The sequence below is a fragment of the Pogona vitticeps genome, chromosome 4, assembly GCF_051106095.1.
Source record: "Pogona vitticeps strain Pit_001003342236 chromosome 4, PviZW2.1, whole genome shotgun sequence".
Lineage (NCBI taxonomy): Eukaryota > Metazoa > Chordata > Lepidosauria > Squamata > Agamidae > Pogona > Pogona vitticeps.
This window is the reverse complement of record NC_135786.1, coordinates 92,895,085-92,967,173: the sequence shown is the minus strand read 5'-3', so window position 1 is coordinate 92,967,173 and position 72,089 is coordinate 92,895,085. Positions and strand designations below refer to the sequence as shown.

Sequence of the window (72,089 nt, the reverse complement as noted above, 5' to 3'; positions counted from 1 at the left end):
AGCCGTCTGTCTTTGATCCATTTTATAAATGTATTAATGTTTGGGAACTGCTGAACAATGTCACTTGTGACTTGAAAATAAACTAGACTTCTCTGGCGGCTTGGTTTCAGCTTGGCAGCTTACCCACAAAGTTTATGCATCCAGATTCAAGAGGGTTATATCACTGATACCAACTCCCCAGCTGGGTACTAAGATTTTTGAGTATTTAAAAGGGGATAATTGAATTGGAAGATAAATGTTAATTGCAAAGAGATAAGTTAATTGAGTAATTGCATTGATTAATGCTGCAATTCTGTGCACCCTTACCTGGGAATTAGCTCCAGTGAATACAATGTGATTTCCTCCAGGCTAAACACAAATAAGATTGCACTGTAATGGTTGCAGCTTTTATTTCTAATCACTTTGACCTAGTCTGCTTAGGTGGTATAAGGCTATGTTTCCTACAAAACAAATTCGACTACATTAAAGAGATGTGACTCCTTGTAAATTTGTACTTTTTTGTCTGCAACCCAGACTGGAAAAAAATGACTATCTCTTTCTGATTTTCACAGTATTCTATTAAGACCTGACAGAAAAACTGCTGGGACTGGTTTGGAAGGTAGACGTTGTTTCCAGAATTATGTCAACACTGTAGAATACAGCCTCTCCACCCTGATCTGCATCTCTCTCAGTTAAAAGAGGTAAGGGCTTGTCCCAGCTTTTCTTATATCATGGACTGCTTCTCAGCATGAAGCTTTAGGCAAAATGTATTTTTGGATAACTTGCTTAGGCCAAATTTTGACAGAACTCTAGTACTACTGGAAAGACCTCAGCTTCTATAGCTAAAAACCAAAGTAGCAAACAGCGAAGAGGGAAAAATCATCAAAAAGCAAGTTCTTTAAAGGGACATGGCAATCAGTCAGGAGGACAACAAGACAGTGTGAAACAACCTTCTAGAGAAGCGTTCTCAGTGGATCTTCTTCTTGGCCGGCAGGAAGATGGGAGAAAGAAAAGGCACATTTATTCTGCAGAGCGTTTACGTAGGATAGATATAGATGAAGTCAGTTTTAAAGACTAACTTTGAAGTTGTTCCTATTGTCTGCCTGCTGTCAAAAGGGATTTGGTTTTTCATGCTTTCCTGCAATGTTTTAACCAAGTCCTATGGGACAATGTGAATGGGTTCAGGTTCAAATTTTGACAACTCCTCATTCTGCGCAGGAAATATCACAGAAGACATCTTCTTAACTTTCACAACTTCATCTTTATTGGTTACAGGCAAACCAATATTGTTCATAATTGGATCAAAGAAACTCAACTCAGGCAACATGCCATAACTGTCCAACACAAACTGCCTCCCCTCATCCATCGAACTCACAGGGGTGCTGGGCCAAACTTCTCCGTGTCGGTGGGCTTCCGGAGGGGAAGTAGTTGTGTGAGTTCAGCTGGCTGTGACTTGATTTCAGCGTTTTGGTAACGAAGCAATTCGTGCAGGAATGCATAATACGCTAAGTGCGTACAAATTTTGACATGGGGAGTGATTTTGGTACTGGGAAACACGTTTTCTGAATCAGAAAGCACAGGCTGAACCCCATATCTGCAGGGGATTGGTTACAAGCCCCCCTTTGGATGCTGAAAACTGTGGATACTAGTGAACACTCCAATAATAGCTAGCATGTTAAAAGAGCAAAATCCAAGAATATGTATTTTCACCTGTATCACCAGAACTGGCCAACCAAGGGAGCCAGAGACCATGCTATATATTCTTCAACAATAACAATACATAGTATGGTCTCGAGCTCCTTGTAGTGGCCAGTGTTTGGGGTAAATACATTGTGAAAGGACCTATTTCTAGGTTTTTTCTTTTTCTTTTAATCGTTTTCAAAATTTCAACCATGGATAAATGAAACTGTGAATACTGATCCAGTGGATACTGGGGTCTTACTGTATGTCCAGCCTAAGATAAACAGATGTCTACCCAACTGTCTGCAATACGTTTGCAATAATGTGCTCAATGCTGAAAGGGAGACAGAAAGGAAGCATTTTCTATTTATAGACATTTTAATTGAAATCCCATTGGCACTTGCATAAGATATGAGGCCACCTGCAGCTGATTGATGAATTGCAGGGATACATCATGGTTTCACCAGTCAGGCACATGACCAGGCATGTGACCCAGATACTCCTTGGCACCTTTCAATTAGCCAGGGCAAGTTACTCAAACCTTACGTAAACACCAGTATGCAAGCACCTACATAGAATAGGTGTCTGGCATCTACAACCAAAGGCCACCTAAGGCCAATGATGCCACCAGCAATGGAGAATGTGACGGGAGCAACTTAGTTCAGAGGCTGGCAGCAAGTCTGGCATGCATGAAGTTGCAGGTTCAGTCCCTGCCACGCTTCAAAAGGAGATGGAAAAAGGAGTTTACAGGAACAAATACCTCACTAAAAACAGTAAACAAAAGAAATACCAGAAACACATTCAAAGCAAAAAGGCACAACAGTCCATTCAAAATCCCAACCCAGGCAGCCAGTCCATAAGGCAAAGCTTGCATGAAGAGGAAGGTCTTCGCCAGCTTGTGGAAGGACAGCAAAGATGGGGCAAATCTGCCTTCCAGTGGAGGGAGTTCCAAAGGCTGGGAGAGTCTTTGAATCAGTTGCATCTTTGATAATACCAGGATGGTGTTAAAATACTGGCATGTGTTTCAAACACTTAGGGTTTTTTCTTAATGGGCTCCTTGTAATATCTTTTTCATAGCAAGGGCAAGAACAAAATATCCAATAAGAGGTTTAAAAAAAACCCCAAATGGTCAAAGGCTACATTGTGTGACTGTGCCCATCCTCATCCATTTACGTATTACTTTCATTTTTTTCCCTAGCTCACGACTTAGGAAAGTTCCTTTTGGTGCAAATGCTGGAAGATAACCTTTTGGAGCACCAGCCTAGAATCCTGTCAGAAGGCCAACATGGGGAGATTTAACAATCAGAGGGGATACATTTATAGGCCACTAATAAAAAAATATATTTAAAAAAATCATGCAAAAGGCAAGCTTTTTGTGGGTGAATCCCATGATCAGAGGGATTGTTGACATCATCTTCAGGACTCAGCCAATCCCGAGGGTGTTAGTGCTGCTGCCTTGGGAACCCAACCCTTTTCTTCTGGGTCTTGGTGACCTCACAGAGCCCCACCTCTCTGCTGGCAGATAAAAGGGGCTTGCTGGGCAGGGCAGGAGACCAGAAGGGAGGCCAGAGGCCAGTCCAGCAGAGAGAGCCATGGCAACTGCTTCAAGGGACCAAGCCCTTCTGCCCAAGGCAAGTTCTCTGGCAAAAGCAGATGAACTTGCCAAGTGGGCTTGCGAGGTAACAGCTCGAGGCTGGTGGAGATTTGTGGAGTCAAGCTAGCTGATGTTGGGGATGGACTGGGGGGAAGTCGGTGGATGTTGGCAGACAGAAGCTGGTGGAATCTGCCTGCGGAGTGGAAGAGATGAACAGGTGGATATTCCTAGTGGAAGCCAGTGAATGTTGCCAGGCGCAACTTTGGGATGAAGTTGCCAGAACATTGGTGGGTGGATACGCCTGGGTTGAAGTCGGTTGACAGCAGCGGACAAGCTCACCCCTTAGTTTCTGTTTTTCTCTCTCCCTCTTGCAGGGCCCAAAGCTTCCTCTTCCCCAGGGGGATGTGAGGGACCAGAAGGCAGGCGTCCTGCTGGAGCTGAACCAGGCTGTTGTCTTCGCTGAGGATACCCGTTGGAGTTGGGTACCCAAACACTGTGGCCATCCTGTAACAATAAACGAGACTCATTCCTTCCCTTCCACCACCGCTCCTGACATTTATCTGCCTGGCCTGGAGATTCAGGGCAGGCCGACATTTCCTGGCACAGCAGCTCATTCTCTGAGACCTGGCAAGCCTCACCTTCATCCTCAACACCATGAGCACTCACTCCATGGACAGCTTGCAGAGGACAAGTGGGGAGAAAATATGCCTCTTCAAAGAAGCTTACTGTCCAACCTCTCACGCCAGTGCCACTACTGAGGAAATGGAGATGGGCAATGAATTGAATTAAAATTTTAAAATTTTCTGGGTGAATCACATGATGTGAATGGGTTCAGTTTCAAATTCTGACAACTCATTTTGCACGGGAAATATCACAGGAGACATCTTAACTTTCACAGTTTCATCTTTATTGGTTACAGGCAAACCAATATTGTTCATTATTGGATCAAAGAAACTCAACTCAGGCAACATGCCATAACTGTCCAACACAAACTCCCTCCCCTCATCCATCAAATCCACAGGGGTTCTGGGCCAAACTTCTCCGCATCGGTGGTCTTCTGGATTGGAGCACTCCACAGATGGTGAAGCAGCATGGGTATCCGGCCCAGTCTCCTTCAGGGGGAGGAGTGTTGTAACGCGAGTCGGGTCATATCAGTTGGTGTCCTCTACCCTTATTCTTAGGAAAGACGATGACGGACCACTTCAGCGTTTTATATTTCACCTCGCCATCTCCCTTCAGTATGGGATCGGGAAGCAGCCCACCTAGTTTCAGATTTGAGAAGTCCCTTAACAACTCCTGTGTCTTCACCCTCTCGTATTCTCTTAATCTCTTCCACTCTCTTGCACTTCCATAATTCTAGTTCAACCTCGAACCACCGTTCTCCTTGGTTACTTATACCCTCCTCCCAGACTGACAACTCTTGCTCCTCCCCTTTCCTGTTCCCACGCTCCTCCACTAGGCTTACTTCAAATTTCCCACCTCGCTCTGTTTTCCCCTCTTCTGAAGCGAAGTTCTCCTTTTGGTCCTCCTGCTCTTTCGCACTCCCGGGTTTTTCCCCACCCTCCTTTCCTTCTTCCTCTTGGGATGGCACACTCTCCTCTGGACCTCCTTCACAGACAACCAAGTAATTATGAATTGCTTTAACAATTATTTAGCAACCCACCCATCTAAGCAACCATTTGCCCCTTGATTAGAAATGTGACAATCTATTCAAAGTAGTTATTTCTTCATTCTCTGTTTCCTAAGTTCAACGAGTGCAAGAAAGTTAATTTGTATCATGCTGATTAGTCCACTCAAAATAATAATTTAGTTCCATTTCTTCCTTGCTCCCTTCCTCTGCAGGTTTCTCATGAATGAGGTTTCAAAAAATCGTGGACAATTTTAAAAAGTAGCTTTGCCAAGCAACTCTGCTTTCTCCTCAGTCAGCCTACAAAAGAATAACAAGCAATTCATTGCAGTTCACCCTCATTTGTTTCTATCTTTGCTGAGCTGCAAGATATTTGGATAGTGGCAGAAGCTGGGAGGTGAGACTGAACTGGATGCTTTATTTTTAAGGATGAGGGTATACCTCCATTTACGAGACCCTTCCAGGTTTGCTAAATGCTCAAGCCCCTGGATTCATTGGGGATCTTAAAACATACAACTACAGCGCTATGACCCTGAAAGATATTTATGGAGCAAGCTATATAAATGCCTGTCTCTCCAATTTGGTCTTTGAAAGGAGATGTTGAATTATTTTTACTTCCTCTCGGTAGTTTTTGTGAAGAGACAAAGTCCTATGACAGTTCTATGAGTGGCTGTAGCAGCTGTCAATTCTGATGGCTAATACAATTACTTAAGAAAAAGCCCTCCCCTCATTCTTGGTGCTCCTGATCTCATGCTCATTTTCAGGACCGCTTCACAACTCCCAAGCTCTTCTCTACCGCTACAGAGACCACTCCCTGATACGGGCAGTACTAAGAGAAGGGTGGAACAGGGTCTGTAGAATTGGCATTTGCCACAGTCACTAGGCAGCATCCATCCGCTTGTTGACTCCTTCACAGACCCCCATGTACACTGAAGAATGCACTCTGTGTCTTTTATGTAGCTATCTAGTAGCACTGTTGATGGAGTCACAAATCGTTAAATCAAGAATGAGCAAAAACGTTCGAAAAATGCATTTTAAAATTTTGAAAAAGAAATGATAGTGTCAAAAGCCCCACCCTGCCCCCACCGTTTAGTTCTGCATCAGCCACCTACATATTTTGTTTCAATGGTTCTGAAAAGACTGGCTGGCTGGAATGTACCCCATTTGCTGGAAAGAAGAAAGTGCAATGCAGCTAGAAAAACAGCTGACGCCTTTAAAGCATGAAGCTGGGTTAGTGGGCTAAAAGTGACTGAAATGAGAACTGGCAGGTTAAATGTCCAGATATATTTTCTAGTTAGTAGAAATTGCCAGAAACGAGAGAATGTGAAATTGTAGGGAAAAGTGTTTTTCTTTTGCCTCAGTCAGGAATACAGAGTTTAACCGAAAGATCTTTGACTTTTGGTACTTGTTGCTGCTGGTTTCAAACTTCCTGAATTGTTTTATGCCATTGTAACAAAATCATGTCAGCAAAGTTATTCAGATTAACAGTATACAGATATTGTATAACTGAATCAGTCTGTGTGGATTAAATGTGTGCCAGGCCTCAGACAGTAACAGAGGATGATGGTTGTTTTGCTAGAAATTTTTTTTTAAAAAAGTAGTATTAGATCAACTGAAATCTTATTGGTTAGCATAGTAAGTCTTAATAGAGTAAGCCCATTGACTCGGGGTACCCACAGAGTTAACTCCTCTGTAAATTTTGCTCAATTTAAATAGGACCTCCTCTGCTTGCAACACCATCTCAGTCACAATATTTATAGATAGATTTTCTGTTACTTATAAGCACTATGATTAGGAATGGGGGGTGGAGACGTTCCCTCTTTTTTGGCTAAAATTCCAGGATCTTCCAGTCAGGATGGCCTCTTTCCAGATTCCCATTGTTTTTGTTTTGTTCATTTTAAAGCAGATTTTTCCAACTGCATAAATATCAGAACACCCCCCCCCCCAAAAAAATTTAAGCACATATCTTCTGGCTGAGTGGATGCCTTAGTGTCTGTTAAGTATAGCTGAAGCTTCTACATCCAAATCCTTCTATAATCTGTGCTTCGTGAAGATGGCCTGTCATTTAAGTTCTAAATAAATAATAATCTTAGAACTGCAGAGCTGGAAGGGGCCCTATCACGTCCAGCCCCTGTCAAGGAGGCACCACACAGAGAATCGAAATCCCAACCTCTGGCTCTGTAGCCAGAGACTTAAACCACACAATATACAGTTATTTAACTCTATAATTTCCCCCCTCTATTTCTCTACCAGTTTTTGAGTGTACAGGTTTTTTTTCCTAACGACACATTTTGTCTCCAACTGCACACTTTGAAAAACAAACAAACAAACAAAACCCTTGGAGTGTGACCTAAAAAGTGATTTTTAAAAGCTTTGCTGGTGTCTCACTTCTGGGAAGCACACATCTAACTAGACAGTAACACAGTGCAGTGCAAGTTTTCACTTCTGCTTTCTTATATCTAACCACTGATAGATTCTGTGGAGATCTTGGAATGTTCATGTGGACCCAAAGCACCACGGCTAGTGGGCAAGTCTGCTCATGGATAGGACCATGGTAAGCACTTTGCATACAGAAAGGTCCCTGGTTCTACCTCTGATACAGTGTGCTGCTTACGTATGTACCATCCCATACTGCATAAAGGTCTATCTGGGCAGTTGACAGATTAATTTTGTAGGCTACACATTGAGGCCCCCCCTCAGCGAGCTGGGAAATCAGTTTACCAACGATGGGAGGATGGGAGGCTGAGTCAACCCTAAGCCAGCTACTTGAGCTCAAAATTGAACTCCGATCATGAGCAGAGTCTTTACTGCCATTTAACTACTTTGTCACAAGGCTCCTTACAAGCTAGAAGGTATATTGGCCAAAAATCAATAGCTTAATTCACAAGCTTAAAAGCCCACAAGATTATATCCTTTTCTCATAAGACCTTTGATAGTTCTCTTTCCTCTTTTTTTTTTTTTTTTTTTTTGGTTGCATTTGACAATATATTTGTAGAGGTGACCCCATGTGGCTGTACCATTCCCACACGGAATTTGCCTTTTTCACAGTAATCAAAGACTTGATCCAATTTTCATTTCAAGGGCCTACTGTGAAAGGGTGATCAGGCCAACAGCAAACTCCTTAAGATTGGTAGGTATTGGAAAGCCTTTTAAAATTCTGGAAGAGTACCAAAGATCATTTTGTAAAAGATAAATTATGTGCCTCTGTTATACATTGAGAGTAACTGTTATCTCTTAAATATCCTTTAATATTCATCTTAATCATTTTAATTACTCAGCAAACTGAATTACAAGCTAGAAGTTTTATTGACCAAAAATTAATAGCTTCACCGCCTTGTTAATGATTCTGAAACACTTCAGACTGCTGGCTGTAAATTATGGCCTGCTTCATACTGGATAGTGTAAGAAATGACAATGCCTGCAAAGTTATTTTGAGAAAAAGGACCTGCCTTTGGTCCCTTTAGGGAAAAAGGTGGGGTATACATACATACATACATACATACATACATACATACATACATACATACATACATACACACATACACACACACACACACACACACACACACACACACACACACACACACACACACATATCCATCCTTGCAATTTTGTCAGAAAATGCAACCCATCTCTCAGAAAATTGTTGCAGTTGCAAATGTTTTGGTACTCACATGTTCATTTCTTTGGGAACAGAAACAGAGAGAGAATTCCAAGTAAGTACTAATTTGTTAAGGGACGTGGTGGCGCTGTGGGCTAAACCACAGAAGCCTGTGCTGCAAGGTCAGAAGACCAAGCAGTCGTAAGATCGAATCCACGCGACGGAGTGAGCACCTGTCGCTTGTCCCAGCTCCTGCCAACCTAGCGGTTCGAAAGCATGCAAATGCGAGTAGATAAATAGGGACCACCTCGGTGGGAAGGTAACAGCATTCCGTGTCTAAGTCGCACTGGCCATGTGACCACGGAAGATTGTCTTCGGACAAAAATGCTGGCTCTATGGCTTCGAAACGGGGATGAGCACCGCCCCCTAGAGTCGAACACGACTGGACAAAAATTGTCAAAGGGAACCTTTACCTTTAGTAATTTGTCACTCATTGGTCAGAATCCTATCATTGTTTCTATGAAGTCTGTGTAACTTGCCATGTGGCACCTTGTGCTTGGTCATGCACCTGATTCACCCTGGCACATCACAAATTACGTCCAAACACCAATAAAAATTTGGCTATTACGGTATTTCCATGATCTGGCTGAATCACATCTGTGTGGTTACCTTCTATGCCATTTGGATAATATCAGAAGGGAAGCAATCACACAGCTGGTCTGACATTATTTCTGTGTCCAGTGTGTCCACAGGATGGTCTGTGACCCGTGTCAGTGGCTGCCTGACTCAGCACAAATCTGCTTCCAATTTAACCTTGCCCAACAATTTATGCTGGTCCAGCAATAATGTGAACTGGAATGTATCAGCTTGCATGTTTAAAAGGGAAGAAGGACAGGATGCCTAAATGTAATTACAAACTTTATTTATACTTAAAATAAATGGAACTGGCATGAAGAAGACACCAGAGGAGATACATCCATTTATATCCACTTCTTTTTAATTTGGATCCAAATCTTTAACATTTCCCTTATTCCCTTTGTAGGAGGTATTTTTTTTACCAATTTTAACGCCACACAGTATCCCAACTCCCCAATTTTAAAACCTTTTAAAAATGGTCACAGAGTACAGGAAGAGGCTTTTTCAATGAAAAACACACACCAGGAGTGGGGGGTTATAGGAGAGCCCTCCAAGTCTAGGGATGGGCATGTTTGGCTCCAGGACCTTTGGAGGTCAGTAACTTCTGGTTCATTGATTACCAAAGGTTGAGCCATATAGGCTTACTCAAAAAGACTATGCCTATTGAGATTCCCCTGTAGGCTACCCACCCCATTTCCAAAATCAAGGGCATGTTCCCTTTCTTGTACAACCAGGGCTGAGCCAAGACATTTTAGTACCAAATGTATTTATTTATTTATTTATTTATTTATTTATTCATTCATTCATTCATTCATTCATTCATTCATTCATTCATTCATTCATTCATTCTATTTATACCCCGCCTATTTGGTCATTCCGACCACTCTAGGCGTTCGCTGCAAAATACATTGCAGCAAACAGTGTCCAGCCTCACTTACCAAAAGTCAAGGTACATAGTACCCAAAGCTAGCTTAAAAGGTGCAAAATCCTATAAGCACCTTTCTCACACCCTGACAGTAGAACATCATAACAAAAAATTAAATAACTACCTGTATTCTAACCAGTTATGAAATCTAAATTCTGCTGCCCGAGGCGGCTGCCTCACTCTGTAAGGTTGGCCCTTTAATAATAATTATGCACCATCAAGTACTTATGGCAACTCCTTCCAGAATTTTCTAAGTAATGAGTACTCAGAAGTAGTTTGTCATTCCCTTCTTCAGGGGACACCCTGGGACTATGCAACTTGCCAAAGGCCACCTAGGTTGGCTATTCTGGAATGCACAGTGGGGAACTGAAACCCCAAACTCTAACTCTGCAGCAGGATATCTAACTCACTGAGCTTCCCAGCCCTTTAATTAACCAAAAAAAGAGAGAGAACCATCCACAGATAAGAGGTATATAACATCAGCTGGCTCAATATATCCCAGGGTATATCTTGTAAAATGCTACAGCAGAGCAGAAACGCTACATTTCATAAACTTCTTGGTTTAAAGTCCACTTCTTCTTCTAGTAGGTAAGGGTGTGTGAAATTGGGAAAGGGAGTATGTCTGTGTCCCAGACAGATGCTCACTGAAGTGCTCCCCCAGACTTTGGTGGGAGCCAGCGTGAAGCAAACCAGCGTCTTGAGACCCCACCTTCTGGTCCTCTGCAGAGCCTCTTGGGAACTGCAATGCCACTAGCCCTGGCCCACAAAGCCAATGAGACAGCCGATGAGAATTGCAGACCCACATCTGGATGGCTACCAATTGCCCATCCTTTACCTCACTGTGACTAAGCGACAGGATGCATAACTAAAATAATCATACATTCTTCCCCTGACTTCTCATCCCTCTCATTCCCGTGTCTAATACCTTGGGGTGGCAAGGTGCCATGTCCTTGATAAAGTGTCTGAGGCACAGATAAATAAACCAGTCAACCCATAAAGGCTGAAATTCAGTAGTAGGATGAAACTAGACTAGGCCCATTGAATCAATGGAACTTACAGAGGACTGGACTCACCCAATCCCCATTGTAGTATGGGCCTACCCTAGTTGTGACTTACCTATGGATTTCAGTAAATATTAGCCTAGGTTGCCCAGGCAAGTGTGACAGAATATGAGTGACTGGAATTTACAAATATGATGGTAAGCATCTAGCAAGTCAGCTCTACCAATGGAAGGATACCCAGTGGGAAGGCACCTTCATCCAGCAGCACTTAGTAGTACAGTATATGGGTGGTGTTCACATTTGTCCAAAGAAAAGCAGAAATAACTGCTAGATTCAGAACAGGTCCTCTCTTCCCCTTGACTCCCAACCAACTATGCATTATCTGAAGGTGCATTCACATTCGAGTGCTAGCTCCAGAAATACTCTCTTTTAATTGCTGTAAGCCACCCTAGGTCCTTTTTTTAAGGAGAAAGGTGGGTTAAAATATTTTAAAGAATAAATATCCTGGCAGCGAAACAAGTCTCAGTATTTTAGGATGAGTGCATTAGAAAAAGAGACTCAAATCCTTCTGACTGCAGGATTAGGGATTCAAATGCGGCTATGAGGTGCTTTGCTTATTGATCAATGCTGCAGATAGCATCAACTGAGGCCTGCACTATGCAGAGAGGATTTAAAAACATTGCTGGTGGCACTCCAAAAATGAGCTATGAGCTTTCAGTTTCCAGCTAATCACTTGGAAATACAGACCTATATGCATTTTAGCTGCAGACGATAAGGGCTGGTAAGTAAAACCTTCCTGCCCTTAGAAGCACAATACTCCCAGCTTAGCTCCTTGAACCAAATGTGCAAAAAACAGCTATGGAACGACAACACCGGGACTGTGGCAATCGCACCACTGCACACTGGCCTGTCTCGGATGTTACTTTCCCTGGAGCCCTTTAGAGCAAGGCTGGATTAAGCAGGACATCATAGTGAAACCCTTCGTTGTTTTCATTATTGGGAAGATTTGATAGACCATCTTTAGTTTACGTTGGTCTGTTTATGAAACCACCACCAAACTGCCTTATTTATGGAGTAAGGTCATTCCACTCAGCCCAGTTTTGTGACATTGGGGCCGCTGGTTCCCAAGCGGATCCAGCACTTTTCTTAGTCCATCTTGGGAGATCACTGGTGATCTCCCATCTAAGTGCTAACCGGGCCCAATCCTGTTTAGCTTCTGAAATTAGATGAGATCTGGTGTGCATGGTGTCTGATACCCAGTGTCCAAGTCCAACTGTTTTTTTCTGGTTCTGGCCATTAAAAAAAATCACTGAACATAAAATGTACAGCTGGGTAGAAAACATGTACAGGTGGAAACTGAGAAGAAACGGGATGGCATCAAGGCTTATCTACTTGTTTCCTACTGCTTTGTTTTCTTTGCAAATTTTGAGTCCAAAATGCTGAAGCCCCCAAATCTGACTCAGCCCTGCTCTCACAGGGATCACTCCCGGGGAACTTTCATGTGTTCGGGGTGCTGTGCAGAAATGAGCAAAGGATACCAGGTCGTCTACCCACTCCAGCTGCTTCATGAAAACTGTGTGGTCAAAACTAGTACTTCAGGACCACGCGATTTTGTTTTCAAACCTGCTGGGCAGTTCAGTGGCTTCCGTCAGAGCAAGAAGTTGGGAGTTCAATTCCCCCACGGTGCCTCCTCGTCAAGGGCTGGACTCCATGATCCACAGGCTCCCTTCCAGCTCTGCTGTACAAAGATTATTATTATTATTTGGAATAATCTTGGAATCTTTTTACCCCCTCCTGCAAAGGGAGAGTTTCTACCTGCTCCCGCTCTTATGAATTTCTATTCCAACTCCCTCGTTTTTCTCTTTCCTCTTTTTTTTTTTAATGTGCATCCATCCTTTTTTAAAGTATTGCCCTCCCCCATTTTTAACACCACCTGATTAAATTGTTGTGCTATCGGCTGCCCCACATTTAAAGGCACAGGAGACCAGGGGGGCCACCTCAAACCCCAGGTGGCCTGAGGAAGCCCAATTTTTGCCGAAGTTACATTTTTTGGACCGCCACTAGCCATCCTGGCTGGGAGACGTACTTCGAAAAAAAAAGTAACTTCTGTAAGTTCGGAAGAAACCCTCCGGCAGGACCGTCCTTCTTCTTTCCCACGCTCAATACCCTCGGGCTTTCAAGCTGGGCAAAGATGTCGCTCTCAAAACAGGTTCCACTCGCTAGCTCGCGGGGCCGTCCAGGGTACAGGCAACCTTCCAGCGGGGCTCTCCCGCCAACCGAGCCACAAGCAGACGCGGCGCCTCCCACAACGAGCCCGGTCTCGCCTTCCTCGCTCCGGCGGGGCGGGAGGAAAGGGAAGGCGACCCGCGCCGGCGACCAATGGCCGGCCCGGGAAGGCGGAGGCGGAGCCTAAGGTCGCAGCGGCCCCGCCCCCCTCCCCGGGCTCCTCCGCCCGTGCGCATCCCCCGCACCCGAGCGGCGGCGAGCTCGAGCTATGGAGCCGGACGGCGGCGGCGGGTGTCGGCCGCCGCCCTCGCTTCCCTCCAGCGGCGACGGGGCGACGGCCTCCGCCGAGACGCCGGGGGCTCCTCAGGGCTCCGCTCGGCCTCCGCTTCTCCCGTCCTCGCCGGAGCTGCTGGAGTTCGACGACGACGACGAGGACCTGGAAGTGTTCAGCAAGGTACAGAGCGCGCGGGGGACGGGGGGGGGGGGACTCCCGCTGGCGCCCGAGGAGCCTGGCAGCCCGCGGCTGGTCTCGCCCGGGGACGGGGGAGGCAAGAGCCACGCGGCGCTCAACTCGCCCTCCGCTTGCAAGCGCGGGCGGGAAGCCGCGACCTGCCCGACCCTCCTTGCTTTCCGCCCTTTGCTCCGGAGCTGGGGCATGAGGCGGGGGACAAGCGAGGACAAGCTGGGGCTTCCCTTCTCCCGGGCCGGGAAGGTGTGACGGGACGGAAACCGCCCTAGGAGACTGTCCCGTGCCTCCAAATGGCTGGGGGCAGGAAACGGTCCCTCCTCCGCCCGCAGGGCAGAACTTTTTCGCCGCCGCGCACTTTTCGCCCCGGCTAGGAAGACGTTGGCGCCTGGGCAGTCCTTTTTCCAGGGGAAAGGTTGGCGTCCCAACCTTCCTTTTTTTTTCCACGGCTCGAGTTGAGGGAAGGAAAAGCGAATCGGGCTCCCCCGGACCTCGCACCCTTCCCGACTTCGGGGACTACAACATCCATCAGCCGCAGCCAGCATGCGGGAGGGGCAGGAATGGGAATGGTTGTCAGGGGGGACGTCAGGTTGAGAAAGATGCTTTAAGTAAGACACGTGAGGGTTGAATTTCTTTCAATATGTTGTAAAGAGCCTGTGGAGTGACTTTGAACTGTGAGCCTGTAGTAAACTTAGAGGAGTTTAGGAGGTCCACAGATGATGCTGGGTTTCAACTCCATGGGGTCCCCAGAAATGTGAATGGTCAGGGATCATCATTAGTGTCTGGAGAGTGAAAAATTGGAATTAGTAGTCTGAGCAACTGCTTATTTTTCTTTTCTCCCTAGCTGTGGATTGTAATGGTTCATGGGACTGCTCAGTTACTATGGCGGAGGAAAGGGTGAAGACTTTCATTTGCCCTTGGTGGTTCTGAACTTCCACTCCTATCCGTAGCAGTCATCTTGTGCCTTTCTTCTTGCTATAACATTTTGCACACCCTAATATGGGAAGCTCTGTTGGGTCTCCATGCCAGGCAGTTTGGTGGGGTGAGGGAGTGTGGGCATGCAACTGCCCTAATTTGTGTACTGAGCACTTCCAACCCATTTGATCATACCTAATATCTCACACTCTCTCCCAGGAGTCAAGTGTAGCTAATTGGGTTTTTGCATCCTTCCTTGCATGGTGAAGCAGGTGGGGTTGGGAAGTACCTGCAGCTGCAGAGGTGATGATGTCTGTTAATACCAGCTGCTGGGGATTTCAAAGGGTGTTGTTGCAACTAGATACAGAATGCTGGACTAGAAAGACCTGATCCCTTGTGGCTGTTCTTCTGTTCTGCCATGTCTCTCAGACCCAAGTCAAATGCAGCTTTTCCTGGCCCAGGTTCCTCTTTGCTCCAGATGTTGTTACTGTATAGTGAAGCAATTGTCTGTACATTTTAGTTTCATTAACAAGCACACCTTGATTCCTGGTCTCTGCTGATTGGATCCCCTCTCTCCCAAGTTGGGAAAGCTGGCTTATGTTGCACTGGATGCTGAAGGCAAGAAAGACCACAAGTATCACAACTGCTGTTGCTTAGTTCCAAGCTAAATATGACACAATGGGCTCTACAACTTGGAAAAAGTTACTTTTCTGGTCTGTAACACTCAGAATCCCAAAGCCCTGTGAGTTTGAAAAAGTTGTGTTTACCTCTGCAGAGCCTTCTATCTTTCCACCTTCAAACATGACACATCTGCAGACCTTCTCACTCTGTGCTTTGAAACAACTCTCCTTTGCCCACTGGCAGAGGACTTGGAAATGCCATTCCTCATTTTGCAACGACCAGGGCTTTGAAGTCAATTTGAGGGAGGTATTCATGTGCCAAATGTTACATTTGCTTGGGTACTTCTCTGGTCTGTCTTCAAGCCTTTTCCTTGCTTCTTGGCTATAATGTACAAGAGCACTGATGCCAAGATGGACAAGATCTGGAGGCCCATTTTCTTTTGTTGGAGCCTTCCAGGTGAAGCGCAGAGTGCAAACAAACAAACAAGTCAGAGACAAACCCAGAAATGGCCAAAAGTCTACTTCTAGTTTTGAAAAATTGATATTTTTTTTTTCTGTGTCAAATGGTGCGGCAGCGCAGGCTATGGTCTATTGGAAGAGTAAATTACCACTTCTGAAGGCTTCCAGGAAAAGGTTTTGTTTTTGTGGCTGGAAAAAAGGGGGATCCCCAGTAGATCTGAGGTCTGGGGAGAAGACCTCAGATCTTCAGCAGCAATTTGTCTGCCCTCGATTTACATCAGTTTTTGACAGGTGATTTGCTTGGTGAGCAAAGTAGAAGGGGCCAATTTTCTTTTTTTTCTTTCTCTGTCTTTTTGAGTTCATGGGTTCTGTGTTTGAGGGCTCCAGACTGATGTGTGATCTTTCAGAGGGGCCAGAAAGCTGCTCAAAGCATGCAGGCATCACAGCTTCTGCGTATTGTTAGTTTCCTCCATCAGCAAATCAGATGTCAGTTCACATTAGTCTCCATGTCTGTTGTTTACACCAATCCATTCTTTGTCTACTGAGAGTTCAGGCATGTTGAGACAGGAATCACCCTTGGGGTGGCTCTCTACATCAGCATAAGTGCAGGATATAATATTTTAAGAGAGAGAGAGAGAGACACTGTATTGTCTGCCTTTAGCAGACTATGTGAAGTGGACTACAAATACTCATGTAATCTACAAAGCTTAGTAAAGTTACTTTTTTGGGGGGAGGGGCACCATAGAATTTGTAAGCCACCACACCCAGTACCCAGAAGGGGTTTCAGAAGCTGGAATCCAGAAACAACTTTTTTCCAAGCTCTGGTACACATATAAACATATTTAGCCCTTAATCTTTCAGTTCCCCCCCCTCCAAACTCCAAGAGTTTCACTGCCCTTTTAAATGCTTCTTGAAACTGTAGGTGTGTGTCCATGATATTTTCTCAATTTTATGTTTTCAGGGATAAGGTTTTCAGTTTGGTGGGAGAAAAGAAAATCATAGCATTTAGGAGCTGTATAAATTACAGCACTTACAAAAGGTTCATCCCAGTATCATGTATCAATAGGTTATAAATAGGTACATTTTGTTTTTCACCAAAGATAGGTGTGCTACAATTGAAGAAGTTCAGGCAAAACTGATATTTTCCAAGCTAAAAACATTTCCTGTGCAACTTTCACCTCTTCTTTACTTATGAGAGGAGGGAGGGCGCTCTTCTATTGTAGGAGAAAATGTTTCAAGTGAGAATTGCCTGTCTTCACAAATGCTGTAAAAGAGACCTCACGTGTTTCTGCTGTACGATGACCTCTGCCTTGTTGCCCATCCCACAAGCTGTTGATGATGGCTTGCTGATTATGCATTGTATTTTAATGTCACTTTGGCATTCCAAAGTGCTGGACAAAAATTAACTTTAGACATTGCCCCTGGGTTTTGCTGGCAGAGAGCAAACAATATGGTTTTCAGTTTGGTGGGAGAAAAGCATGAGAGTAAAACATGGTCCCTTACGGACAGCCATTCTTATTTCTGTTTCTGGATTTCAGAGATTCATTGGAAAAAAAGAAAGATTTAAATTGTCTTCTGCCCATTATGTAATGTGAAGCAGAATTATTCGCATTTAGAACTCTAAAATGTTGAACAGAGAAATACCTGCAGTCCTACTCAAGGGGCAGCTATGTGCAGTTTGGGGCCAATAATTGTTCCCTAGTGTTTGGTGGGAATAGTATTGTCATCCTGCAGAAGGGTGTTAAATGGATTGCAGCACAATAATGTATATGAAGCGCTTTATCAAATGCTCTCAGTGTTAACAGTGGAATTTGTATGAATCTATCCAGAAATGAGGTCAGGGGAATCTGTTTTGAATGTGTATAGGACTGTAGTTGGCTAGAACAATGGTTCCCAACCTTGGGTCCCCAAATATTCTTGGACTGCAGTTCCCAAAAGCCTTCACCACCAGCTGTGCTGGCTAGGGTTTCTGGGAGTTGCAGTTTAAGAACACCTGAGTTACCCAAGATTGGGAACCCCTGGGCTAGAATGAGCCTCTTGGGGTGGTGTAGAGCAGTGGTTTTTAACCTTGGGTTACTCAGGTGCTTTTGGACTGCAACTCCCAGAAGCCTTCACCACCAGCTGTGCTGGCTGGGGTTTCTGGGAGTTGCAGTTCAAAAACACCTGAGTAACCCAAGGTTAAGAACCACTGGTGTAGAGAACCATTGCAGAGGTGTTGTACTGCTGCTACCTGAGTCTTGCTGGCTTGCTATAGTCAGGGTGGGAGAAGGTAGCCAGAATTCTATTACTTGTGTACACTGGCATAAGCGCAACATCACAATGGCTAATTGCTACTTGTTAAGGAGTCACTGCTTTGTATTCCTCATTACACCAGATGGTGCAGTTGGCACACAGGGAGGAATTCTAGTGGAAATTTGTAGCTGCAATTTACATCATTGCATTCAAACCATCACACACACACACACAGAGAGAGAGAGAGAGAGAGAGAGAGAGAGAGAGAGAGAGAGAGATTCTGGCTGATGTTTCTGTTCATTCCTTTTCTGGAATGATGTAGTTAGTTTGGGGTACAGAGGTGTTTAGGGGATGAGGACAGGTATCCTAACACCATTGCCAGAATAGTCCATTTTGGTTTATATGCTCGAACGTTCGCCTCTCTGAAATTTCTACAGTCTCCTTTGGCCCCGTCAGCTGGCCAAGTTCTGGATGCAAGATTGCACTTGAAGCACGATAATTTATTTTTATGCACAGATACATCTGTGTATGGTTTTATATTAAAGTTTGATTTGAATGACAAGTTGAGATACTGAATGTGGAGCTGTAGCCTCTGCATTAAGAGGTAGATTAAGCATGACATATTTCACATAGAAGAAATTAGTGACTAACAGTCATTCTAATTTTCTTAAGTTTCTTAAAGGCTTATACATGCGAATCTGTTTCTTTGATCAACCTGTCAGGAACCTACTAGGCAGGAATTCCTAGGACATGAATTGCTGTCAAATAAAGCTAATGCATAACTTACAGTGTTTCTTATTATCGTTTAAGATTTGCATCCCTCTTTTGTAATTAAATGAGGAACTGAGGTGCCTTACAATAATGTAAAATCATAAATATAATTTAGAAATACACACAGAAAAAGACAAAACAGTAGATGTAAACAACATGCACATGTATTCTAAATAGTTGTGGTACATAGTCTGTTTCTGAAGTTACTAGGAACATGACAGTTGTAGAGAAGTTTTTTGGCAAAGAACAGTGTGATTGTTGTCATTTTGGGCTTGCTAGAATGACTTCAGGTTGCACGAGAAAGCAAAAGCAAAGAGAAAGCATGTCTCCAATACCCAAGAGGCCGCCGACTCAAGAGTTTCCCAAAATTTATTTTCCTGCTGTCAAGTGAAAGCACTTAATCTCAGAGGTCAACAGATCAGTTCTAGCCATTTTAATCTCTACCAGTCAGTAGGCATTCTGTAAAGCTGGTTGGTCTTAGTTGCCCATTCAAATTAGGCTATTCCCCTCTCCAAATACTTTGTGTTATAGGAGGAAGAGCACACTGGGAAGATCTCCTCAGGTACTGTGAGAATTTCATCTAAGCCCAGAGGGAACAAGAAAGTATGAGGAGATGACAGGTGATGTCTTATCTCTTGAAAATCAAGGCATTTTGGTGGTTTCAACCTTGAGAGCCCTGGTTCCACACTGGGCCAAGGGAGATGTCATTGTCAAAATCGTAGTGGCTTAAGGCGGTACAAGTAATGGCTGCAGTTTAGAGCTGAAGAGGAAGCAGTCAGTGGCCGAAAACCTGTTGCTTAGTGTAATAAATTCCACTAGAGTAGAGTAGGCTCATTGACTCAATGGGGATTTGGTGAATAAGCTCATCCAAACTTTCTTTGATTCAAATTGGCCTGTTCTGATGGTGACTTGCTTTAACACAGTAAATCATAGTTAGAATAGGCCCATTTGAATCTATGGGAGGTATGGAAGAATCACCAAACCCCACTGATTTAGTGGGCCTCCTCTAGTGTTATTTACTATGCTAAGTAACAGGACTTTGGCCATTGGTGGTACCTGGAAAATGAGAAGAGGCGAAGCTGGTCAACTGAGAAAGGAGTGAAGCAAAAAGAGTTTGTATGTGGGCAATGTGTCTGTGACTGAAGGCTATCCTGAGGCAGGAAATTTTATAAAGTATATCTTACCAATCAAAAGGTTGGAGTGAATATCATCTGGGGTTTCAGGGTGTTTGATGAAGAAAATTTGCACCCTGAAATGCAATGAAATTCAGTTACTCCCATGAGCAACCAGTGGTGTAGAAGAATGCTATAGTATTATAGCACACTACTTAATTCATTTAAAACCAGCTGCTCAGCATGGCAAACATTCAACCCTACAGTTTCCCCCAAAATTTAGCAACCCCCCCCAAAAAAACTTACAGCAGCTGCAGAAGACAAGACACATTCTTCATTCTTGATAATGCATGTTCACAGATCTGTTTACGACAGAAATTTATGGGGCGAAAAATCCAAATGTCAGCATCTCAGAATTGACTAAAATTTACTACCGAATGTAAGCCTAAAAGGCATTAATGAATCATTTATGAATTGTACACTTCCTAATGTTTAAAAATAAATCTAGCTAATGCAGAAATAATATTTTTGTTTCAGCTCTGGGTACAAGATCCTTTTGAGGGGAGGGGGTAAGCACTGCATATCGACATTTTCGTATTTGCATATGTCTGTTCCGTAATCCTTGAAAATCAAAGCAATTTCTATCAAGCAGGCTTTAGGAAATATAAATAGGTTGTAATTTGTATGTAAAGGGGGGAAGGCAGACTGATATGAGGGGGCAGTGCCATTCTTCCTGCCCATTCCCCATTTTCCCATGCCCCCCATTCTCTGCCCTACTTTCTGAATTCCACCGCCATCACCCTCAACATCTGCCCTTATAACCACTGTATCGACATTTTAATCTCAACCTATCCACATTTCAATTCCATTCAGATTCTTGTTTGTTCCCTTGTTTTCACTCTGCCCTTTCCCCCCACTGATCATTTACTCCTTCAACCTTTTCTTGGTAGTTTCTTTCCATTGGCCTTATAGCCGTTGCAGCTTTTCTTCATCATTTGGATGCACAGGAACAAAGATGGGCCTCTAAAATAACAAAAAGACCCAGTCTTTGCACAAGCAGTAAACAGAGTGGCAGAGTTATGACAGAGGAAGAAATAACTCCTTCTCTTCCTTTGTTAGGGTTGTGTACAAAGTTTGAGACAGACTCCTCCTCCTTGAAGGGTATGGATACCTACTGAGAAAAATACATATTGAATTCTCACCTAGGAAATTGGGTTTCCCTGGCTGAGTTCATTTTAGCTGACTGGACAAGTAATCAGCAGAAAGATAGAATGAAATTTCCAATCAGCTCTTGTTTGCAGCTTGTTAAGGCAGCTTCTGCTGTAGCTGTCCAAATTTGCAGGAGCATAGTGACAGTAGAGGCTCACTTAAGAAGCTGTATGCAGAGGCTGATATACAGTTTCTCTCCTCTTCGCTCTTCTGTTCTGTTCTGTTCTCTTCTCCTAGGTGTTCTAGTGAAAGTTTGTTTCAGTGTTGGTACCAAACCTTTAAAAACCGGTTTGGGCTTGGTTGAGGCAAAGTGACGCCCTCACAAATGCCTTTTTGCTTCCTTTTTATTTCTACCCTGCCAGCTACCAGCACCCCAGAACATGTTGTTCTGCACCAGCACAAGTGATGTGGTTTGTAGAAAACCACAAAAAAATAGGAAACCCCAGTAGCAAAGGAAAAAAGTGTGGATTGGGGGAGAAAAACATCCAGGCCAATTTGTGTTGACCTATCTATATACATTATGTAGTCAATGGAAAATAATAAAAATCTGACCCTCACAGTCCTGGAGCATTTTCTGTTATTTGTCAATGTAGTCTCTCCTTAATTGCTAATCCCTATATGTATGTCCATGTCTAGAAACATAAAATATCTGCACCATAATTGTAGAGACTTCAATATTTCAAACATTTTCATCTCTGCTTTTACATGCAGAGACTTATGGTAGATCATTATAGTTCAAGAATCTTATGTCTTTAAATGCTTTTAGTCCACACAACTGATAACATGCAAGAGACTGTCAGATCTCTCCCTTTTTCTTTTATCATTTTTATTTTATTTTATTGCTGTAAGGGGGGCAGGCTGGTCAACTGATTGTTCTGATACTGGATTCACTTCCTACAATTTGAGTACAGTCAAATAGTGGAGAATATAGGTGTGGCAAATTAGCATTTGAAAATAATCAGTCCTGTTTGACTGTACAGGGCAATGCCCTTTGAACAAAGCAAATTTTTAATCTGATCATGTAGGATTGTTTAAAACATGATTAGGATGAAACCCCACCCTCAAAATCCAGCTCAACACTCCTTAATGGGCATGGAATTAGTATGCTGTCTGACTGTGGGGTACAAGGAAGTGGAAAGCCAGATTTGAGGCTGGAGAAATGAGAAACGTCCTGAAAAGGAGACATTTCTGGTTTATTGGAATATCTGTTCACACAAACAAACAAACAAAAACCCTAACCATTAAAAAAAAGCAGAAATAAATCAAAAACTCAAGAAGGAACAAAGGAAACCTGGGAGCAGAAAGTCTCTTGACATAAATTATTTATTTATTTATTTATTTATTTGACTTATATGCCGCCCATTCTACCCAAAGGTCTCTGGGCGGCTTAAGTTAAAATAAATAAATTATAGTTCTAACAGGGAACAGTGTATATTTGGCCTAGGTACAACAGAGGCTGGTGGGCATCAGCTTCTGAGCATCATCATCTTTACCTGTAATGAAAACAATGCTGATAATGGTGACGATCCATCCAGGTACGCAAGGGCAGTCATTTGGGGCACAGATAAAAAGGGGAGCAAGGTATATGCTGGCGTCTACCTCGTTACATGAGCTGCCCAACAAGCACTCCTGTCCAATCTGACTCGGAAGGAAATGTAAGGAGCAGTGCTGTTCACAAACCCAGTGTATATATGTCTGCTCACAAGGAAGAGCTGGCCTACTTTGAAGTAAATGTGGCCAAAAAAAAGAGAGTTTCAGCCACCCAAAAAGCACCTTTCTGTAAATATCAGGCAAAAGAAAAAGAAAAAAAATTAAGAAGACAAAAACATTGTGGCAGGCAGGCTAACTGCTCTATTTTAATGTGAGTTTTCTGATCGTTTTTGTCTTCTTTTCTTTTTTTCCTGATATGCTAGCACAGACTAACAGGGCTACTACTACTTATCAAACTGCTTTCTGTACGTGAGCCCCTACATCAGGCATAACAGAGAGAAGCAGCATCACAGGCCTCAAAACCAGGGCCTACATGTTTACAAGTAAGGAGGACCACAGTACACAGGAGGGAGTCTGGACAGCAAGTTCTGACCATCTGGAATCTACATCTTTGCTGGTGTTCCGCCAACATAGGAAAAGTGATGACTATCTGGGAAAAGACAGAAGGGCTGATGTTTCCAAAACGAGGCAGGCACGGCACGCCCTGGTTAGCTACTTGGCAACCTGTGTGATGTCCTTAGTACATAGTTGCTGTGAGTCCCGTGGGAACCAGAGGTATGCTTTTACAGTACACTGGGGGAGAGTGTTCTTGCCTGACTACCTGCTGCTTTTTCCAAGGAGCCCTGCATGTCTCCAATATCAAGAAGGAAGGCTCTGTGCCTCTGCATTGGACATCCGTGCATTGTGGTTATTTATTAATTATTTTAAAAAGATACTGAGTTCACAATCAGACTGGATTTGAAATCCATGTGGCTCCAGAAAGGGAAGTGAGCATGTTCTTCTTAGTCTCTGACTCCCTTGCTGGCTGGCTGGGTGGGTGGGATGGATGGATTTGGAGCTGTTGGCAATTAGGTGGGCCACACCCTCTGGGCTCAAATAACAGGGCCACCCTTCCCTTCATACAACTCTTTGAATCACAGAGACTTGTGAAGCTGATGTGGAAGAGAACCGGCAGCTTACTTTTCTTTACCAGATTGGTATTATTATTATTTTTTTGCAAAACCCACGTTTGCAAGCATTAATAGAAGAGTTCCTGCAAAATCAATATTAATATGAAAACTTCCCCTGTTTCTGTCTGCCCTCCCATGTAGTCATTTGCAGAGTTTGCTGCCCGACTGAAACACTATTTTTCTAGTGCGTAGGTACCTGGGAGTAAATTGACTTCATAGATCATTCTTTGTACCTTACACAGTGGAAATAAAACAGCTCCCTAAGTGGTGAAAAATGAGAATCTTAAAGCTGTCAACTTTAATAATCTAGATTATTACTCAAAAACATAAACATGAAGTGCATACATTTTAGGGAATGCTGTACTTGGCTGCATAACATAATGGTGCCCTCAGAGCATAAAAAATCTGAATGGAATTTTAGGAGATAATAATGTAGGCCATCACCTGTTCCCAATCCACACAAGAAGAACTGGGCCTTTATATTTTCTGTTTAGAGCACTGGCTACTCTGTTTCAAAAGATTTAAAAGCTGCTGGGGGCGGGGGATCCACTTTTACAGTCTGCTTGTGGCCAATGGTTTAAAATATAACTTGGACTTTGTTGTTACATGCCATCAGGTTGCCTCCAACTGGGTGACTATGTGAAAAAGAGATTTCCAGAATATCCTGTCCTCAACAGTAGTGCTCAGCTCTTGTAAATGCAAGCCTGATTCATTTATTATTATTAAGCTATCCAGCTTTGATGCAAGGTGAATGGAAATCCAAGAGTGTGGATGATTTTGGTCTTGGTCTCCAGTGACAAATCCTTACACTTGAAGATATTTTCTAATTCCGTCATTGCTGTCCTTCCTAGTCTCAGTCTTCTTCTGATTTCTCCATTTGGAATGATGATTGAACCAAGGTATACAGAATTGCTGACTTTTCAGTTTCTTCATTGTCAATGTTAAAATTGCGTAGATCTTCTGTAGTCATGATTTTTGCTTTTCTAATGTTCAACTGTAGTCCTGCTTTGGCACTTTCTTCTTTCACTTTCACCAAACGTCATTCCAGTGCTGCTTTCTGCCAGTAAGATGGTGTCACCTGCATGTCTTAAATCATCCATATTTCTTATACCACTCCTTCATCTGTATCCAGTTTGGCTTTCCTGTATGATATGTTCTAAATGCAGATTGAACAGATAAGATGATAAAATGCACTCGTGTCTGACAGCTTTGCCTATAGGAAAGTATGCTGTCTTTCCATAATCTGTCCTAATAGTAGCTTCTTCTCCACAATACAGGTTATGCATTGTGTTAATCAAGTGCTGAGGTGCACCTATATCTTTCAGAACAACTCATAGTTTCTCATGATCCACACCATCAAATACTTTGCTGTAGTCTATAAAACATAGACTGATCTTCTAAAATTCTTTGATCTTCTCCAGTGTTCTGTGGCTATTTCCACTATGATCTCAAGTGCCTCTTCCTTTTCAGAATCCAGCTTGAACATCAGATATTTCTTGGTTCATATAAGGTAAATCTCTCTAGTTTCAATCCACAGTTCTTCAGGCTCATGGTCACTTGAGTTTAGTAATGCAGATCTGTTCCTTATGTGGGAATGGTTTATCCCAAAGCATCCTGTTTGCCTCGAGAGCTAGTAGAGTGCAAAGGCTAAGGATATGATCTAGAAAGGTAAGACGTTCCCATTTCAGATTTCATCTCTGCCTTCTAGGCAAGCCATGGTCATTCAAAGTGCATTACCCATATGACTGTATGAGAATAACCTACTTAAGATTTCAAATGTCTAATGTAAGGGCTGTTTAAGTAATGGTTGTGACATGATTTGAAACCTTGAAATTTGTATTTTTAGTGTTGAACCAATAATTAAACTTAAGTTTTGGTTGGATCATAACAAAGTTCATGGAAGGAAAATTTCTCATTCCCTGTGGCGCTTTCGTCATTCTTAGCCATCACCACTCCGAATATATCCAATAAGTCAATCTGCAATATATTTCTTAAAATTAAAGTGAGTTGTGTAGCAATATCTGGGGGGGGCACATTTTGGGCAAGAAAATGGTGCAAGGTGTTGTGTTCCTGATGCAGGAGCTCTGTGGCTGCATCTTGGAAGCAAGGAGAGGTGGCCAGTCTAACAACGTTTTTGGATCTGAAATCCTGTCTGATTTGACCTTTTTCTAGTGACCTTAATGCATACGAGATGAAACTTGGTGGTTTACTTATAGACATGTATGATTAAATTGAATACCCAGTGTGATATAATGCAGAGGTCGTCAGCCCCCGGTCCACGGCCCAGTGTCTGAGCCGGACCAGGCCACGGAGACAGACCTCCTGCCCCCCCACATGCACTTCCCTCCCCACAGCACCAGCATTCCCCCAACCCTTCTCGTCAGCGCACACGCAAAGGGCTGGGCAGGCGGGAGTGCAGGCACTCCTGCGCATGCGCGAAGAGGTGGGGGAGCGTTCACACCAGTGCTGGTGGGTGGACGGGTGCTCCTCCATCACTTCATGCATGCACCTGAGAGTGTGCGCGTGCATGTGAGGGGCGCCTTCCTCAGAGGCTTAGCTGGTCCACGGTCCCAAAAAGGTTGGGGACCACTGGTTTAGTGGACTGTGAAGGACTAGGACTCAGGAGGCCTGGATTCAAATCCCTGCTCATCCATGGAAGCTCACTGGGGCTGTGGAACTAGTAAAACCACTCCTTAATTATCTCACTTTGAAAGTCCTGTTAGGGTTGCTATAGTTGGTTTTGACTTGGTGACACATTACAACTAAAACATTAGAGGTGTATAATAAGTTGATGACAAAGATGAGAACTTTCTCAGTGCATTATTCATTCTGGTAGCACACAAGTAGGTGTGTATGCTGGTCTCTGAGTATGCACATGCTAAATTTCTTTCCCCATCTGATGAGGGCTTTTACAGCAGCTCATGGCGTTCTTTTTCCAAGAAGCGAAACCCTTTGTTGTGTGTCTTAGCAATTTATATAATGATCCACCAAGAAAAGGTAGATAGAATACTGGCACTTAAACCATTGTGAGGACATCGTTTCCAGCACAGAGTTTGACTCCTTATCAACAAAGGGGCTCTGTTTGCTTGAAAAGAAGCAAACGGCAGAAAGGGGGTGACCTTTGGAGGTCAAGGGAAAGACATGCACTAAGCCTGGACTCCAAGGCCATTTTCAAGACAAGAAAGGCTGTTGTGGGTTGTCGGTTGATTGATAATCCTTTTTCTCCCTTTGATGCTTTGGTGAGAACTGAGTGGCCCATTTCGAGAAGATGGTCATTGTGGAACTGACAGTTTCCTGACAATAAAAACAGGCGGTTGAGACTAGTGGGTCCACGGGGGAGCAGGGGAAGAATAATGCTTTCAAAAGTCTGAAAGAATAATGGTCGAATCGATTGTGTAATTCTTTCCTTCAGGTATTACAGGTGCCCTATAAGACCCAAGTTTCACACTAAGCAGTCCAACCAATATACTGTATATAAATATATAGAAAGAGTGAGAGAGAGCTATAGCCATAGCAATAACTAGCTATGGATATATGGCATTTTTAGCAGTATTCTTTGCCTGTAAGGAAAGATATAATGAAGCAGAGCTATTTTCTAATGTAGAGCCAGTGTGATGTGGTAGATTGTGTTAGATTAGGACTCAGAAGACCTGGCTTCAAATGCCTGTTCAGCCATAGAAACCCAGTGGGGAGTGGTAATGGATAACCACCCCTTGAACATTTCCCATACCTGGAGAAACCCTATTAAGGTCATCTTAGGTTGATATCACATAACTATTCCAGTGAATTGCATCTCTGCCCAAATATCTTACGTGCTAAACTTCAGTAGCAAATTATTTATTTACAGTGTTTGGTTTTTATATTGCCCATGTGACCAGTGATTACTCTGGGTGGTTCACGAGCAGCAAATGTTTTTCTTCTCAGTCTTGAGGGCTAGAAACATGGTTTCAGTGACAGTTATAGCCTCCAAAATATTACAGCTCAATTAAAAATAAAGTGTTGGGAATCTTTGGCTCTATGTTATGACAAATTAGTTGTGCATTGTAGCAATTGCTCTTAGCTATGGCAACGTAGCTCTGTCGCTACTATGGCGGCAGGTTCTACCTCTCAATAATAGTGACAGTTATTTCAAATGTGTTATTTATTCTCAGGACGCATCCTTAACGGAAGTAAATTCATTCAGTCCTTTGATGCCAACATCTCCAGCCTCCATGATAAACCAGTACAAATTTGAAGATGAACCAGAATCAAAGGATATTTTCATCACCGTTGATGATCCAGAAAGCCACGTCACTGCCATTGAAACGTTCATCACCTACAGAGTTGTTACGAAGGTTAGCACTGGGCTGCCACAAAGGGCTGTTTCAATCATGTAAATGTTGCAGCTGGCCCTCATCCTGCCAACCTTGATTTACGCTGGGGCTGGGCAACTTCAGACATCCTGGGAGGGGGTCAACTTGGGGGAAAATAGGTAGGAAAGAACAGAACTGAAAGTGGCCAGAAATTTACTACAACTTTTGGAAGATGGGCATTGTAGGATGCTAAACATGGCAGAGAGAGAGATTGGGACCTATTTTGAAAGGTGAATGGCTGCTTCTGGAGGTTTTCAGTAGTACCAGTTCAACAGTTTTATTTTTAGGTCTAGGGAAAACCATTTTTAGTGGTGGAAGGGGAAGTTTTGTGACGTGAAGGCAAAGAAGTAACCTTTGGGGGCTCTCTGTGGCCCAAGATCTGTACTTTGCCCACCTCTCATTTACATGGACATGCAGCTTCTTATTTACAAGATCACTGTGGGCAAAAATAGTGATTAAAAGGACCAAATTGGTTGCAGGAATAGACTGAGAAAAATAGTGGTAATGCCGGAAGCTGGCAGTGAAGGTGGTGGTCCAGAGAAGCACCTAGAGCAGTAGTTCCCTAACCTTGAGTCCACAGATGTTCTTGGATTAAAGCTACCAGAAATCCTCACCAGCACAGCTAGTGGTGAAATCTTCTGGGAGTTTTAGTCCAAGAACATCTGGGGACCCAAGGTTGGAAACCGCTGATCTAGAGAATGTGAACTGTTTATGTTGAAATACTCGGGCTCACATCTCCCTAACAACAGACCCCTCCCCGCGGAGCCTACAGCAGCAGCAGATCAATCCACCTGTCCGGGGATATTCGTATACGAATACCCCCATCTCTAGTTTTGGCATCCGTGGAGGAGGGCTTGGAATTGATCCCCTGTGGATACAAGGGTCATCCTATACTTGTAATTGAATATATAGATAGATATATAATTGCAATATAGGCTGATCTTTCCCTTCCAAAAATGGCAACTGTGTACACCAAACAACATTTGGACTATTTCCTTATTTGCTTTTGTGTTCTTTCTCTGATTTTAAGACAACACGTGGTGAATTTGACTCCTGTGAATATGAAGTTAGACGACGGTATCAAGATTTCCTGTGGTTAAAGGGAAGACTTGAAGAAGCGCACCCAACACTCATCATTCCTGTGGGTCTAGTTGATTTTTGGTATTGCTTTGAATACATTCATCTCCTCCATAAAAAAAGACTGAAGTGCACCAATATGAGAAATGTATTTACTGCTCCTGGTCCTACTGCTGAAGAAATTGGCCTTTGTCCATACTAAATAGAGGCATGTCTCTGTTACTTGCAAACATGACTTCATAATAATGGATTTTTAAATCCTGTTCAAAATATTTATCAGTGTTCCTGTAGTCAGAGAAAGAAAATTATTGCTTAGGTAAAAAATGGGGGCATTGTTTTTAAAGTAATAAGTGGTAAAATGTCTCCTCTCATAAGTCTTCTCATTTATAGGTATTCTGATAATGGAACAACTGCTCCCCATTTAGTTTTGAGGCCTCTTTATTTTTGCCAAAGGATTGTATTTTTTGAGGGTTTGTTTTTTTGGTAGATATAACTTTTCGGCTTACTTATTTTTTGTTCCTCCTTTTACTTACTTACTTTATTTTTTCCCCCATAGCCATTGCCTGAAAAATTCATAATGAAAGGAGTTGTGGAACGATTTAATGATGAATTCATTGAGACAAGAAGGAAAGCTCTTCATAAATTTTTAAACCGGATTGCTGATCATCCCACCTTAACTTTCAATAAGGACTTTAAAATCTTTCTAACTGCGCAGGCTTGGGTAAATTAACTTTTAAATAGTGCTGTTGTTACAATAAATAAATCTGCTACTCAGCTAAGGGAGAGGTTTGCTTGTTTTCTCATTTGCTTGCTTTTTTCATTGAAATAAAAAAGAACCCGCGCGCGCGCGCGCACACACACACACACACACACACACACACACACACACACACACACACACACACACACACACACACACACACAGAAACATTATATTTCTTCAATTGTCACATTTATATTCTGTCCTTTCTTCAATGAGCTGAGATTTATATTCTTCCCTTTCTTCAGTTGGTGTACATAAGGTAGGTCATGTTGAGAATGTGTTACTGCCCAAGGTCACCCAGTGAGTTTCCTGGGTCAGTACAGATCTCACCCTGAATTACTCAAGACCTACTCCTATACTAATAGTTATGAAGAACTAAAAGAAAGTCTATTCGCGAAGGCTTTCATGGCCGGGATCTAATGGTTGTTGTGGGTTTTTCAGGCTTCTTGGCCGTGTTCTGAAAGTGGTTCTTCCTAACGTTTCGCCAGTCTCCTCTGAAGTTTGCCAGCCACAGAGACTGGCGAAACGTTAGGAAGAACCACTTTCAGAACACGGCCAAGAAGCCTGAAAAACCCACGACAACCATAAAAGAAAGTGCCCAGGGAGTATATAAATATGGACACTCCCAGTTTCCTCATTCACAGAAGCATGCAAACCTAAGTTCTGCTCCCTATTTTGGGGTACAGTTCAAGATGGAAAATATTGGTCATGGTTGCTTGTCATGCTATGAGAATGACAGAGTCATCTTTAGTACAGTATTCCATGTGAACCATTAATAGAACATAGTGTCCTCCCATTTTTAAATGGATTCTTCAAGCAACAGATGCAGAAAGTTAGAGAAGGTCACTGAAGTAAGGGGTCATTCTAGAAGGCTCATTTAGAGTGCCCTGTTAAGCGAAAACATAAAGTGAAATAAAAAAACCCATTGGAGCGCATTGAAAACCGTTCCAATGGGCTAAAAACTCACCGTCCAGTGAAGATCCTCCATACGGCGGCCATTTTTGGTGCCTATATAGCGAGGAATCAGTCCCTAAGCTCAGCGGGGAGCCATTTTAAGCACCCGGTAGCCATTTTGAAAACCCGACGATCAGCTGTTTTTGATCGTCGTAAAGCGATCATCGCTAAGTGAAATTCCCCCATTTAGACCATCATTTTGTGATCACAAAAACATCACTGTAAAGCGGATTCGTCATAATGCGGGGCAATCATTAAGCAGGGCACGACTATACTGGCATTCTGAATGATGCTATGGGTTCCAATGAAATCCTCAAAAGGGCTGTGATAGTAGCTGTGTGAATGAATGACAATAAGCTGTATGGGGAAATGTGGTAGATCTGTCATATTTCAGACATATCCAGATAAGCAGGATGGGCATTCTATGTGAAATCCAGAAATCACCATTTGTGATGTGAATTCATAGTTTTACTGTCATCATCATCAGCCACCAGTGACAATGCTGAATTTCTTCTCATCATTTTTAGGAGCTTTCATCTCATAGGAAGCAGGGCCCTGGCTTGTTCAGCAGAATGGGACAAACTGTTAAAGCAGTTGCTTCATCCATGCGAGGAGGAACTGTGAAAAACCGTCCAGAACCTTTTGCAGAAATGAATGCATATGTGGACATATTTAGCCAGAAGATTAGTCTCTTGGACAAAATTTCTCGTCGAGTTTACAAGGAAGAGAAAGGTTGGTGGGAAAGAAGACTCGAATGTGCCTGCCCTGTTATAGACCAGTAACTTACCTGGTAGTTAAGTTGTGATTAGAGTCAACCCATTGAATCAATTGAACTTATATAAGTGTTGCCTTTTTACATCCCCACAGATTCAATGATCCTAGTCTAACTGCTACTTACTACTGAATTTCAAACAGCATGTCTAATTGATGCAATTTATATATTTATTTAATATGCCATCACTAACTTTCTGACATTGACTGAGGCATGGTTGCATATTGTAAATCTTTAGAATATTGATAATAGAAGTATTTTAGAGTATTGATAATAATGGTCAGTGTCTAATACTGTTTTTGCCTTTGCCTAAGTGGAAGAGGGGCCATTCACCCATCTTCCTCCAAATCCATTCCCCCCCCCCCATGCCTAAAAAATTGCTCTGGGGGACTGAGAAATATTTTGGGATAGTTTTCAGTTCCAGAGGGGTTTGCAAGGAGTCAGGGCCAAAAATCCATATGCTGTCCTGAGCATGATATTGGATATAAGGCAGTGAAGATGACAACCGTGACAGTAAGGTAGAAGTCCTTCCTGTCTTTGTGAGGTTCTAAATAGCCATTCCGATTTCTTGACCTGTATGCTTGAATTGTTTTAGAAATGTATTTAAATAGAAATCTCTATAATCCATCTCTCCTTCAACTTGCTTTTCAAGATTATTGCTATGAATTGAAAGAATTTGGCCCCATCCACACACTTTGGTCTGCGTCGGAAGAAGACCTGGCAGACACGCTCAAAGGGGTGGCCAGTTGCATTGACAAATGCTGCAAGGCTACAGAGAAACGGATGGTGGCGCTCTCAGACATTCTCTTCCCTGCTTTACACGAATATTTGCTCTACAGTGAAATATTAATGGTAAGAGGGATCAGATGCTGCATATTTTCAAAAGGAACACCCAATTACATGGTTTTCTTTGATGAGGCTGTGCTAATGTTAGAAATGTGAAGGCCAGAAGAGTGGGGGGGGGCACAGCTTTTTTTAACTACTTCCTCCCCTTCCCAAGAATAGTGTTTAGTTTTTTTCAGAGGGGAAACTAGAAACTTTGGGAAATGCAGCACTTTGATTACTGGGATTTTTTTTTCGTTTTTCTTCCCCTAATTTTCAGATGGCAAAAATTAAGGTATGTGTAGTTAGGTTGCATAAGATTCAGCTGTTTGTGGCTTTCTTTTTCATACAGTGCATATCCTTAATTTTTTCTTATGCAAAACTTAGATTCCTGTATTTATACATTTCATAAATTTACCAAATAGTACAGTTTTACATGCTGAGTTCGGATAAAGTAATTTATGTTGCTAAAACAGTAATGTTTGCTATGAAAGTGAGTATTGCGTGCATTTCAATTTCTCTTGATATTTCTGGGATTTTCCTCCGAAAACTCTCCGATCAGGAGGAAAAAAAGAGTTCCCTCCACCTCATGGTTTCAGACTTTCCAGAAATTTTGCCCTGCATAACATATAGTCAGTGCATTTTCTTAGTTGATGCTGCTAAGTTAGGGGATGGGTAAAGTTCACACCTGCACAATGAATGAGGAAGGTGCAGATTTCTTTTTCTGTGTCATGCATTCCTTGGAAGTCCTCTCTCAACCTTGGTCAGACCAACAGAGGGCTTGTTTTAATTGATGCTGGTCTCCTGAGAGAAAACGGCAAAAGGATGATAAAGAATCCCGAGTAACAAGATGCAGGTTGATGAGTGACTATGGGTGGAGCTCTGGCTTCAGGGATTCAGACTCCACTTTGGGTTCCAGTTCACACTGCGGCTCTCAGGAAAGGAAGGAGCCAGCTGAGATCACCTAGCAGGTGCATGGCTGATAGGCATTACATGTCTTGCCACCTGTGTAGCCTTGGACAAGCTGCACAGTCCCTGAGCGCTGTCGGAGGGAGGAAATGGTAAACCACTGGTGAACATTGTAAGCCTAAGAAATCACAACAGGGTTGCCATGAGAGAGAATGGACTTCATGAGCGATAATTGTTTTATTAGGTGATTAGGGCTGTTTTGACATTGAGATGCTGTGGGATTTTGTTTATCAGTTATGTTTATTTGTTTATTATTCATTTAAAATATTTTTACCCTGCCTTTCTTCTTAAAAGGACCCAAGGCCGTTTATAGGTTACCTGTCCTCCAGTAGACTCAAGGTACCCTATATATATATGTTTCCTCAACTTTATTCTCATCACAGCCCTGTGAGGTAGGTCAGGCAGAGAGGGTCAGAAACTGGCCAAGGTGCACCCAGTTAGTTTCATGCCCTCATATTTGGAGCACCTGCAAGCCTTTTTCAGTACTACATATGAAGAGGAGAGATTTCATTGGCAGTAGATATGCTGTTGATTTAGATATGATGGCACCCATGACTACATACATAAGATATTCCTAACTCCGTAAGGTTAGAGATTTTCCTTCGGATCCTGTGAAATTTCTGCCAGGACGTTCATTGTAAGCAACAGGGCACTGGGAAGGACCAACAACCAGCGGGCTCAGTCTCAGAATGTGTGTTGTTCCTGTCTTGGAACTGAACAAAAACCTTGCTTTTATTCCAGGGACAGTGGTTTCTCTTGTCATATTTGACAGGTTGAGGGGAAAGTGTTCATCTTTGCTAGCTCTTTCCCTCTTCAAAAACTTGACACCAACGAAGTGGGTGGCAATTCGGAGTGAGCATTGTTGTTGTTACGTGCTGTCACGTCACCTCTGGCTTATGGCAACCCTGTGACTGAGTGATCTCAAAAAATGTCATCAACGGCCCCCACTCAGCTCTTACAAACTCAAGCCTGTGATTTCTTTTAGGGAGTCAACCCATCTTATATTGGGGCATCCTCTTCTCCTGCTGGCTTCAACCTTTCCCAACATTATTGTATTTTCCAGAGAATCCTCCCTTCTCATGATGTGCCCAAAAAAGGACTGCCCCAGCTTCAATATTTTTACCTCCAGAGATAGTTCAGGCTTGATTTGATCTAGGACTCATTTGTTTGTCTTATTTGGCAGTCCAGTATATCTACAAAGCTCCCCTCCAGCACCACATTTCAAGCAAATTGATTTTTTCCCTATCAGCTTCCTTAACTGTCAAGCTTTCACACCTATACAATACATGATGGCTGGAAATACAAAAGTATTGATTATCTTGGTCTTGGTCTCCAGTGACACATCCTTATGCTTGATGATCTTTTCTATCATCAGGGTAACCATTACACACCCAAATTCCATTGGCATCGGGAGAACTTTGGTGGGCCAGTTTTCTCTAAATTGTAGCCAGTACATTTTATGTTTGCTTTTGAATTGTGGTACTTGTGGTGCTGAAGGAGACTCTTGAGAGTCCCCTGGACTGCAAGGAGATCAAACATATCCATTCTAAAGAAAATCAACCCTCAGTGTTCACTGGAAGGACAGATCCTGAAGCTGAGGCTCCAATACTTTGGCCTTCTCATGAGAAGAGAAGACTCCCTGGAAAAGACCCTGAGGTTGGGAAAGTGTGAAGGCAAGAGGAGAAGGGGACGACAGAGGACGAGATGGTTGGACAGTGTCATCAAAGCTACCAACATGCATTTGGCCCAACTCCAGGAGGCAGTGGAAGACAGGAGGGCCTGGCGTGCTCTCGTCCATGGGGTCACAAAGAGTCGGACAGGGACTTAATGACTAAACAACAACATTTTATATTCAATTCTAAAGACTTCTGTTTAAATGACTTACAATGGTATTGCATTTTTAGACTGAAGCAAACAATTTGATAACAGATTGTTCTTTTCAATAGTGTATTTTATGTATATAGCTGCATCCTAACTGGTTCTGCCAATACCAAAGTAAAATTGGGATTACAGCCACTGTTGTGGGAAATTGCTCTGAACATAATATTTTATTCTATTTTTACACTGCCTTTATGTTTTTTTTAATGCATCCATGGTGGTTAATCATAAAGTACAGATGGAAAACAAGACCTTGATTAAAAGCAGAATATAAAAGCAAATACATTGAAAACATAACCCACCCAATTGGTTAGACCGCCTTCAGCATATGGTGTGGTATCTATATACTCGGCTCTGTTGCTGTACATTGCAGTTTTTTTCATAAAAGTGGTTAAACCATACAGCTGTATCATCAAAATACATTGGCTCTTGTTAATAGATGCTACTGTATTTATCTTTTGAAACATTTATCCACAATGTTTTGAAAGGATACACTTTAAATTTCCAAGCAATATACTTGTCTGAAAATAGAAAGGTAAGTGTGTCTAAGTCTTTCATATAAAAAAATGTTACAAATCTATGTTTTCTGTTTCACATCTTAGGAACACTGGTTTGGATCTGGAGTTGTTTCGCTGTGCACAGGAGGGCTCTTTTCATTTGTAGAAGGAACTGAGATCTAGTGGAGGTTTCTACTGAAAGACATAGGGATGGTTTTCATCTATTCCTCCGGCACTCATACCCAGCACAGCATGAGTTTTAGCATTTTCCATCAAGCATATAGGGCAACAATGTGCAAAAATGCCCCTTTGGTGCATCAAGTAATATCAGGGAAATGGGGACAGAATTTGTTTCATTCACTTTTTTCTCAAATTCTGACAAAAAATACACATTGAAACCTATGTGTGCCGGAACTGTTTCCCTGTAAGAAATATTGTCCTCCTGTAGCAGATAACTTCTGTCTCTATTGGCTTTCCGATTCAGGGAGTGCTGAAAAGAAGAGACCATATCCAAGCAGAGCTGGATGCCAAAGTTGATGCCTTGTATAATAAAAACACAGAAAGTGAGCTTGTAAGTATGTGACATTGTCAGTTTGCAAGATGGAACGGTGTATTTCTGGCTGTGATTAAAAAGTAGATTACATTACTTCATGTGGTATATTTTGAGAAGTCTGATCGCAGAGTAGTTAAAGAAGGTCTGTAGCATCTGTTTCTCTGGCATACGATTAAGAAGCCATCTTACACCAGCACAGACAGTTTGCCCTTCTAGCCTAGTTTTGTTTCTGGAGCAGCTTTCCAAGATGCAACTTTCCAGACATTAAGCAAAATGTCTTTCCTGTTAATTTTACTCATTGAAGATACATGAGATAGAACATGCAGTTCCTGCAGGGACTGCTCAGCTATAGCCCCTATTTGTTTATATATATGTGTGTGTGTGTGTGTGTGTGTGTGGTGTGTGTGTGTGTGTGTGTGTGTGTGTTTATATATATATATATATATATGTATATATGTATGTATATGTATATGTATGTATGTGGATGTATGTATATATATATATATATGTGTGTGTGTGTGTGTGAGAGAGAGAGAGAGAGTAGATAGATAGATAGCTATAGATATATACAGTGGTGCCTCGCTTAACGACGATAATCCGTTCCAGGACAATCGCTGTTAAGCGAAAACATCATAAAGCGAAATTAAAAAGCCCATTGAAATGCATTGAAAACCGTTCAGTGCGTTCCAGTGGGCTAAAAACTCACCGTCCAGTGAAGATCCTCCATATGATGGCCATTTTCGGTGTCTGTATAGCGATGAATCCGTCCCTAAGCACAGCGGGGAGCCATTTTAAGCACCCGGCGGATCAGCTGTTTTTGATCGTCGTGAAGCGAAAATCGGTTCCCAGAGCAGGGAACCGATCATCGCTAAACACAATCCCCCCATTGAGACCATTGTTTTGCGATCGCAATTGCGATCGCAAAAACATCATTGTAAAGTGGATTGTTCATAATGCGGGGTAATTGTTAAGCGGGGCATGACTGTATTTACAAATAACAATTCACAGTGATGATCTTAAGCTTAACATTTAGAATACTAGGAGGGGACTGATCTAACTTCTGGTCTGTTGGCTTTCAAAGGGCCAAGAAGTTTTTGATAGGAGAATTTACTGAAACTTGCCATTCGGAGCCTGTCTTCTGAAGTGGGCTAGGACTGTGTCCCCTCTTCTCTATGAACTGATTGATCTCAATGAATGAAACTTTTCAGCCAGGACAAATGCAGTGAAAAACACATGCAAAAATGTCCTTCTTTCATTGTAAAACACGGTATTCCAATATTAACTGCTAGGCGTGGAAAACATTCTGTTTAGTTGAATGGGAAGAATGAATGAATAGAAGTAGAAAAAGGAAGTTTAGCTATCACAGTGTTGCAGTTGTTTCTAACCAAGGCTTAATTAATTAATTACATTTTTGTCCTGCCTCTCCTTCACAGAGCTCAGGGCAACATCAATAAATCTTCTGCTTTATCTTCACAACAGTCCAATGAAGTAGAACTGCCTTATTCCTATCCCACATTCTATGCAGAGGAGAGGAGCAAGGCAGTTCTAGTTTGTTCCAACTACAGTGGTGCCCCGCTTAACAATTACACCGCTTCACGACGATGTTTTTGCAATCACAATTGCGATCGCAAAATGATGTTTTAATGTTTTTTTTTTTCACTTCTGGACGATCAGTCCCCTGCTTCGGGAACCAATTCTTCCCATTACGACGATCAAACAGCTGATCGTTGGGTTTTCAAAATGGCTGCCGGCTGCTCAAAATGGCTCCCCACTGTTTTTAGGAGGCATTTTCCGCTGCACAGGCACCCCAAAATGGCCGCCCTATGGAAGATCTTCACTGGACGAGCAGGTATTTTGCCCATTGGAACGCATTGAACTGTTTTCAATGCGTTTCAATGGGCTTTTTTATTTCGCTTGATGAGGATTTCACTCTACAACGATTTCGCTGTAACGGATTATCCTCGTCAAGCGAGGCACCACTGTACAGGGGCCAACCTTTTTTTGGACTGCGTGCTGACTTAAGTACGTATTCCTACAGGGCCATAATGTGTCTGTCTCATCTCAAAGGATGGAGTGGTTAAACCTTACCTTTCCAGTTGTTAATGGTCTGTATATTCTTCCACAGCATTCAGCTTTTCTTTTTCCCTCCTCATGTCCTGTTGGTTGCAAGGTACAGTGTTTCCCCAAAAATAAGACAGGGTATTATATTAATTTTTGTTCCCCCCCCCCCCAAAAAAGCAGTAGGGCTTATTTTCAGGGGATGTTTTATTTTATTTTTCATATACAACAGTCTGTGTTTATTTAAATACTGCCATGTCATCTTCTGGTTGCTGCACAATAGTAGAAGGTGGTGTTTCACTTAACTGGAGCTTATTTTTGGGATAGGGTTATATTATGAGCATCCTGAAAAATTATACTAGGGTTTATTTTCAGGTTAGGTCTTATTTTCAGGAAAACAGGGTATGTTTGTGCAGGAAGAGTGAATCCATGTAAGGATAAAATGTATTTGCATCTGAATTTTTATTCCATTTGAGGGCCTTAAAGATTGTACTCCAGGAGTCGTACAGCTTTGTGTTGTGGATTTTCTGTCTCAGGTACTAAATCCTGAAAAATCATCCTAGGGCTTATTTTCAGGTTAGGTCTTATTGTTGGGGAAACAGGATAAATGTATAGCAGGAATATTGGTAGCAGTCAGAGCAGTTGTACAAAGCAGTTTCAAGGGAAGAGGAAGCTAGAGGAATTTGAAGGATAAAATTTACTTCTTCCCTTCCCCCCCCCCCCAATCATGAATTGTCCGTGCTTTGGAAGGGAAAGGGGTCACTCTTTCAGGGCTTTTTGGTCTTGGCTGCATATACAGTTTGAAGGAAAGGAAGACAAACACTGCATTCATTACTGCAAAGACATAACTTATATTTCTTAGCAGTTGGGTATCACTTAGAATTATAAGAGTTGTGAATAAAAATTACACCTCAAAACTAATTGATTCTGCACTTATGTTGTAGACACTTCCCAGGCCTGCCCCAGGCCCCACATGTGTGCACAGAAGAATTCCTGAGGGACTCAGGAGAGCCTAATTCCCCCCCCCCAACACACAAGCCATTCACCTTCCCCTCTACACTGTCTTTTGTCCTGTGAAGGCCACTTGCACTTGAGAGGGAGGACAGAACAAGATTGTCTTGAAACTGGACAGCCTCCTTTCTATGCAGGGGTTGTAAGCAAAGTTGGACATGACCATGCCTTTTGGGTGATACCAGCTTGGTGTGCTACACATGTGACCTGTTCCTCACAATCTGGACCCAGTACCCGAGAAATGAGTCATCTGTGGTACTAACAATGCCACATACCATTTTCTGTTCCCACTGCTATTATTGTACGAATGATTTGTCACATTGGAAGTTGTAAGGTTGGGCTTCTGCTTAGTCCCTGCTAACTCAACGAGCCAAAGTTCTGAAAGCAACATGAGTCTGAGTCTATGGTAGGTTATCATAGAAAATAGAAACCTTTTTGGATATGCATAAAAGAATTAATCTGAATCCATCCAGGAGAGAAGAATTTTAGCCACACCTCTCTGTTGTTCTAGAGAACAATAGTCTGAAAATGATGGGCAGTGTCACCTCTCTATGAATTTTCACAGAACAATAGTCTGAAGATGATGGGCAGTGCCACCTCTCTGAATTTTCAGTGGGACTATGAAAAATCATGTTCCTGATAACATGGAAAAGGTTTCCATATAAGTGGGGGTTCTTTTCTTCAGATTGCTGGTCTGCACACGGAAATTAGGGTGCTGATGTTTCTTTGAACCTAGATAGGCAATTTGTTTGGAACTTAACTGGAGCAGTTCATCTGCAGATGTAAAAATTACGGTGGTGCCTCGCTTGACGATGTTAATTTGTTCCAGCGAAATCGTCAAACTAAATAAAAAAAACCATTGAAATGCATTGAAAACCATTCAGTGCATTCCAATGGGCTGAATACCTGCTCGTCCAGCGAAGATCCTCCATACAGCGGCCATTTTCAGAGACACTAAAGCAAGGAATCCATCCTAGAAAACAGTGGGAGACCATTTTCTTCAGCCGGTGGCCATTTTGAAACCTGACAATCAGCTGTTTGCTGATCGTCGTAAAGCGAAAATCTGTTCCCGAAGCAGGGAACTGATCATCGCTAAGCGAAATTCCCCCATTTAAACCATCGTTTTGCAATCACAAAAACGATCGCAAAAATGTCAACGTAATGCGGATTTGTCGTAGAGCGGGGTAATTGTCCAGTGGGGCATGATTGTATAATCATCCCAATTTCATGTTTTATAGTCATGGATCCCACTGATTCAACAATTAGGAGTTAGTGACGCTGCAAAATGAGCGATAGCCTTGTACAAAACTAAATTGAGGTTATAATTGTATGACACCTGTTAGGAAGATCCATTTAACATAAACAGATTTACTACTGGTAGGCATGTAGAACTGTAGTGACATTTTCAGTTTATTCTTTAGTCTTATGAAGGCTGCTATTCTAAATTAAAATTCCTCCTCAACATGTCTTATTTCAAAAAAAATAAAAAGAGCTAATTATCCATTATCTTATATTTAATGAACTATTCATTCACAATTTTGTATTTTCCTTTTCCTTTGTCATATCATGGGTCCTCTGTTGGATTTCAGGGGCCCAAACACATGTTGAAAAATTAGTTTCTTATTTTAATAACATAGAAGCATCCAAGTGACTTAAAAACTAGACAGAAATTCCCTTCTGTTATAACCATATCCCTTCAAATGTTCCAGCCTTACTTTAAAAATGATTTACTCAAGGCTAATCAGTCTTGAGGAATTTCCTAGGTTCCACTTAGTTGTGCTACCATTAAACTCAAGGGCCTCCATTTTGAAACAGGCAGCTTTGAGTGAGTTGCCAGCACTGCAAAAGCAGCATGACTTTCAAGTATGTGTTTTTCCCTGAACTATCCCCAAGGTATGTGGCATTTAAGCACTTGCTGTATAGTGAGCGATAAATAAGGATTGCATGAAGGCAAACATGGTACCCATTACGGGTGAGTGAACAGGCTGGCACAATGGGTAGGACCCTTCAGCATAGAAACCAAGCTGGTTGCAAGAAGGAAGCTCCCTCTTCCATGCCCAGCATAGTTATGCAGCAAGCTGCCTCAGGAGAGACAGAGCAAGTACAGTAGAAGTCGTGCAGGCTAGTAACATAGGGTGCTTATTTATAAGGTTGACCTAAACCTCATAGCATTAGACTTAAAATGCTCAAGCCTTGGGAAGGGGGTGCATTTGGAAGAAATGAAACAGAAAATGTTGCCCTTCCATTCATCCTGCTGCTATGAATTTATGGTTACTGATTTTTTAAATTTTCCTTTTAATTTTCACAACAACCCAGTGTAGCAGGACAAACTAAGAAGTAGTGACTAGCCCTGGGTCACCAACTAGGGTCCTGGCTTAGTGAACTGGAACTCTCTGAGGCAAATTGAGCACTCCTTCTGTTACTGGGGAAATGATTTCACTGCCACAGTGCGCCAGCATGTGTTCAAAACAGTGAGACTCCAGTACAGGTCTTGTAGCTCAAATTTACAGAAACATGCAACCTTTCTAACTGCATTACAATCAGATTTCAAGCTGAATTTATGGGTCTCCTCCAGGGATAAAACATACAAGGAATCATGAAGGAAGCATGGCAGTGTAGATAAAACATGTAAACATTTCTCTGAAGGAGTGCTATATACTCCTAGGCTGCTACAGTTCTTTTTTCTCTCAAGTGAAAGGACATTGCTGATCTGGAAGCTATTGTTAGTGCAAAACATGTTGGAAAGTGTGTGTGTATGTGTGTGGGAGTCACTTTGATAAGTGGAAGAGATGGAATTCATATACTCAGGAGTGAGTTGATGGGGAAGAAAGCAAGTGATGTACAGTGGTGCCTCGCTTGATGAGGATAATCCATTCCAGCGAAATTGCTGTAGAGCGAAATCCTCGTCAAGCGAAAAAAAGCCCATTGAAACGCATTGAAAACCATTCAATGCGTTCCAATCGGCGAAATACCTGCTCGTCCAGCGAAGATCCTCCATAGGGCGGCCATTTTCAGGTGCCTGTGCAGCGAAAAATGCCTCCTAAAAACAGCGGAGAGCCATTTTGAGCAGCTGGCGGCCATTTTGAAAACCCAACAGTCAGCTGTTTTGATCATCGTAATGCGAAGAATCTGTTCCCAAAGCAGGGAACCGATTGTCAGGAAGCGGAAAAAGGCCATTAAAACATCGTTTTGCGATCGCAATTGCCATCGCAGAAACATTGTCGTGCAGCAGATTCATCGTCAAGCGGGATAATCGTTAAGCGGGGCACCACTGTACAAGCTTTTTCTATTAGTCATTTGTTCTCAGGAAAAGTTTCTCCAGTTGATATCTTCCAAGTGGATACTCTTAGTAAGATAAATGCTTGTTGCTGACCGCGTCGCAGCTGAGAAGGCCATTCAGTACATTCCTAGCAAAACCTAAATGCAGACAGAGCTAGCGCCAGACTTCCATGGCCCCTCAGTGTAATGGGGCCAACCATACACCAAGCAGACTCTGTGCTGCTGCTGCTGCTGCTGCTGCAACAGCTCTGGCTGCCACCATAATTTGCCTTCACTGATCTTTGCAGTGTGTTGCATCTGAGTCATATAACATGGCAGGTGTCACAGAGTGAGATGAAAGCTGCCCTGTAGCCACTCTTGGTCAGTAATGCCATAGTGACCATTCAGGTAGATGGGGGTGGTGAGAGTGAGTAGCTGCAAGCTGCCTCAGGACGGAACAGCAGAAGCACAGCTATCCTGACAGCAACTAGTTCGATGACATTAAGGTCAAGAGAGTCAGATGTAGTCCCCCGAGCCTCTGGGCTCTTGGCAGTTGCCCAGTCTTGCCAGCCCCTGGTGCCAGGCTTGGAGTACTGTTCACAATGCATCGTTCAATCACTATGACAAGGGACAACATCTTTGGAGGGGGCTGAGAACACCCCTTGTTTGGCTCTGTGCAGAACAGAATTGGGCTCTCTTCTGCCACACGGCCTTCCCTCACACAGGCAGCCCCTTTCATAGGATTTAATGAGCTCTATCCGACTGTCCACGCGAGCTCGCCTTTGGAAGCGGATGGCTCAAAATTAGGTTGACAGTGAGTGGCGTGAACCTCAATGTAACATGAAGAGTGTTTGCTCTGGAGATGGGGAATCACAAACATGCTATTAGCACTGTGAAAAGGCTACGGAGCGTGATCTCTAAATGGGACATCAGGTTTGTTCCTGCAGAGAGTGCAGCTGTGACACATAAGAAACGGGAATAAAGAGAGGGGGTAGGATTAGTTCCTTCAATCATCATACCTGCTTTAAAGCCAAAAATGAGTTTGGTTAGAGATGTCATATGATACATACAATTGCTTTCAAGCTGTAGCTTGTGATATTGCAGGCTTTGTTCAGGGACTGCCATTGTGATGGACTCAGGGGAGTGTTGGACTTGGAGTAAAGAGGCACAGATTTATTTCCCACTTCGGCCAAGAAATCCGGGTGATAATTCTACAGTGGTCCCTCGATTTATGAACTTAATCCATCCCAGAAGATGTTTGTAAGTGGAAATGCTCGTTAAGTCGAAGCACCATCTCCAGTTGAAATGCATGGGAATGGGATTAATCCGTTCCAGCATTTCAAAAAAGGAAAAATAAATATAAATAGAGCAACTCCCACACTGGGACTGCAAAAAAACAAAAGACCCTAAAAACAAAACAACACAGCACAGAAACATAACCCCCCCCCCAGTCCTTATAATGCTCACTTATAAGGCCCTAAATGGTTTGGGACCTCAATATTTGGCGGAACGCCTTCTCCCACCAAGATCTACCCGGATCACCCGCGCGAGCCAGGAGGTGAGGCTGAGGAGCCTGACGACGAGAGAGGCCCGGAAGGAGAAGACACGAAACCGGGCCTTCTCGGCGGTGGCTCCTCGCCTCTGGAACAATCTCCCTTCTGAGATTCGCACGGCCCCTACGCTGGGTACATTCAAAATTCAACTAAAAACATGGCTTTATGTCCAGGCCTTCCCTCCTGCCAGCATTTAAATTAATTTAATTTATTTAATTTAATTTTTTCTTTTCTTAACTATTATTTATTATTTTTAGTATGTTTGTTAATATGGATGTTAATGGATTCATATTGTTTTGTATTTTTTTTTCTGTTGTTAGCCGCTCAGAGTGGTATAATTATACTAGATGGGCGGGATATAAATCAAATAAATAAATAAATAAATAAATAAATAAATAAATAAACCCACCCCAAACAGTTTTTTAAAAAGGAAAAAGCAGGACCTTACCAGTCCGAAGCCTGCTCAGCCTCCCAGGCTTCCACCGCTGCAGCGACCTCTGCAGCTGCCCGACCTGGGCTCCGCCGCCACTGCCCAGCTGGGCTTCCGCTGCCACTGCCCGGCCTGGGCTCTGCCTCCTGGAGCCCAGCCGGGAGCTGAGCAGCGGGGACCGCTGGAGGCAGAGCCCATCCAGGATGGGTTTGACGGCACTGGATCCCCGCTGCTTCCACCACCACCGCTGTATCCCTTTTCCTAACCATTGGGACGAAAGAACTGTACAAAGAAACAGCCTCTTTGCCACCGATGGTTAGCAAATTTACATTTCTCACCCTTTTCCCCTGCCCTTTTGTGTTCGTAAGTGGAAGCTCTGCTCGCAAGTCGCTGCAAAATTTTGTGAGCAGAGGTGTCGTAAGTCGAAATGTTCATAGATAGGGGCGTTCGTAAGTCGTGGCACCACTGTACTCACAAGGTTATAGTGAAGATAAAACTGGAAGACAATTGTACAAAGTAGAAACATAGTGGCTTTGTATCTGGCAAGGTCAAATGTGTAACTCTCGAACAATGACCTCAGAGCAGTATAAGATTTCTAACATTTTTGGGGGGGAGGGTGGTCTGCCTTAGCTGACATTTATTCCTAAAAGGGTTAATTCCTTAATATCTTCTGAGTATCAAAGTAGTTTACATTTTCCATCCCTTTTCAGAGGATGAGAATAAACCATTGTTTCCCTCATGGTGATGAAGGTTGTTCTATACCTCCACATCTTACTTATGCTGTGTTTTCCCATGTAGGAAAAATTGTCCAGACAACACCAGCTTGCCAAATTCTACAACCTTTATTTATCTAATTGCTTCTATGCATAAACATCCGCAATTAATAATTCAGAAATTACTGAAAATATGTAATATTTGAGAAATTATTGGCACATGTACTACTTCTCATAAAGCTTAGCCCTAATAGCTATAAACGGTGTTGTAGGTACAAATGCTTAAAAACATAGGAAAACTGAACTTAAATTGCAGCCATGGGACTTAGCAAGCAGAGGGGAAAGCAGGGATCAAAGGCCTGCAGGAACAATTTGATCCCTGCTTTCCCCTCCACTTGTTTTCATACTCTCCGCAGCTTACTTCCGTGTATAAGACAACCCTCAATTTTGAGTCTAAACATTTTAGACAAAAGTAAAGTCTAATACATGGAAAAATATGCTATTTCAAGTATGAGCTTTCGGCAAGAAAAGTTCCAGACACGCCCATTCACATCATTGGTCCATGTATCTCATTCCTGCTTACGTGACTGGCAAGCACTCCCCAAGCTTTCACAGAGAAATCTTTCTTAGCCCAGCATGAAGATGCTGCAGATTTAACTCGGGACCTTTTGAATGTAAGCCATGTGCTCAACAGTTGTGCCATGAATTTTCCATTTTTGGAGTCCTTGGAGGAAGGGTAAAAGAAAAAAATAATTACTACTCTAAAGTTCTGGCTAAAAGCCATGTAACATAATTTACTTGGAGGCTCAATAAATCTCAGGATTTTCACCCTGCCTAGGATTGCCTAGAGAGGAAAGCTGTTTCCATAAACTATAATTCAGCTCCATGTGTCCTAGGTTCAACAAGTCAGTTCTAAAACTTGGACTTATCTGTTGGTAAGCACAAGTGAAGTGTAGGGGAAACTGTCTCAGTTACAAAGCAATCAGGTGAACTAAAGAACAGCTCATCTAATACTTTAAAAGTTGTGTAGACGAAGGAATTTCTACACATGCTGTTCATCTTATCCTATTAACTCTTTGATATGACTAGGCACAACAAAAACCAAAACAGAACAAATGTATTGCACCACTTTTGCTGATGGGGATAGGAATATGACCAAGGAATGAGATCAAATGGAATAAAATCTGATCTGGCCATAGTGACATATGTCTTACTCATTTGGATTACTGCAATACTCATGACTGGTCTTTTTTTTAAAATCAGGATTTGCTGAAATGCACAAAATTTGGGATGGCCAGCATTTTTTTTCTTTTAAGGAAAAAAAAAACAAATTGTGAGAGAAACCAAGATTAACAGATTCTTCTGTCCACATCCAGAGCTTCGAGTGGCGAACTGTAGAGTCTGAGTTTAGATTTCTGTGTATTCAGTCATATTAGTGTTGATGTAGAGCCACCATTTGTTGGTTTCTCAAGAGCCTTCATTTTTAACAACTATTGTCTTTTTCAAGTTAGGAATAGTTTTATGTACTGAACTTGTGGATAATTTGGATAATTTGTGGATAACTTGAGGGATAATTTCAGTGTGGTTCAATTTTGAAGAATTTTTTGAATCTTTTTTTTTTAATCTTCATATTAGGGAGGAAAAGGTTGACGTTTTAAAGGAATGAACACTGTAGAAAGCAAAAGTAAAAAGATTTCCCCTTCAGTAAATGAAATATGCTTCGCCTGCCATTTTCTTTCTTTTTGTGTGTGTGTGTTGCTCTTAAAGATAATAATAATAATTAGTCAAGTCAATTTCAGTTGATTGACCCCATAACCGGCCAGTCCACTTACCAGTACTTCCACTGGCCAGTATTTCTCCACCTCCCCACACAGTCAACAACTCCAGCAAGGAGGTGGGATGACAAGTTTCCCGACTCAGCTGCTGGGCAGTCAGTTGTGCAGGGAGGATGGGAAGCACTGGCTGGGCTACTTTCGTGATTGGCGCAACGTGAATGGTGATAGCTGTGTGCTCCATGCAGTGAGTGGAAAGTGGACTGTCCTGTCCTGGGGGGAGGGTCCAGTTTCCCCAGGCACCTGTGATGCCAGTATTTCATAGTCTTCCCCCCCCCCAGGGATAGGACTGTGAATATCCCATCTCTACCATAGAGTAGCTGGCTGGATAGCTCAGTGTTTTAGGTAGCTGGCTACAAGGCCAGAGTTTGAGAGTTCGATTCTCAATGTTCCTCCATGGAGAAGAGCCAGCCTGTGAGACCTTGGGCAAGCTGCACAGTCCCAGGGTGCCCCCAGAAGAAGGGAATAGTAGACCACTTCTGAGCCCTCTCTACCTGGAAAAGCCTGAAAAGGGTTGACCTAAGTCAGAATTCCCTTGATGGCACATTGTTATTATTATTATTATTATTATTATTATTATTATTATTATTATTATTATTATTATTATTATTATTATTATTATTATTATTATTATTATTATTATTATTGGTGCAGAATGCTCAGGAATTATTTCTGCTGCGTTCTGGGATGAGCTATAGTCTTTATTGTATATGGCCAAATTATTTATGGGTAAACAAGAGTGCATCAGGATGTAACTGAGGCCTAGCTGTAGTGGGTGCCCAAAGGTGGTTACTGTAGTAACTGTTTTGAAGTAACTCCTGCAAAAATGAGTTGCGTTTGGTTTATGAATAGCTTTTATGGTCTATCATGGAAACCTTGTGCCAACACATACATTGATATTTTATCTGTAGTAAGCATTCTATGCCTTTTAACTGCCAGAAATTTTAGCAGTGAGCCAATCTGCCATTACTGATCCTCTCAGTGAAAGATCCTGGATAAATTTCCAAGGAACCCCAAAGATTCCTAAACCACCCTTTAAAAACAAAACAAAAAAACAACCCAGAATAGAGAATAAAAGACTTCTCTGTATTCTAGAAATATAATAAAATCCTGGATTTTGTTGTAAAAAATCCTCACTTACCACCATCTTTCTTGGTCTTCTTGCTCTCTGGATGAGTTGTATTGTAAGCTGGAATGATCCAAGACAGTATGAAGACTGACCATGCTGGTTGGGGATAATAGGAATTATAGCTAGCACATTTGGAGGGCACCAGGTAAAGGAAGACCGCATTATGAGGTTCTTTAATAGTGTTATTTCCTCCCATAAACTGATGAAATGTGCATATATGTACTTTTGTCTAGCTATCAGAAGAGATTGGAAAACTTGAGGACAAAGTAGAGTGTGCCAATAACTCTCTGCAAGCTGACTGGGACAGATGGAAGCAAAGCATGCATCTAGATATGAAGTCGGCATTTAACGATGTTGCAGAAAACAATATCCACTATTATGAGCAGGTAAAATGTACATTTTTAATAACATGGCGTGCATATTTTTGCTGTTTCTGTGTTACTTGCTTATAAAAGGGATAATCTCTCATCAATGTAAGGTAGAAGCTATGTCGTGCTGATCTTTGAGTAAGTTATTTTCAGACTGCTTCTCATATTGGTCAACAGAGGGCAGCCTTGTTTTACAAAGCATAAAGACCTAAACATGTGTTTTTTCCCCCCATAAGGTAAGTTCCAAGTATTTAAGACGAGAGAGCTGGACATCACGAGTGTCTGAGAAAAGGACTGCCACACTTCATCAGTAGGTTAGCCAGCTAGTGCTTTCGCTGATTAATCACTGAGGCAAATTTTAATTGGAGGGATATGCTTTATTTAGTATGGCTGAAGAGCGGAGATTCAAGGTGGAGTTGTCATCTGTTCGTACTGATTTTGCTGTTGGCTTAAAGAATAACCAACATGCAGAAATAAAACCAACAAAGATTTCTCCAGGCCAGAAAAAGCATAGAGTGTCCATGTGACAAATATCTGAGTGTTAGATTGCTGCGAGAGCCATTTTAGGGCAGTGCAATGAGGAAAACTGATTGAAGGATACACTGCCTCGAGTTCCTTACAGCCATTTTATCTCTGATGACTTATTTGCTACATTTGTATGAGATGGCATGATAAGATGCCAGAGCATATGGCCCGTTTGTTCCCACTCTGTTCCTCTCCACAAGTGTGATCTGTATGCATGCACCTAATGTGTCTTGTTTTCATAAAAAAAAGCTATGGCAAATACAGTGAGGGCAGCAGGTGCAGCCTCTGGTAGGTTCCAGGGTGGAATTTGGACTCCCAACCTACAGATGTTGTGCCACTCCTGCTTTACAGGTTGGAATTAAGTTGGGTTTGTGCTTGGTTTTTGAATCCTGGCTTGTTTTGAAATGGCAGGACAAGATCTTCAGTGTGGATGGAATGTTCATGTTTCCATTTCTGGTTGATCTAGTGATCTTGCCAGCTGGAAGAAGCAATGTGTGAGCAAATGAGCTGTGTGAACAGGCACACATCTCTCTCTCTCTCTTCCTCTCCCTCTCTCTCTCTCTCCCTCTCCTTTCCTAACTCCCTCCCTTCCTCTCTCTCTCTCCTTTTCTCTCTCTCTCTCTCTCTCTCTCTCTCTCTCTCTCTCTCTCACACACACACACACACACACACACACACACACACAAATACCAAAAATAACAAAAATTTAAAGCAAAAAACATTGTGACATCTTAAAGACTCATTGGTATGAGCTCTTGTGGATAGATCCATTTATTCAGAAATGTCAGAAGTATTTGAAGAAGTGGATGCTTCCACAAAACCTCACATTGACATAGAAGTCTTTTAAGTTTTTTTTCCTAGTTTGCTTGTTCTTGTCTGATCCAGTTGCACAGACTAACAGGGCTACTTCTTTGAAAGCTCGTTCACCTTAAAGCAGTGGTTCCCAGCCTTTTTTTGAGTCACAGCCCTTTTATAATAGCCAAGTTACCTGCAACACACACACCCTGCATGTGCATTGTCGTCATTCCCCAACATGGCAGCACCATCAGTGATGCTTCTCTTTGCCCTCCTACTACTCATGCTGCCGCCTCCACCTCCACCATTTCAAAACTAGGAACAGGCTGGAGTTGGTTAAGAGTAGGGAGAAGAAAGACAAAGGACTTCAAAGATGGGTCAGGGGAAGGCCTTGGCAGCATCCAGGGAGGGGGCAAAACCTTTGTATAGAGAAGATCGCCCTCAGAAACCAGGACAAAGCTTGCACCTGCTTCAGAAGAGTTGTTTTTGTGTCCCCCTCCTGGCAGTTTATTATTTGTGGGGAAGGGGTCTTCTTTTTCCCTTTCCTCTCCTTCTTTAGGCTTTCCTGACTTAGTAGGCATCCTTCAGTCTCGAGAGACTATGGTAACGTGCTCTGCATGGAGGACTTGGAACAGCATCTAGTGTGGCTGAGAAGGCCAATGCGAGAGTAACAATCCCTTCCACACTGAGGACAAATCCAATCTGGCCCCTGTCCAGCTCCCTGATTTTGCTAGTTTTGGGACTGCCTCTTTGCCCTGGACTGCTGAACAAGGGTCTCTTCAAAATGCGGGAGGCTGTGATGCACCGCCTGCCTCCAGGCTGAATGTTCAGAGGTCAAGGTTTTCTATCTGTTGAGGTCCATTCCTAAGGCCTTCAGATCCCGCTTGCAGATACAGTGGTGTCTCGCTAGATGGTTGCCCCGCTTGACAACGAAATCGCTTTATGATGATTGTAACAGGCAGCCCTGACCTCACCTGTCCGTCACAGCTGGGCAGTGAATCATCAGCCAATGGGGTGACGGAGGGTGGGGCTGAAGAGGGAGGAGCTGGAAGAAAAAAGGGTGTGAAGAGAGTGTGGGAGATCAGATCTAGTGTGTGTGAGAGAGTTTGTTTAGAGGCCTACGTGCCTAAGTGGTCAGTGAGGGAAGTCTGTGATTGATTAAATAAGATACAGTGATTGACATCTTGATTAGCTAATTGTGATTTACATATTTTATTTTGTTATTTCAATAAACCTGTTTTGTTTTGAAGGAAACCCGTGTCCTTCTTAAATAGTCATTACATCTGGTGGCAGCGAGTGTGAGGTAGCGTGGTGGGCATTCTGAGAGGCCTGAGTTGGCAGTGACATCAGAGTGGCCTGCCACATCACAATGATGATCGTCCCCATTGGAACGATTGTAAAACGATGGTTCCAATGGGGCTTTTTCACTCTACAAAACCACCCGTGCCCGCTTTAGAGCACTTTGGAAGCTTTTCCTGCACCATCAGGAAAAGCCTCCAAAATGCTCTAAAGCGGTCGCGGGTGGTTTCGGGGCACCCCCTCCATTTTGGAGGCTTTTCCTGCACCATCAAAGGACTGGCGGGGGACCTCCAAAGCTGGCGATTGCAGCAAGGGGACCCCCCGCCAGTCCTCTCATAGTGCTTCCCCAGCTCCCTACTCCTTAAGTTCCTTTTAAAAAAATTTTCCCCCTAAGAACGCATTAATTAATTTTCAATGCATTCCTATGGGAAATTTGGTTTCGCAAGACGATGTTTTCACAAGACAGCGATTTCCGCGGAACGGATTAACATCGTCTTGCGAGGCACCACTGTATCCTTGTATTGCAGCTGTGGTCTCCCTTTGGGACGATTTCCCTGCACTAATTCTCCATACAGGAGATCTTTTGGAATCCGACCATCAGCCATTCTCACGACATGGCCAAGCCAACGCTTTCCTGAAGGGACACATCTTAGTTAAAATTCGTTTCTTGCAAAAGTCGCAGCAATTATATATTTCTGCTGGCATTTCTATTTTTGTTAAAAATAGTCCCTCTCACCCCTTCTCAGAAAGTAGAGGCTTCTTTCTCCCCTCAAGGGCCTGTATCTTATACATACACATACACACTAACTTTAAAATCCTGCTTGGAAAAGTCAAGGATGAAATTATTTAACAAGAGCTACAGCCTATGTAGTATGTTTGCAGTGTAGTGAATAGAGTAGGGGACTAGGACACTGGAGAACAGGGTATGATTTCCCACTCAGCCATGGAAACTCACTGAGGGAGTGGAACTGCTAAAACCACTCCTTAAATACCTCTCTTACCTTGAAAGTCCTGTTAGGGTCGCTATAAGTTGGTTCCTACTGAACGGCACATGACAACAACAACAAAAGCAGCAACACATATAAGGAGACACATGACCCCCCCCAGAAAACACTTCCCAGTTTGGGAACAACTGTCTTTAACCAAAGCCAGGTTGATGTATATAGAATATGGCATTCTCTGGAACTTAGAGAACAGTGCATTGCCACTCTACCCCACACCATTACTTTTTGCTTGCTATCAGTTATGACTTAGGAGGAGAGATTGCATCCTGCATGCAAATAGGATTGTTGCACGTGTGGAAACACTCCACAGAACCAGGATCTTCTTGTCACTGGTCATGTGAATAAATTAGTGATGGAGTGCGGACAGGCAAGGCATTCCATTTTAAGGTGTTGAGAATACCAAGATGTACAATATTTGAACAGGAGTCAGGTTTCTGCTAATTCTGGGTTCATTGTGCTATGAAGACACAGAGGAGGAGGGGATTACAAACATTCCTTCCCCTGCTCTCAAGAATGTTAAGTGTTGTAACATCTCAGAGGACCTGAATGATGGCCCTTCTGAAGGACCAGATCCATGTTCTTGAGCCACCTCCTTCTTCTATTAGAACTTTGTATCAAAATGTGAAATCTTGAAGTTGCATAGATTTAGCTAGTTTTCTTAATCAGTGAAATAAAATGGGCGGAGCTCTTGTATAAATCATTTTGTTGTGCCATAAATTATACTTTCCCATTTGTCAGTCTATCCTGTTGGAACGGGAAATCATTTGTCTTAAAGGATTATATCATCATCTTCATCATCCCCTTAGAAGTGGAAAGCTAGAAGGGACCCTGTGGATCATTGAGCCCAATATGAATGACAACACTTTCGTAATTTGTTTCTTTTGAAATCTTGCCTCTCTACCTTGTAACCTCCCCCCCTCCATTTCAGTTGTAGCTGGATTTACCTATCATATCAGCAAATTATAATTAGAAAGACCATGTTCATAATCAGAGCTGCTTAATTAGCCTAACAGGGCAAGGAGCATCGACAGTCTGCTGTTGTATATCAAGCTCAAAACACCTCCTGACTTGAGAGGATTTGCCGTTGTTTGACATTCCTTCACTTTTTTTTCCTGCCCTCATATGACTTTCGAAGTCTGCATCATGCACAAGTTCCAAAACAAATCATGCAGATATCATGCTCTGAAAATATTAGACCATTCCCAAACACATCTTGAAGCAATCTTTCTTTTTGTTCTGGGAGAAAAGAAAGGATTTGTAACCCAAACATAGATGTTTGCTTTGGAATCTCTTCCCCTTCTTGGTACAGTGAGATCTGTGGGATGTCCTTCTGCCTAGTGTGGGGACCAGTACTTCCAGCTCACCCCTTAGTATTCAAACACTGAGACAGCCAGTTCTCAGAAATAGGCTGCTCTCAGCGTTGCAGCCTCCCGCCTGTTATTTGCTTGCTTCTGGAGGGTGCCTTCTTGTCCTTCTTCACTTGTCCTCAATTATTTTACTACTACTTCTGTTCCATTTTACTCAGACTAAAATAACAGTAATTATATTTCCATATTTACGCAGCACTTATCTTAAGTATTCGGAGCCCTTCAGATTGGAGTTGCTGTTCAGGTTCTCAGAGGTCTGCCCCAGAGACAAATTGTGAGGGCTCTTAAAGCTACCCTCAAACTAAGGAAGAAGAAAGACTTGAAAATTCTTCTTTCCCTTGGAAAAGAAGGGAAAACCAAAGCCAGGGAAGGACTGCTTGGTCTCTCTCACAAGGTGACTTGAACTACAGCCTACTGCTAGCCAGTAAGAGCAAAGGAAAGGAAGGAGGAAAACGACCCTCCTTTTTTCCATCTTGTAGTGTGCCATAGCTGCTAGTGGGGCAAAACAGAAAATCAGACTAATGGTCTATATGGCAAACATAAGGTTCAGGTTTTTTTTTTTTTTTCAGCAGTTGAGAGAGTATAGCCAGGGATGGCATGAGCCTGTTCACACTTGCAGTTAATTTGAAGATTTATTCAAATCACAGCAGATAAATGGGGAGTAATAACCATAAAATGAAGCCACAGTACTCAAGGAATTGGGAGAAAATCTATGTATTTCAGACAAAATGCAATGTGGTGATTAAGTGAAAAGTGTAACATAGAACAAGTTGCATTGAAATATCAGATGAAGGTGCAACATACAAAATTAGCCATGGTTAGCCCTTTATAAACTGCTGTTTTTGCACCGGTATCCCAGCAGGCTTTCAGCCACTGGAAGCAGATCGAGAAAGAAGGACATAGTTATCTGTTCTTAGAAGCAGGTTCCTTAAGACTGAGGAGAATTTTGGGGGAAATTGGTCCAAGAACATTTAGATGGGAACATGTATATGAGATATGAGGTGAAAACTGTACACCCCTCTCTTCTGAGTACAAATTGCTTTTTGTTTCATCGACACTCTTACAGTTTTCCTGCATTCTGATTTGCCTCTTTTCCCATATCACTAAAATTTAGCTGATACACAGGAGGCAGAGTTCTTAGGTAATAGAATGACTGTACAGCCATAATTTCTGGTAGCTGTGGATAACCTTATTTTCCCTGAATTTGTTCAATATCCTTGTAAAGCTGTTTTAAGTTGGCAGCTATCGCTATATCAAAGAGGGGGTTTGTATGCTGGGGAGGAAGGGAATCTTGCATTGGCTCAGGAAATGTTTATCCCCTCAGTGAAATTTTGGAAAGTCCACGAGTCAGTCTAATGAGAGAGCCTTAAGAATCTTGCTTATCTCTACTTCATATGCACACTGTCTGAGTTACACTACAACTGCCTTGTAATGTAGGCCTGTATTACTGTCTTCGTACTGTAGAAAAGGATCTGGCTGCAAAAACAGTCTATAGAAACTGAAGAGCCAACATGATTTGAGTTGTTTGTCTTGCATGTGGTGTTCTGGATCTAAGTCCTCATTGACCATAAAACCTACTGGGTAGCCTTGAGCCAGTCACTGGGTCCCTCAGCCTGATCTTGCCTTGCAGTGTTATGAACTTAAAGTGATCCATGTTTGCTGTTTGCAGGTTAATGAAAGCAGGGTATATTGTAAATGCACCAAGCACTCAAATGTAAGAATGTGTTCATAGCTCCTTTGAGATTTACAGCAATCGTGTTGTAGCTCAAAGTCCATTCTTAGTGTAACTAATACACTTTAATACATTTCCATTTCCTTGCTGGAACTCAGTATATGCAGATTGGTGTAAATTTTCCACACATTGAAATTCAGGCATGCAGTCCTTCACACTAGGTGAAAACCTGTCCAAATGTATTAAAGGGTATGGTGATTTTTCCGGTTTGTCTTTAGTTATTTTTCTCCCCTCTGGTTCCACTGTATTGTAAACCCTTTATCAAGCCATATGAGTACTTCTAAAATGTCACTTCTCCTTTGTTCAGAACTGGGGGAAAGACGTGACCTTAGAGTTGTTCACCTCCTTTCTTAGGTACTGTTGCCTGCAGATTTTTTGCTGTCAGTCTGTCGGGCCCCATTTAGCTAGTATGGAAGAACAGGTCTCATCCTCCTTAAGCCAGATTAATGTTGTCACTATGTGAAGTACGTATTCAGAGTGTACCTGTGAATTGATCTGCACTGAGCAGAATGGTTGAAAATGAGCTGTGCTGTTTTATGTTGTTAGCCTGTAGCTTTTTCTGTTGCTGTTAGTGGCTAAGGCTGCTTTCTGCTCGACACTGGTAGTTTTTCTGAACCCTGTCCTAATTATGTCCTAAATTTTGTCACAAAAGCCCTAGTAAAATGGAGGACTGCCTTGAGGTGTGGGACAAAAGGCGCATGGGTTTTAAATGGAGCACTCAGCCAATTAAGAAATGCAACATGAAGAAGGGTTACTCATTCATTTCAGTGAATCTTATTCCCGTTCTAGGTAAGTGTTAATAGGATTGCACTCTGGAGCACAACTTGCTCAAGTTTTTTTTTGTTTGGTTTTTTTTTGGACTGCAATTCCCAGAATCCTGCGTCCTCTCCATAGTTCCCCATAGCAAACATTAGATCTGTCTTTGGTTCACAGCTTAGAAGACTCATTTTTGGCATGGTAGGGCCCAGTATCTCAGTGGCCCTGCTGGCTGAGGTATTCAGAAAACTATTTCATTGGTCTGGTAGACTTAAAAAATCAAGAAGTATGTCAGATGCCCTTCACTTGCAGCCCCACCAAATTAAACTTAGGTTTTAGACTGCCTAGTGAAAGAACAGTCTTAACAAAGAAGTCACTGACCCACAACAATTGTGCTTGTGACTGAGAGAACCTTTTGATGCCTTTTGTGTCAGGAGCTACAGAAGCTAGAAAAAGAAACAGGACATTTTTGGCCTCTGGTTGTTTTCCCCCTACAATTCCCATCATCCCCCCACCCCATGACTCATAGAAAGGGATTTTGGGAGTTGGAATCTGAAATCTCAGGAGAGGTGAAGTGCTCCCTGGAGTGATGAAAGACACTATTTTGTCATAGCTCATGATTTTCTTTCTCTACACCTTTTGGATATGGTGTGCTTTGTTTTCTGATTGGTTATTAAAAGGTAAATATGGGCCTAATTTGGAAATCTAACTGCTGAGGCTTATAGCCTCTCGGATGAAATCCTGTTGCAGGAGAATTAGACAACTACTGTACAGGGAATATATATTCCCTTTAACATCTAGTTTGATCCTTACATGTATTTAAGCCAATCTGTACAGTATATATCCAGAACAACTGTAGCATTCAGTACAGGTAGTATGCGCTGAAAATTCATGTTTTACTAGGGCTATTTTTTACCTTTTTATTGTGTACTGCTGTATTCTTCTGCAGGTCCTGAAAGCTACCATAAAGACCTTTCCTACAACTGCTTCTAAGATAAGGGGATGTTATACAGGTTGAAAGATCTTACATTTCAAAGAGGTGGAACATCCATTGTGCAATGACTTTGGAAGAGGTAGCAGTCCTATTAGTCTGTAGCAGCGAAAACAAAAAAGTTCCCCTGGCACCTCAAAGGTTAGCAAAAGAGTTAAAGCATGAACTTTCACAGAGTTCACTTTATCAGATGTCTGGAGTGCCATGCAGAATTTAAGACATACAGACAGGGCGGATGGTTGCAGACGGGATTGTAAATGACCTTAGGGAAAATTAAATATAGAATTAAATAAATACAAGACCGGGCCACAGACCCAGATCTCCTGCCCCCCCTGTGAGCGCCACTGCATGCATGCACACTCTGCCTCTGCAAGCGTGCTGCACGAATGCATGCGAGCAGCCCCCCATGAGCCCCCCCACATGAGTGTGCTCTGCCCCTGCAAGTGCGCCATGTGCATGCACGCAAACACCCCTGCAATCACCACTGTGCTCATGCACGCAAGTGCACCAAAGCCCCGCGAGCATGCCACACCCTCTGCATGAGGATGTCATGCCCCCCAACCAATCCATGGTTGGGAAAAGATTGGGTACCACTGGTCTAGTGGCTAAATAGCCACATGATGAAAAGTCAAATGCTGGATATGCATGACAAACTATCCCTGAGAAGCTCTGTACCAGGTGCCTGGGTTTATCCCTCACTCAATTAAAAAAAAAGAGTAGAAAGAGTCGTGGGGGAATTACAACAGGGACACACAAAGGCAGCCAGTCTGACAATCAAAAGAAAAGCACGCTGTTCCTAAAACAGCAGGTAGCCGGCACTATCGTGTTTGTATCACATACCGGCAGGGCCTCCCCTGTGAGAAGAACAGATGAGTTTTCAGCTCTTCTCTGCAGCGCTCCACATCTATAATGTTTAATTCATCATTTCAGTGGATAGCTTCATTAGCAATCACATCATCTCACTGGAAGGGTATTAACGTCCAGAGAGAGTGATGCCGCTGAAGTCTAGATGGAGTCGGTAGTGCTGAAAAAACCACTTACGCTTCTGTGTTGCTGGTTTTTCTGGGAGATGATCTGGCTGGTGGGATATTTGAGCAGGGGAGTGTTTGCACGGTGGACAGTGGGCAACCTTTAGGGAGAACAGAAGCTTAAAAAGGTCATGTCTCACAATTGTTTTATTCTGGTGTATAAGGCGGGGCTCCCAGTCTTTATTTTTCCCTGCTGTTCCGCATTCAGCTGTTCTTGTTCCCATCAGCCCTCCCTAGTGGCAGGCTCTTTGGGCGGATGGGGATTGCAGCCCAGCAGCATCTGGAGGGCCATGATTTCACAAAGCCTGTGCCAGCTGGGTGCCTTGGACCTGCAAAAAAAAAAAGCATGTGCTTTCCTACTGGGCTGTTGGTTGTCACCACTAGAACTTGGAGAAGTTGCCGTTACTGACTGTAGCTCCCAGAATCCATCAGCTGGGAGGGCCAGTGGCCATGCTGGCTAGGGGATTCTGGGATATGTACTTCAAAACAGTAACATCTCCAGACTCTGATTCCTGCCATAACTGGGAAACAGCAATGCAAAGCAAACTGCTGTGGTGCAACAATTGTCCCGGATAGCCTTGTGGTCGTGGAGTCAGTGACACTCCCATTATTATGGGGTGCAATGGCAAGAATCAGGTATTATCACTTTTAAAAAAAAAAAAAAATCCCCCAAATGAGCACATGAGGCAGACATGAGCTAAATGAGCAGCAGCATTGGTTAGAATAACAACATTATAATGGCTCATTTATCACCGGCAGAACAAAGATTTTAAAATTAAAATCACGGTGAATGGCTTACGTATCAAGCAACAGGATAGTACCACTTTCTGAAGGGGAGGGGGGTTTAAAGCATCTTTTTACTTATATAAATTATTCAATTTTTAAAGCTTATCGTCGTTTATGTAACCAAATGTGTGTTCCAAAATTCAGATGCTTCTGTAGCTTATTTTGTTGTCTGTGATCAGAGCCCTGCTCCAGCTGACAAGATATATAATTAACCACACCAATACAAAAGTAGGTCTCTGTGCCTCAGGCTCTCGGCTTTTCTTCCACAGAACATCAGTGCAGAAGTGACATTACTTTTGAGGCGTGCATTTGAGCTGCTCTGAAATTATTTTATTCCAGCCCCTTAGCGGGGGGGAAGGGGGGAGAAGTTGGTTACTGTGAAAAGATCACTAATGTGAACTAAACAGAGAGATTACAATGTGAAGAGGAAATTTGATTTACATGTGTAGGATTGGATTTGTAATTCTGAATCTAATTGGTCTTAGCACTGTGACAGGTCTTGATGAAAAAATAACTACACAAAAATGGCATGGCAAGAGATGACTGAAATTGCACGTTATTGCAGTTTTAGTACGAGTGCAAGTAATGCCTTATAAGGTACACCATTTGAAAGATGGTAGAACATCTGGAGAGCATTTCAGGATGGCAGACAGCTGTGTGTAGAGTTCATTAGCAGGTACAATGATTAGCCCATAAACCTGCCTGGAACATAAGCCAGAACCATGAAGTATTTAAGAATGTGTGGTAATTTCTGATCCAGTGTATTGAATATTTGATGTTGCCATGTTGAGCTGAGATCAATAAAGCGTTTTCTTGGCTTGTGGTAAAGGCAGGAGAATATGGCAGCTGCAGCCCAGCTGCACTGAGGTGGCTTCTGTAGGATTTTCCACATCAGCAATCTCCCTTTACAGCCAGAGGAAGGGCAACAGTAATCCAGTTGGCATTTAAGCTGTATATATGGGATCATACATTTATATCCTTGTTCGTTCACCTGAGTAGCTGTCAGCCCAGTTTCTGTTTTCGGAATTATGAGCACTAATATTTTGAGCACCGGGTACAGGATAAACACTCGTGATATTCTTTTTATTGTTACACCATCTTTGCCTGAGGGAAGAGAGAATAGTGGCCCTCCAGATGTTGATGAACTATTAATTCATAGCATCTTTCAGTAGAGCTAGCTGGGGCTTATGGGAGCTGCAGTCTAACAAGCTCTGGAAGACTCCATGTTCCCTACCCTTCATGTACTTTGAAAATAATAGATTTGGGAGTGCTTATATGATTTGGGGTGTGTATGTGTGGAACACAGGCAAGCTTTTTAATATCCTATATATCGTAAGAAGTTTCCTTTCCAAGAGCCAAAGTGTTTCCACATACCATGCCATGTTTCTGCACTATGCAACTTTTATTGCAGGATGTTAACCAAAATCGGCACAGGCTTTTCAGCAATAAATCTGCAAAAATCAAAGGTCTGTTTATAGGATTTTCTCAACACAAAACAAGATGCACAACACAACTACTTGCCCGCTGATGGCTGTTGCACACTTTGTAACTCCAGGTCATTAAATAGAATTATGTAAATTTTTGCTTTTGTTTGAAAAATGTTTCACTGAAATTCCACTCCATTGGCTTGTTTGTAACATGCATTTTGAGGCATCATTGTCATGAAATCTAAACTTAACTTTTTTTTTCCCACCCCAGTGCCTTGCTACCTGGGAGTCATTCTTGACATCTCAAAGAACAACAGCACATGTTTGCTTGGAAGAATCATCTGAAGATCAGCCTTGACGTCTTCTTTCGAGGGTTTATCAGTCTTCCACTGAATTCTTGGTAGCCAAAGAAGCATTCCGTATATGAGATCAAATCCATAAACAGTCTAAAATTCAACAATATGTAGGAAACAAACTTGCTATTAATGACTCAGGTATTCTGCTGTCCTGGACTGTATTTGGATCATGAGATGGGGAGAACTGGTTCAGATATAAAATAAGCAGAGCAATCATATCTGTTCTTTAGAGAGCTCCAGTATTAGAGCCTCAGAGAGATCCAAGCCCTACACAAGCCCAATAGGGGAGAACAGAAGAGGTTTATCAATCATGGTTGATTTAAATTTTCCTCAGCATTTTGTCTCTCCCTCTCCCTTTCTCCCATATAACTGACAGGCACTGGATCCTTTACAGAGCCTCAGTTCTTCTCCTCTAAAATCAGATCTCTTTCTCAACCATGAGAGGGGAAAGTCAATCATTCTGTGGTTCCTGGAATGCTGTCTCAAGCACCTTAGAGCTGCACCAGAAGTCATACTTTAGCAGGACAACAGTGAGCCTCAAGTTCCCATGCACTCCCTCCTCCTCCTTTATGGGGAAGATGATAGAAGCTTTTGCTTCTTAAATTAACCACAATTCACCATTACAGCTAAACCCTAAGCTTTGGCTAATAGTGAATATGGTTTCTTGAAAAGAAAAGAAAACCTTAATTATGGTTTGAACTTGGTTTGTTTCACCAAAGCATAGTTTAAGATCAACCATAATTTGTCATGTTTGAACAACATGGCAAACTGAAGTTCAGCTTAAAGAGAAGCTTCTGTCCTCCTTCAGGCTGCATCAGAGGAAGAAATGGAGCTTGTGTGTTTAAAGTTCATCTGTGCTCATTTTTGGGATGCTTAAATTATGGTTTAGTGTTATGTCCCAAATGGGCTGCAAAGGTAGATGGGAGTCTGGTTTTCAGCAGTTTTCTGCCTATATTTGATGGTTTTTAAAATGCTCTGCAATTTGCATATAAAATATTTTAAATATGTAAGAATAGCTCCATTTTAATAATAAAAGGTTTACCTCACATGTGTCTAACTTGTTTTCTTCATTCTCATGGGTTGAGTCTACTTGGCTTAATTTCAGGACTCATAAAACTATATAACAAGTTTTTCATTGGTAAATATATTGCAAGGAAACCTTCACAGCTAGATAAAATATGGATGTTGCTGGCTACAGATTCTATGATTCTTTGAAAAGTATACCTTGGTGTTTTTTTCCTCTAACTCACCTTTTTCATTATTCAACAAGACTCAAAATTGGAGAAGGCTGAATCTCATTAGCAACCCACAGACATGAAGCACTTCTGCATCATTCATCCTTAGAACCTTCTTCTAATACGTCCACATAAATTTACACTAGCCCCTTCTTGTTTTCATAAGTCATGTATAGTGTTATTGTTATAAGGTGTAGATAAGGTTTTTGTCACCAAAATACCACTAATATTTTTTAAAATATATATTTTGGTTATATTTAAGGCTTTTCAGGGTGATTTTGCTAACAATTTATTACCCTTTTCTGCCCAGTTTCTGTGCATGCATTTCTTTCAAATATTCTTGGGAGTCAACATTTGTTTGGTATTTTACTTAGTCCACCGTTCACACATTTCAAGTCCTCAGGTAACACCCCAGCTGCCGAGTTAATTCCATAGAAATGTCCTTATTTGCAACCTGTATAGCTGCAAGTGGATTTTGTCTAATTTGAAGGCAGAACCCAACTAAAAATGCCCAAATGCAAGGTTATGCTAGTTGGGCATGTTGGAAATACTGCAACCTGCATATGATGCCCTTTGAGAAGTTTTGGCTAGGAGAATGCTGCAACAAATGTCAGTCAACGCAGTAATAGCTGAGATTCCTTCTCTACCTGATTCTTTTTCCCACCTTTCCCCCAGTCAGAGTTCTGTCAGTGTTAGCAGTGGAATCTGTCAGAAGTGGATAGTTAAGAGTGATGTGTTCTGTGAGCTATGTAACCAGTCAGTTGGCAAGTAATGAAGCTCATTAACCAGTTATCCTTAGTGATGTAACAAGTTGACATTTTTACACAGTGTGATGCTTGTTTTATAACTGTAAGTAAATGGAAAAACTTTATTCTTTCTCATTGCTAGTGTTTCTGAGTGAATGCATTGAGACAGTAAATGAAAGTTGAGGTAAACCAACAAGGGATGGCTTACTGAGAGGGAGACTTGAAGCAGTTTACTCTGATAGGTGTTTTTAAAATGGGTGTACTTAAGAGTACCATTCTGCCTGTAGCCATGATTTTTGCAGTGCTTAGAAGAAATGTGTTACAGGTAACAATGTTGCTTGGAAACTTAATAAGACAAGTTAATTGTGATAAAGTGCCGTATTAAAGTGAAACCTTTAACATATACTATATTAGCATAATTATCAGTGTTATTCAGCCTTCAGCTGAAGTTTATGTTATTTGTCATCAAATATATATTTCAGAGTGAGAAAGATTTTTATTCATTTAGCCAATGCAATTCATATATATATATATATATAACTTTTTTACATCTATATGTTGTAGGCAGAATACAATATATTGCATATATTTCAGCCAGGGAAGAAAGTCTTATATGACCAAAAAAAGCAAAGGAAGTATATATATTTATACTATATAAATATGTCTCATAAAAGTATATTTATGTCCCTTACATTGACTTGTATATGCATCTTTGGTGATGCTGCTGAAAGATTTAGTTGTGGGGGGGGGGAATTAATTTTCAGCTTGAGGACCTTGAGCTGATCATGCTACAATCTATATTGTCACCATATTTGGGTATCATCTAATTCACATCCAAGTTTGGATCCTAAAACATTGACCTCTGTCTAGATTACTGATTGGAACCAACTGGAAATCCAGCAGTCACCTCACACTTGCCCACTGACTATTTAGTGGCTCTTATGGAAAGCTGACATTACAGGTTTGCTCATTGAGAGTGAATTTAGAAACGCATTCTTGGAACCTTGATTATCTTTTATGTCACATGCCTTCCAATCATTCCATCTCACCACCAATATCACATGCAAATCACTGGACTGATCTGTTGTACTGTCAATCTCACTTTGTTTTTAAAGTAGGCGGAAATTTTAAAAGGAAAACAAAAACTTAGTATAAAGTTGTGGTAGCACATGTTTGAATGCAGCTGTTTACTAGAACAACCTGGAAGGACATTTTTACCTCTTTCCCATAGAACCTAGGGCATAATAGGAGCCTCGTGGCGCAGTGGTTAAAACGCTGTACTGCAGCTAAAACTCTGCTCATGACCTGGGGTTCAAATCCCAGGTAGCCGGCTCAAGGTTGACTCAGCCTTCCATCCTTCCGAGGTCGGTAAAATGAGTACCCAGCTTGGTGGGGGGGCAATGTGTAGCCTGTATAATTAAAAATTGTAAACCGCCCGGCGAGTGCTTGTAGCGCTATGGGGCAGTATATAAGTCCAATAAATAAATAAATAAATAAATAAATAAATAAATTAATAATAATAATAATAATAATAATAATAATAATAATAATAATAATAATAATAATAATAATAATAATAATAATAATAATAATAATAATAATAATAATAATGTCAGCTTTTTCAGGCAGCCAAAACCCCAGCCCGAAATGAGCCAATGGACAGATGGGAATGTTTAGCTGTGAAATTTCCACCTCCATATGCCTTTAAGAAATGGTTGCAATACAACAAAAAAGTATTCTAATAGAATTTCCTTACCCTGTGGGTTACAATAAAGAATAACTGTAAGTGTACACATACATAGGAAATATTCTGTTACACGTTTGTCCACTTGCTTTATAATGTAGTACTATTTTGATAGTGGGACGCGTTGGCACTTGAGGTTAAACCGCAGAAGCCTCTGTGCTGCAAGGCCGGAAGACCAGCAGTCGGAAGATCAAATCCACACGACGGAGTGAGCTCCTGTCGCTTGTCCCAGCTCCTGTCAACTTAGAAGTTCAAAAGCATGTAAAAATGCAAGCAGGTAAATAGGTACCACCACGGTGGGAAGGTAATGGCATTCCGTGTCTAGTTGCACTGGCCACGTGACCATGAAAAAACTGTCTACGGACAAACGCTGGCTCTATGGCTTGGAAATGGGGATGAGCACCGCCCCTTAGAGTTGGACACGACTAGACTAAATGTCAAGAGGAACCTTTAGCTTTACCTTACTACTATTTGTATAATTTTTGTTGTGGCAATTTTCAATAATCTCCTTACTCACTTTGTAATCAGGGCAAATTTCCAAATGAACAGTGTCCACCCCCATCAGCAATTATTAAAAATACACGTGGTGATAAATATCTGCAAATTTATCCCATGACCTGTCATCTCAAATATTGCTTTTGATGTTTTCCTTTAAAATATATACATAAACACGCCTACTTATCTCGCATGAAGTATAGACAATTAGCTTCTGCTAGTAGGGAACCTAAATTGAAGAGATAGTGGATTAGAATGTGTGTCTGTGCTGTGCTGTCAAGTTACTTATAATTTCTAGTGACTCTGAGATAGTTTTTAAAGGTGTGTGAGATATTCAAGGACTGGTTTACCATTGCCATTCTCCCCCTCTCCATTTGAGTTTCCATGGCCAAATAAGAATTTGAGCCCTGTACCCCTGAGTCTCATTCCAATACTTTATCCACTACTCCACACTGGCTCTGTAGATCGAAATACTTTCTGTTAAAGGAAAGTAACAGCGCATCTATACTGCATAGTTACAGTAGTTTGATTCCATTTTAACTGCCATGGCTCTACATGGATTTGTAGTTTTATGAAGTACTTATAGTTCTATGTCTTGGGCCCTCCCCTGAATTGTGTAGGAGCATTCTAAGTAGCTCAACAAATTGCAGATCCTCACACGATTCCATAGGATGGAGCATGGCAGTCAAAAGTGGAATCAAACTGCTGTAAATTTGTAGTATAGATAACCTGTAAGAGTCAAAGGATTTAGCCACAGGTGCATCATTCATTTCTAGTTATATTCACCAGTATCCTTCACTTATAGGAGACATGCAGTTCCTCTTTCCCCTTTGTGCAAGCTGGAGATCACCAGGGCAAACACAGAGTGCTCCAACTACAGAGCACTGGGAAACTGGGACTGTATTTGTACAATGAAAGCATAGCTTCTCTTGAACAATAGAAAGATATAGTCAAAGAAGTTTCTCGTCTGAGTTTTAGAGTGAATTGCCAAATCTAGAGGAATGCAGTGATACACAAAGAACATTATCTAAAGCCAGTATGAAGAGTGTAGCACCCCTTGATACTATTGGATAAGTCCCATCAGCTCCAACAAAAACATCTAATAATGGAGAACTATGGGCATTGTAGTCTAACAACATGAAGGGCCACAAGTTGCCCATCCCTAATCTAGACATTGATTCTCCAGCATTCCTGATTGCATGAAGAGTGTTCACAGATAACTGAGCCACTCCTGTTCCAAAAGGTACTCTTTGTGTGAGAGAGGTGACCAGATATTGGGGGGGGGGGGGGCAAAGCTAGAGCACCTGTTCCCATTGAATCCACATGCAAGTGGACACCTCAACAGGACTATAATACATGACTGCATAGCAACTTTTTTCCTCCACTGTTTCACTAATGTGACTGTGCATCCTTGCGCACATCACTAAACACAGCCTAGAAAGAATCTCCATGTAAACTTCTAAGAATCATACTATGGTTGTTTTTTGCACTGTTCATCAATGTGCACATCAGGAAAGATGCAAATAAATGAAAGGCGCAAGCAGCTGCAGCAGTCTGCGAACTGCTCTGTACAAACTTCAGAAAATAAGAAAGACGGGGGGAAAATGGAAATCCTTATGTCATTTGTGGCATTTTGCAAAGTAGACAAGTCAGAATCCCAGGAGAAATTTGGATGCACTGTGAAACCTTCAATTAACAAGCGAGCTTGTACCTCTAGCCTGGGAAATAACAGTAGAGCCATCCCCACTATTAGGCAGAATAAAGCAACTGGTTCAGGCAAGAGATGCTAGTGGGGCCAGATGTTGCTCCTGAGCCCCTGGGCATTTCCCTGTGGTGGAGAACAGAGCTGTGTGTGCCACATAATGATTCCTGCACCTCATGCCTGCTGCCATCAGAGTTGGAGTCCTTTATGTCTTGTGTCATAAAAGTTGCTATGGGGATTCCTGTTTCCAGTGGAAGAACTAGATAATGAATGTTTTCTTGTAAAGAAGAGCTTGCTCTTGGTGCTATAAATAAATTCATTATGGCCACCCCTCAACATGAGGCGATGAGCTTAACACCGCCCATAGGTGATAAAGTAAGCCTGGGGTTTAACCAAAATCAGCCCTACCATTAGGGAAAGTGAAGCCTGAGGGTAACAGACCGGAGCCATCCATGCCTTTGGGCAGAGTTAATCATCTGCCTGAGGGTAGCAGTGGCAGTTACTCTTCTGCCCCTTTCAAGTCCCTGCCCTTTCTCTGCCCTGACAGGATGGCACTGCGTCTATCAAAGACTGTCTTGCACACCTCTAAACCAACCTGCTGGCCTTGGTGGGGTGAGGGACCCAAGCCAATTGCTAATGTTGTGACAATGTTGAGCTGAGAGCCAATATGGTCTGATGGATAGAATGTCAGGCTGGGACTCAGGAGACCTGGATTCAGATCCTCGCTTGGCCATGGCAACTCACTGGGAGGTGGAAATGATAAAACCAGCCATTTAAAAATCTCAGATACTTTGGAAACCTTACAAGGGCCACCATAAGTTGGAATTAACTCAACAGCACGTAATAGATCCAGTGCTGACCTGCCAGTTCAGTAAGTGTCTGTACATGGCGGGGAAAGCTGGGTGTCTGGGTGTACCGTCTCATCCCTTGGGTCAGGCAGCAAAGTTTCTTGATCTGTCCCTGAACATGCGGTGTGCTGATTTGTTTGCCACACATACTGTGTGTCTCATACCAACACTGGGGTGGAGCTTGTTAATCCCACTTCAGCCGCTTTCTTCCAGTTCTAATTACTGAGAGAGAAGTGCCTTTAACTAGAAGAGGAAACAGTTGCACTTTGAAGGACTCAAAAGGAAGGGAATTCCAGCAGCACCGCTTGTCACATTGAGGTTTAGGGTGTTCCCTCCATTGAAACCTAAAAAGGACAAGGCAATTATCCATTTTTTGCTGGTTCTGACAACCTCCCTTGTACAAAACCACATGCGGTCCCACTTCCTTCTTTTTCCTTACTGTTCTCACTCCCTGGGCCTGCAACTCGAAAGCGCTGCACCGGCTAAGCCCATCTGTCTGTATCTATTAGTTACACTTGTGGAGATGATGAAAGGCAGCAAGGGATGGGAGATCATAGCCAAGAATCATTGTTTTGAAACAAGTGCTTCAGATCCTTGAGGCCCAATTATCTTTCCCACTTCAGAAAAGATATATTTAAGCAGAGCCGCTCAAAGAAAGAAAACAGGATGGTGGGAAGCAACTGGCCAAGTGAAAATACCATCCAGGCATTTCTCATTTTAGAACCACCACGTATTTGCTTTCAGATTGAATTCAGGTTGTAGATCTCCTATTGGTTAACTGTTAAAATCCTGCTCCCCATTTTGTCTGAATTGCTTCATGGAGGAAAATGGTTTCTCTGGTTCTTTTTTCATGTTATGGCATAAAGGTTGCTATGGGAATTATCCAGGTCTGTTCCTTATACAGCCAACATTTATACCTGGCATGGAAGATAAAAATAATTGGTTATTGGAGATAACTAATTATTGGAGAAGCTGATGTCCCCTTATTTTATGACTTGAGCCCTTTAAACACGTCCTTTTCAAAACTGATCTCACACTCAGTAGTGGTAGATATGTTTAACTGTATGTACATTTTGAAAACATGAGCATTGTCTTGGAGGCATGTCTATGGCAAGAGGGGCTTGTGCTGCACTTGTCATTAATTCTCATTAGCTGTCCTCTAATGGGGGAGGTGTGTAGCCAGAACTCCACCATGGCAAGGATACAAAAGAATGCCTCTTGAGTGAAACTGTCTAGAGCTATACAGTCCTTTTGACTTCTCCGCAAGTCTGAAAGCCAGTTCCTGAGTTTTGTTATGGCAGTTAGTTTGTGGATGAAAGAATGAGCAAAGGGACCATTCTACCATTTTCCTCAACTCCTCACACTCATTTCTTTTAATACACATATCATAGGTATCCAGCCCTTGGTACACACAAGGAGGACCTACAAGAGTATTGAGTCCTTTTTTAGGAAGGGTTGGGTATCTTAGAACTGCAGAGCTGGAAGGGACCCTATGGATCATTGAGACCAGCTTCTGTCAAGAAGGCACAGAGGGGAATTGAATGTCCAACTTCTGGCTCCACAGCCAGATGCCTAAGCAAGGTCAACATTCCAGACAAACAGATCTGACCTCTCCCCCAATATGCAATTCCATTTTCTCTCCCATTCTGTTTCCATCCCCACCTACCCACAGTGGCCAAAATTCTGTTCATACTGAGCATGCTCAGTCCTCAATCTTCACTGGGTTCTTTGGAATGTATTTTGTTTTTGTTGTTTTTAAAAAATGTTTTCTCATATTTCTGCAAGCCCTCAAGGTTCTTCCAAGCCAGTTGATACCCTCCCCTCTTGTGCATGGGTCATTCTCTTCTGCCTGTATCAGGATCTGTGCCTGAAAATGCCTGAGAAGCTATCCAACAATGTCCAGAATTCTATTGGTATTCACATAAGAGTTGTAGATTTTTTGTGGCTAATTCTAGCTGATGAATGACATGTCAGGGTCACATGCCCAACTGCATGACCAAGATAGATCCTTGCACCTCATCAGCTAGCTGCAGCAAATTGCACAAAGCATGATTCTGGTCAATGACATGCAAGTTTGAATGGGACATCACTGTTAGAAAACACCATTATATTGTTCATCAACCCTAAATATACCTTCCAGTGGAACCAATTCATAAGTTAAGCTCCCGATCACTAGGTGTATAATAATAAAGAAAACCCAAGCAATGTGCATCATGTGAGCCATGTGTGTAACTGCCTTGCACAGTTCACAACCATCCATGTACCATGGCCTTCATTGCTGCTCATGTGCAAATTATAGGCAGTGATGAAACCAGTGCTAGACTTCAGGGCCAAAAGCCAGACCCCAATAGGTCAGCCCCACCCCTGCCAATGCAGTCATGTGAAACAGAAAGTACACTCTCTGAATTCTATGGTTTTACATATCAGAATATAATAAAAATCAACTGGTTCTTAGCAGGTCTGAAAATCAGGTAAATACAAACCCAGATGAACAACAACACATGACATATTTACATCGTAAAATGGAGAAGTCATGTGTGAAAAACTAAGTACACCCTTTTTGCTCCTAACTAAATGCTCTTGAGTAATTGATCATCAGCAAGTGTGACCACAAAGCTGAAGCTTCAGCAGTTTGCTGGTCTGGACCATTTAAATGTGTGTTAACACAATGCTACGAGGAAAAACATCAGCAATGATCATAGATAAGCAATTGTTGCTGCCCCTCAATCTGGGAAGGGTTATAAGGCCATATCCAAACAATTTAAAGTCCATTATTCTACAGTGAAGAAGATTATTCACAAGTGGAAAACATTCAAGACAATTGCTAATGTTCCCAGGAGTGAATGTCCAAGCAAATTCACCCCAAGATCACATCATGCAGTTCTCAGAGGAAATTGCAAAAAACCCCATGAGGTACATCTCAGATTCTACAGGCTCCAATTAGCATGTTAAATGTTAAAGCTTATCATGACAGTTCAATTAGAAAAAGACTGAACAAGTCTGGTTTGTTTGCAAGGGTTGCCAGAAGAAAGCCTCTTTTCTCTAAAAAGAACATGGCAGCACAGCTTAGGTTTGCAAAGGTGCATCTGGACAAACCACAAGACTTTTGGAACAATGTCCTTTGGACAGATGAGACCAAAGTGGAGATGTTTGGATATAATACACAGCACCACATTTGGTGAAAACCAAACACAGTATATCAGCAGAAATACGTTATACAAACTATCAAGCATGGTAGTGGAGGGGTGATGATTTGGGCTTGTTTTGCAGCCTCAGGACCAGGGCACCTTGCAGTCATTGAATCGACCATGAACTCTTCTGTATACCAGACTATTCTAGAGTCAAATGTGAGGCCATCTATCCAACAACTAAAGCCTAGATGAAATTGGATCATGCACCAGGACAATGATCCCAAGCACACAGCAAATCTACAGCAGAATAGCTGAAAAAGAAAAGAATCAAGATGTTGCAATGACCCAATCAAAGTCCAGACCTCAAGCCAGTTGAAATGCTCTCGTCGGATCTTACGAGAACTGTGCATAAACAAATGACCACAAAACTCAATGAACTGAAGCAACTTTGTAAAGAAGAGTGGGCCAAAATTCCTCCACAATGATATGAGAGACTGATAAAATCATACAGAAAATTATTACTTCAAATTATTGCTGCTAAAGCTGGTTCTACAAGTTATTGAATCATAAGGTGTAATTAGTTTTTCACACGTCTTCTTTATTTTGGCTATATTTTTGTAAAATCATGACACAGTGCAATATGTCATGCGTTGTTTTTCATTTGAGGTTGGGTTTACCTACTTTTCAGACCTGCTAAGGATGAGATGATTTTTATTATGTCCTGATACATAAAACCATAGAATTCAATGAGGGTGTGCTTTCTTTTTCACATGATTGTAAATATCCAGCCCATGGCAGGTAATGGGGGCAGTGATATGCAGACCTTCAGCATCTGGGTTTTATATGTGTCTCTTATGTTATTTTTACTTTAAAAACCTGTAATCTTTTTCCACAGCAGAACTTCCCAAACAGATGGACAGAGCAACCCAGAAACAGAAGCAAATTCCACCAGAATCGTGGTGGTGCTTTGCAAAATTCAGAGTTTTTAAAAAAGTCAGATTGGCAAACAGCTTGCATGGAGGGAGGATTTAAATGGGTGGGAAAACCTGGACTATCGATTGTGTACAGGAGTCCCACTCAGTTTTGCAGTTCTAGAGCTGCCAGAAGCATCCCACACAGAGACACACAAATGTTTTTCATTGAAAAGAAAAGAGGGAGGGAGAGAAAAAATCATGTTCTCAGAAGTTTCAAAATACTGTACATGCCACAGTCTGTGTCTTGGCCCATCCTCCCAGTTTTTTAAATGAAACTAAAAATTGGCCAATTCAGGCCAGTTTTGACCATTTCTAGTTTCTTGCGGAGGTATGGCCTGTGGTAGGTTCCAGGAGAGGGAATTGGCTCCCAAATCCTCTAAAGATGTCCACCATTGCTCCACCAAGAATAGTGATGGGCACAAACTATGTGGATATTTTAACAGGCT

General features: G+C 42.3%; 1 protein-coding gene and 1 long non-coding RNA gene across 9 annotated transcripts in view; both read left to right on the top strand.

Moving 5' to 3' along the window:
- The window catches only part of LOC110083087 (uncharacterized), a 9,569-nt gene extending 5,517 nt beyond the window's left edge, over positions 1 to 4,052 (top strand). For all 4 annotated transcript variants that reach the window (XR_002301224.3, XR_013544272.1, XR_012086503.2 and 1 more), the window contains 2 exons: positions 552 to 680; positions 3,628 to 4,052. This is a non-coding gene — a long non-coding RNA (uncharacterized LOC110083087). The remainder of the gene's footprint in view (positions 1 to 551; positions 681 to 3,627) is intronic.
- A 9,457-nt stretch (positions 4,053 to 13,509) lies between these two features.
- SNX7 (sorting nexin 7) lies at positions 13,510 to 61,814 on the top strand. Of its 5 annotated transcripts, XM_072997953.2 has the most exons (10): positions 24,584 to 24,612; positions 25,184 to 25,223; positions 27,865 to 28,047; positions 29,096 to 29,206; positions 29,699 to 29,863; positions 31,387 to 31,591; positions 32,284 to 32,483; positions 36,282 to 36,368; positions 48,568 to 48,720; positions 60,684 to 61,814. In XM_072997953.2, exons 1-10 carry the CDS (start codon positions 24,596 to 24,598, stop codon positions 60,768 to 60,770), a joined length of 1,248 nt encoding a protein of 415 aa, XP_072854054.2. In that variant the 5' UTR covers positions 24,584 to 24,595; the 3' UTR covers positions 60,771 to 61,814. The 5 variants fall into 5 exon arrangements, with proteins under 5 accessions (XP_078247893.1, XP_072854053.2, XP_078247894.1 ...); XM_072997952.2 differs by lacking the exons at positions 24,584 to 24,612; positions 25,184 to 25,223 and adding an exon at positions 13,511 to 13,723; XM_078391768.1 differs by lacking the exons at positions 24,584 to 24,612; positions 25,184 to 25,223 and adding an exon at positions 20,387 to 20,413.
- Positions 61,815 to 72,089: the final 10,275 nt, after the last annotated feature.

What these genes read in the sequence shown, in the direction of transcription:
- SNX7 (XM_072997952.2), top strand. Translation starts at nt 13,538, where the DNA reads ATGGAGCCGGACGGCGGCGGCGGGTGTCGGCCGCCGCCCTCGCTTCCC. An exon ending in CCTACAGAGTTGTTACGAAG is followed by an intron (nt 28,048 to 29,095) that starts GTTAGCACTGGG and finishes TCTGATTTTAAG; the next exon opens with ACAACACGTGGTGAATTTGA. An exon ending in AGTTTACAAGGAAGAGAAAG is followed by an intron (nt 31,592 to 32,283) that starts GTTGGTGGGAAA and finishes TTGCTTTTCAAG; the next exon opens with ATTATTGCTATGAATTGAAA.